This window comes from Danio aesculapii, chromosome 6 (genome assembly GCF_903798145.1).
Source record: "Danio aesculapii chromosome 6, fDanAes4.1, whole genome shotgun sequence".
NCBI lineage: Eukaryota > Metazoa > Chordata > Actinopteri > Cypriniformes > Danionidae > Danio > Danio aesculapii.
In genome coordinates this window covers 479,983-551,604 of record NC_079440.1, presented here as the reverse complement: position 1 = coordinate 551,604, position 71,622 = coordinate 479,983, and the positions used below count along the sequence as shown (strand labels likewise).

At 40.5% G+C, this 71,622-nt stretch overlaps 3 protein-coding genes and 2 long non-coding RNA genes across 8 annotated transcripts in view; 1 reads left to right on the top strand and 4 right to left on the bottom strand.

The window, feature by feature from the left end:
* The window catches only part of LOC130230322 (uncharacterized), an 819-nt gene extending 581 nt beyond the window's left edge, over window positions 1-238 (bottom strand). The window contains exon 1 of the long non-coding RNA XR_008837948.1: window positions 171-238. This is a non-coding gene — a long non-coding RNA (uncharacterized LOC130230322). The remainder of the gene's footprint in view (window positions 1-170) is intronic.
* A 17,399-nt stretch (window positions 239-17,637) lies between these two features.
* On the top strand, window positions 17,638-19,606 carry LOC130230321 (uncharacterized). Its single transcript, XR_008837947.1, has 2 exons — window positions 17,638-17,796; window positions 19,207-19,606. It is a non-coding gene; the product is annotated as an uncharacterized LOC130230321 (long non-coding RNA).
* A 2,326-nt stretch (window positions 19,607-21,932) lies between these two features.
* Window positions 21,933-32,141, bottom strand: fasn2 (fatty acid synthase 2). Its single transcript, XM_056459252.1, has 7 exons — window positions 32,096-32,141; window positions 31,400-31,498; window positions 31,162-31,315; window positions 30,873-31,033; window positions 29,992-30,198; window positions 28,116-28,297; window positions 21,933-28,034 (listed from the first exon to the last, which is right to left on the bottom strand). Exons 2-7 carry the CDS (start codon window positions 31,455-31,457, stop codon window positions 22,467-22,469), a joined length of 6,330 nt encoding a protein of 2,109 aa, XP_056315227.1. The 5' UTR covers window positions 31,458-31,498; window positions 32,096-32,141; the 3' UTR covers window positions 21,933-22,466.
* Window positions 32,142-41,415: 9,274 nt separating this feature from the next.
* Window positions 41,416-45,276, bottom strand: si:ch211-250m6.7 (patched domain-containing protein 3). The gene is made up of 4 exons (XM_056459259.1): window positions 44,277-45,276; window positions 43,912-44,039; window positions 43,685-43,830; window positions 41,416-43,612 (listed from the first exon to the last, which is right to left on the bottom strand). Exons 1-4 carry the CDS (start codon window positions 44,964-44,966, stop codon window positions 41,970-41,972), a joined length of 2,607 nt encoding a protein of 868 aa, XP_056315234.1. The 5' UTR covers window positions 44,967-45,276; the 3' UTR covers window positions 41,416-41,969.
* A 523-nt stretch (window positions 45,277-45,799) lies between these two features.
* LOC130230299 (NACHT, LRR and PYD domains-containing protein 12) lies at window positions 45,800-63,814 on the bottom strand. 4 transcript variants are annotated; one of them, XR_008837941.1, is made up of 9 exons: window positions 63,719-63,814; window positions 62,124-62,404; window positions 53,550-55,362; window positions 53,143-53,316; window positions 52,860-53,033; window positions 51,571-51,744; window positions 49,496-49,542; window positions 46,367-48,606; window positions 45,800-46,283 (listed from the first exon to the last, which is right to left on the bottom strand). XR_008837941.1 is itself a non-coding variant. In XM_056459256.1 (8 exons), the coding sequence occupies exons 2-8, from the start codon at window positions 62,383-62,385 to the stop codon at window positions 48,071-48,073; spliced, it is 3,180 nt and encodes a 1,059-aa protein (XP_056315231.1). In that variant the 5' UTR covers window positions 62,386-62,404; window positions 63,719-63,814; the 3' UTR covers window positions 45,800-48,070. The 4 variants fall into 4 exon arrangements, 3 of the variants coding, with proteins under 3 accessions (XP_056315231.1, XP_056315232.1, XP_056315233.1); XM_056459256.1 differs by having other exon boundaries at window positions 45,800-48,606; XM_056459257.1 differs by lacking the exon at window positions 63,719-63,814 and adding an exon at window positions 63,479-63,588 and having other exon boundaries at window positions 45,800-48,606.
* Between the last annotated feature and the right edge of the window lie 7,808 nt (window positions 63,815-71,622).

The following is a 71,622-nucleotide window of genomic DNA, read 5'->3' as shown; positions in this document are numbered from 1 at the left end:
TCAAGCCACAGTTGCTGCTTCGTCTTTAATGTGTTCTCAGACAAATATATGAGTTACAGTATAAACACAAGCCTCCTCAAACGAATAAACTCATTAAAGACTAATCAACAAAACTCGACATCATTTGCAAAGACAATAATTTAAACTAAATCAACAGACATTGATCTTACCTAAGAGCTGGAAACAGCAGGGTTTCTGAAAGGTTTGGGATGAGGCGTTTTCAAACAACTTTCTTCTGTTTACTGGTGTTTGGCAAACAGTGTAAAGGTGCAGATTCTGCCACCTGCTGGACGGGAGGGTAGAGTGCAGTTTAGTTGCACACGAGGACTGGAGGGACGGGGAGATCTAATCCGTTTCATCTCTTCTGTAACATTCAAATATCTAAACACTGTCATTTTGCTTTTCTGCAATCTAACAGTGAAAGGGTTTTCCCACCCCAGTCTTTAGTGACTGAAACCGCTGGAATATTTGTTGTTGGACATTACAGTAATATACATGAGAGTGTTTCAGTCCACAATAACAGCTTTCATTTGTGTTTCCTTATTTTGTGTGAACTTCGGGATAAGGTTGAATGGCCATTTTCTTTCCAAGCACACATTTCTCTGTATTTCATATAGATGTCATACTATATAACCTGTATGTTCTGCCAAATCTTCATCTTGTAGCCGATCAGTCCTTTTTATCTGCTTTAGAGATCAAAGACCTATCAGACACATCCTAAAGCCCCTATCTGACTCCTTTAGTGTGTCTTTCACTAAAATCTCTGTTTTCTCTTTCTGTTAACACAACATGCTATAAACTGAGCTTTCCACATCTGTGTGATGTACATTAATGGAAATCGTTCATGTAAAAGGTCAGGAAATGTTGGGTTTTTTTTATATGCCTAACCCATTTATTTACGACTTTGAGCAGAATTGATTGAGTGTTTTAATATTGTCACACAAAAGAAATTCAATTATTGTATTTACTGCTTGTACTGTGAAACATAATGAGCTCTTTATGATTATTTGGATGCTGTGTTGCTTTAATTAGCATTAGTCATTCCAAATAAATGAATTGTGTGTGTGTGTGTGTGTGTGTGCGTGTGTGTGTGTGTGTGTGTGTGTGTGTGTGTGTGTGTGTGTGTGTGTGTGTGTTTCACTGAGTAAATGAATGAGTTCTGGCACTGTGATCATCCATCTGTCTCCTAATGCACACAGAGCGTCCTCTTTCTCAGACACATTGACCTGTGTTTCTCATGTACTGCCCACCCAATCATGTTCATTCTTTCATAATCGTATTCCTAAATATTCTCTGCTACTGCTTTACTGGTGTTCCTTCATCAGAAGCGTTTCGCCTAGTTCCACTAGAGTTGAGTCAGTTGTTAGGAAGATGTCTGGAAAGCTCCAGAACTGATCCCCACAGTGTATTTTCAATTGTTTAAGGCAGGTTTTAGAAGCAGAGCTGTATATTAAACTGCTGTAAGCTATTGCTGATCTCCTGATCTGTTTAATGATTGCCTCACCCCATTACATTCATCCCTTTTTACATTCATCTAATCTGTTTTGGATAAGAGTATTAAAAGTCAACTTCTCCCGCTATTATTCTGGAAATCTGCCTCAGTTGTTTTAGTATGTGACCATGTATGTTTACCCTTTTGAAGTTGTTCCTTCTTTCAGAAGTGGGTTATCAGTTTTCCAGATATTGAGAAACAGAATCTCCTTTCCTTCTCTGTCTTCTGTTTACTGCCCTCGATGTGTAATTGACTACATACTGTATATTTCATTTCTATACAGCTGCAGAGTCTGTATAGTGATAACGCCGGTGTTTTCTCTGCATTCACTGACTCTTTTCTCCAACGCTGATCTCTGATCCTGCATGATCCTGTGACTCTGATAATTCCTGCTATGCTTGTATTCAGATATGTGCAGTGTATTTGCGTGTGGTACACAGGTTGAACACACTCTGTATGCTCCTTGTTTAGGTTTGTTTTTTTGGTCTGAATTTTTGTCTGTGCTGGGTTGTTGTAAAAGCACCTGTAAATCACCCTTAGTGTCTGCTGTTCTAGTTTCTAAAGCTCTGTGTGCACCAACCACCACCACACATCCATAATCTAATATTAGGATCATTTGTCTCGCACACATTGCCATTCACTTCCAACTAAACACTCATTATATTTAATGTTTTCTTGCATTCGTCTTTTCCCTGACGTGTACAGCCCTGTACAGTTTCACACCACCATCCTAAACGGTTCTTAATGTTTCACGAATTCTCATTGTTGATTTATAAATGATGCCACAATCAGCTGCTTCTATCTTCTCTGTTTTCAATAACACACATATTTTGGATTGATTAATTCCTCCTGTTACGGATGTTCAGCTGTAAAGTGGTTTTGACAAATCTACAAGGTAAAAGCGCTTTAGAAATAAAGATGACCTGACTCTCTGTATCTGTCATTTACACCTGATTTTCTAAGTGTCTTCATTGGTCGCTCATTAATCTCTGAGATGCCGAATATACTCCCTCTGTTTATTTGTGCTTTCCTTATGTCATGTTTCAGTCATAAAGCTGGATCTTCATAAACCTGCTCTGATTATGTCCTTCATTTCCAGCTGTTAACATTTCATTTGCCTTTTCCTAAATCTTACACCTCGTCTCTGTACAGTCTCTGCCTGGTCTTACAGTCTTCTGGGAGTTTCCCTTTTATCCCAGATTATTATATAATTCTAATGTTTTGCTGACTCGTGATAAGATCATGTGAAGTTGGCTTGCTGCCAGAGCTCTTAGTTTCCAGAGAGAAATAACATTTCTTAAATGCCACATTTAGTAAATCACTGTGTGTGTGTGTGTGTGTGTGTGTGTGTGTGTGTGTGTGTGTGTGTGTGTGTGTGTGTGCATCAGTATCACCTTAAATATGACTTTTTTTTTTAAATTAGTTTTGGCACACTTCATTTTATTTTCAGTATGCTTCTGAAAACACTGACTTCTTGCCTGATTCCTTGCTTTATCTTTGGCATCGACTGCAAATGCAAAGACTCTAATTATCCGCATCAGCTTCATTAAAACCATGTTACAGTCCTGAAATTCTGATGCTGTTTTTCATCCTGAAGTGGTAAAGTGTGATGTGATGTGATGGTCATTGCTGTGGGTCTTTCTCTGACGCTACTGTAAAATGAAAAGCTGAAGCAGAAACGAGGATTAGAGACGTTTATCATTGTAATCTTCCCTCCGTTCAGTTATATTCAACTCCTCCACTCAGCACTGTATTACTTGCTTGTTTTACACACATTCCTCTCCATCTCTTCTCTCTGCATATATGAGCATAACCTGGAAAATAAACTCCAGCTGACACAATACACTCCACTTCTCTTCTGCTGATTCATTCAATAATGCACACTATACTCAAACCTCTTTGGCTTTGAGGACAATGCTTTAATGTTTTAGGACAGGCTTCATCTCTGTGTCTGAATGTTGGCAGTTTGTGATTTTAATACTGTAGGACAGGATCGGCTGAGGATGCTGGTGTAAGAGGCTCTCGGTTTGACACCAATATCTGTGCATACCTGTGGCTATTAAACTATAGAAATCCTGATTTAAATAATGAACTCCTGGTGTAATATTCTTTATTTATTTTATGTATTCTTAATGGAGCTGCAGTAATAAACTTGATTTCCCTCTGGGGTTTAATAAAGTGTTTGTGTGGTTTATAGGCTGATGCAGACGTGCGTATTGAGAATAAGTGTCTTTAAAAACAGATCTTTTCTAGTCCACACTATTGTAAAGCCCTCCACACTGCCAGCTTCCTCTCATGGCAGAATAACGCTGATTTGGAATAAATATTCCTACAAAACATCAATATGTTCAGTGTAATTTATCTAATGTGTTGTTCAAAGACCTTTAATAAACATGTCTGTAGCGGTTGTCAACATTGGCTGGACCTGACTGCATCAGAAGAGCACATTACACACCGGCGGCGGCAGAAGGTACGTCTGACCATCAGTTTAAGCATTTCTTCATGTCTTTGGTTTTTTAATAAGCAGAGAAACTCTGTAGCTTTGACCATGTGTGTAGTTATGAACATACCCTGTGTGCATCTCCAGACCTTCCTTCAGCAGTGATCTCCATCTGTGTTCTGAAGTGAACACTAATGAACGTTACTGAAGCATCACTGATGCTCTGTGTTACTCACCTGACAGTCCTTTCTCAATGCAAAAATAGATCAGTCGTGTTGCTGAATAACCCATACAGTTACAGAATCCGTCTCTGTGAACAAATGTACTTTATTTGTCTAAGAAGTGATGATAATTGTGTCTTTTCCTCCAGGACTTTCCGCATCCATGTGGGAGATTCACCATCAGTCTGAAGATCCACACAGGAGCAACTTGAAGATGCAGAACACAGAAGTCCAGTATGGTGGAGCGATGAAGGATATCAACATGATTTACAACACAGGGAGCCAATGTGACACACACACACACACACACCATTGCAATAATGTGGGATATTATACGTGTTTACCTGTCCATTCATGTTCTTTCTCTCTGTGTGTGTTTTTACAGGTACATGCACTCAAAATGGCGTCAGTGGATGCACAACACACACAGGTGGGTAAACTACATGAGTAAACCAGAGCTTAACATCCAGAACAGAACCAGGAAATAAAGTTACCCTACATTCTCTCTCTCTCTCACACACACACACACACACACAAACACACACATATTCGCAAACACATGCAGGTATTCACCACCCACGTTAATGCCGGATCAATTAAAATAAATACCTGACTGTAAAACATGAAGATCAGTCATTTCCCAGAGCAGACTTGGCTCAAATGAAGCTCTGCTCACCGCTTTAGGGCTCCTACTAATGCTGCATGTCTGCGGTTCTCACGTGTGTACACACACACACACACACACACACACACACACACGCTCCGCATGTTCTGTGGCTGATCAGCCTCAACATCCGCAGATTAATAATTTCAGCTCCTCTCTTTCTGCAGGGGAAATGATGGGTTGAGGGACCCTGCTGCTGCTGATGACACTGAGGACTCGTCACCGTCTCCTGTGTGTTTCAGTCTGATGATGCAGTTTGTTTGGTTAGTACTGTGGTTTATTTCTGTCTTCAGGGTTTTGGTGTGTTGCTCATGTGTATGAGCTAATTTAGCTGTTTATGACGGAGCGCTTGTTTCATTGTAGGAAAGTGTCTGGATCAGGTGAGGCAGACAGCAGAACACCTGGAAGACACCTGGAAAAACACCTGCATCTCGCTTCCACAGGGGCTGGAACTTCAGTTTCACTTTGCACAGGTGTGTGTTTGACAGTTTGGTTTTGTCAGGTATTCTCCAGGGACCCGGAGCTGCAGCAACAGGTGAGTGGTCCAGTCCAGAAACAGCAGGTAATTATTCATCTTATCGACAGGTGAGCATTCCACTGGGTTATCGACAGGTGAGCGATCCGCTGGGTTATCGACAGGTTAGCGTTCCACTAGGTTATCGACAGGTCAGCGTTCCGCTGGGTTATCGACAGGTTAGCGTTCCACTGGGTTATCGACAGGTGAGCGTTCATCTGGGTTATCGACAGGTGAGCGTTCCACTGGGTTATCGACAGGTGAGCGTTCCACTGGGTTATCGACAGGTGAGCGTTCCACTGGGTTATCGACAGGTGAGCGTTCCACTGGGTTATCGACAGGTGAGCGTTCCACTGGATTATCGACAGGTGAGCGTTCCACTGGGTTATCGACAGGTGAGCGTTCCACTGGGTTATCGACAGGTGAGCGTTCCACTGGGTTATCGACTGGTGAGCGTTCCACTGGGTTATCGACAGGTGAGCGTTCCACTGGGTTAGCGACAGGTGAGCTCTCATCTGCGGTATCGACAGGTGAGCGTTCATCTGGGTTATCGACAGGTGAGCGTTCCACTGGGTTAGTGACAGGTGAGCTCTCATCTGCGGTATCGACAGGTGAGCGTTCCTCTGGGTTATCGACAGGTGAGAATTCATCTGTGTTAACGATAGGTGAGCGTTCCACTGGGTTATCGACAGGTTAGCGTTCTACTGGGTTATTGACAGGTGAGCATTCCACTGGGTTATCGACCAGTGTGCGTTTATCTGGGTTATCGACAGGTGAGCGTTCATCTGCAGTATCAATGGGTGAGCGTTCCACTGGGTTAGGGACAGGTTAGCAATCTACTGGGTTTCGACAGGTGAGGGCTCATCTGCGGTATCCACAGGTGAGCGTTCCACTGGGTTATTGACAGGTGAGCGTTTCGCTGGGTTATCGACAGGTGAGCATTCTGCTGGGTTATCGACAGGTGTGCGTTTATCTGGGTTATCGACAGGTTAGCTTTCTTTTGGGATATTGACAGGTTAGTGCTCATCTGCGGTATCGACAGATGAGCGTTCTGCTGGGTAATCTTCAGGTGAGCATTTCGCTGGGTTATAGACTGATTTCACGCGGCCGCCATTTTTAAAAGCGAAATCGAGGCTGCGGTGGGAAGAAACCCGGAAGTATCGTTGGGAGTTACATTGGAACGTTGTGTAGCTTGCTGTATATCTTATCAGCGAAGAGAAAGTGACACAAATTTATAATTTCACCGCCTTCTGAGTGACCCGAAGGTCCGTTCTGAATGAATGGTGAAAATAAAAAGGGATATCAGAGCTCATTTTCAGCTAAGTTAAGGGAAATGGCACTAGTTAGCTAGCGTTTTCTTTTCCAAACACACGTTTTAGACGCCATTTATCAAACGCGAGTTAATGAACTTATTCTTTCACTATATTAGACTTGTCACGTTACTGAATTAAATGAAAAACCATCAATTTCCCGCTAACATTTAAGGCACTGTTGATGGCTTTCTTAAAACAGTGCTGATTTGCCATTGTGTTCACATGATCAACAGAATAGCTTGTGATTGGCCGAGAAGGTCATCAGTTCACCCTCCGCTGTTTACCGAGTACAAACACAGACGAACCGAGCGATCTGCTTGATGACTCTACTGATCTTCATGGCTGCTTCGCGCTCGCGTCTCCGTGTATCTGTGTTTGCACTGGGTGAAGGGCAGTAAACTGAGTGCAAACACAGATACAAGGAGACTGGAGCGCGAAGCAGCCGTGAAGATCAGTCGAGTCATCTGCGCTCAGCGGCGCTTCAATGTTAACTCAGCGGGAAATAGATGGTTTTAAAACTTCAGTACCGGGACAACACTAATACAGACAACACGAGGGTGTGCTACAGTGTTTTATCGCTCACTGGGTAACATAGACTGAAGCAGGGAAGCGTCCCCACGGTGTTTACCTGCTGCCATGATCTGAAGCCTAGGAGGACACTTGAGCATATTACTCTTAAAGAGATTGTGATGTTGTTTGATGCTAAATTGCTTTTAATTTTCTAAATTAAACTTACTGAATGATATTAAAGTGATGTTTACACCAGTTCTGCATTTTGAAATCTCGGCAACAGCTGGAGGTTTGTAGTCCACAGCATGTTACTGTAATGTGTACAGTCCTTGTCCTATACTTCCGGGTTTCTTCCCACCGCAGCCTCGCTTTGGTTCTTTAAAATAGTGGCCACGTGAAATAAGCGTATTAACAGGTGATCGTTTCGCTGAGTTATCAACAGGTGAGCATTCCGCTGGGTTATCGACAGGTGAGTGTTCATCTGGGTTATCAACAGGTGTGCATTTATCTGGGTTATCAACAGGTGAGCGTTCCACTGGGTTATCGACACGTTAGCTTTCTACTGGGTTATCTACAGGTGAGAGTTCTACTGGGTTATCAACAGATCAGCGTCCCACTGGGTTATCGACAGGTGAGCATTCTGCTGGATAATCTTCAGGTGAGCATTTCGTTGAGTTATTGACAGGTGCTAGCTTCGCTGGGTTATTGACAGGTGAGCGTTCATCTGGGTTATCAACAGGTGAGCGTTTAACTAGGTTAACAACAGGTGAGCGTGTATCTGGGTTATCGACAGGTGAGCGTTCCGCTGGGTTATCGGCAGGTGAGCTTTCCGCTGGGTTATCCATGGGTGAGCGTTACACTAGGTTATCGACAGGTGAGCGTTCCACTGGGTTATCGACAGGTTAGCGTTCTACTGGGTTATCGTCAGGTGAGCGTTCCTCCAGGTTATCAACAGGTGAGCATTCCGCTGGGTTATCCACAGGTGAGCATTCATCTGGTTTATCGACAGGTGAGCGTTTATCTAGGTTAACAACAGGTGAGTGTTTATCTGGGTTATCGACAGGTGAGCTTTCCGCTGGGTTATCATCAGGTTAGCGTTCCGCTGGGTTATCGACAGGCGAGCGCTCATCTGAGTTACCGACATGTGAGCGTTCCTCTGGGTTATGGACAGGTTAGCGTTCCGCTGGGTTATCGATGGGTGAGCGTTCTACTGGGTTATCGACAGGTGAGCGTTCATCCGGGTTATCGACAGGTGAGCGTTCCGCTGGGTTATTAACAGATGAGCGTTTCGCTGGGTTTTCGACAGGTGAGCATTCTGCTGGGTTATCGACAGGTGAGCGCTCATCTGGGTTATCAACATGTGAACGTTCATCTAGGTTATCAACAGGTGAGTGCTCATCTGCGGTATGGACAGGTGATCGTTCCATAGGGTTATCGACAGGTGAGCGTTCCTCCGGGTTATTGACAGGTGAGTGTTCCGCTGGGTTATCGACAGGTGAGCAATATGCTGGGTTATCGACAGGTGAGCGTTCCGCTGGGTTGTCGACAGGTGAGTGTTCATCTGAGTTACCGACAGGTGAGTGTTCCACTGGGTTATTGACACGTGAGCTTTCCGCTCGGTTAGCGTCAGGTTAGCGTTCCCCTGGGTTATTGACAGGTGAGCGTTCATCCGCGGTATCGACAAGTGATCGTTCCATTGGGTTATCGACAGGTGAGCATTCCTCTGGGTTATTAACAGGTGAGCGTTCTGCTGGGTTTTCGACAGGTGAGCATTCTGCTGGGTTATCGACAGGTGAGCGCTCATCTGGGTTATCGACAAGTGAGAGTTCAACTGGGTTATCAACAAGTGAGCGTTCTACTGGGTTATCGACAGGTGAGCGTTCCTCCGGGTTATTGACAGGTGAGTGTTCATCTAAGTTACCGACAGGTGAGTGTTCTGCTGGGTTATCGACAGGTTAGTGTTCCGCTGGGTTATCAACAGGTGAGCAATCTGCTGGGTTATCCACAGGTGAGCGCTCATCTGGGTTATCGACAGGTTAGCGTTCTACTGGGTTATCGACAGGTGAGCTTTCATCTGAGTTACCGACAGGTGAGCGTTCTGCTGGGTTATCGACAGGTGAGCGTTCTACTAGGTTATCGACAGGTTAGTATTCCTCTGGGTTACCGACAGGTGAGCGTTCCGCTGGGTTATTAACAGGTGAGCGTTCCGCTGGGTTATCGACAGGTCAGCATTCTGCTGGGTGATCGACAGGTGAGCGCTCATCTGGGTTATCAACAGGTGAACGTTCATCTAGGTTTTCAACAGGTGAGTGCTTATCTGCGGTATGGACAGGTGATCGTTCCATAGGGTTATCGACAGGTGAGCGTTCCTCCGGGTTATTGACAGGTGAGTGTTCCGCTGGGTTATCGACAGGTGAGCAATATGCTGGGTTATCGACAGGTGAGTGTTCTTCTAGTTTTACGACAGGTGAGCGTTTATCTAGGTTAATAACAGGTGAGCTTTCATCTGAGTTACGGACAGGTGAGTGTTCTGCTGGGTTATCGACAGGTGAGCTTTCCACTGGGTTATCGACAGGTGAGCTTTCCGCTGGGTTATCGACAGGTTGGCGTTCTACTGGGTTATCGACAGGTAAGCGTTCTCCTGGGTTTTTGACAGGTGAGCTTTCCTCCGGATTATTGACAGGTGAGTGTTCATATGAGTTACCGACAGGTGAGTGTTCCGCTGGGTTATCGACAGGTGAGCTTACATCTGAGTTACCGACAGGTGAGCGTTCCGCCGGGTTATCGACAGGTGAGCGTTCTACTGGTTTATCGACAGGTGAGCGTTCTACTGGGTTATCGACAGGTTAGCGTTCCGCTTGGTTATTGAAAGTTGAGCATTCCTCCGGGTCATCGACAAGTGAGCTTTCCGCTGGGTAATCGTCAAGTTTGTGTTCCGCTGGGTTATTGACAGGTGAGCGCTCATCTGGGTTATCAACAGGTTAGCGTTCTACTGGGTTATCGTAAGGTGAGCGTTCATCTGGGATATCGACAGGTGAGCATTCATCTGGGATATTGACAGGTGAGAGTTCTACTGGGTTATCGACAGGTGAGCATTCCTCCAGGTTATCGACAGGTGAGCGTTCATCTGGTTTATCGACAGGTGAGAGTTTATCTAGGTTAACAACAGGTTAGAGTTCCGCTGGGTTATCGACAGGTGAGCGTTCTACTGGGTTATGGTCAGATGAGCTTTCTGCTGGGTTATCGTCAGGTTAGTGTTCTGCTGGGTTATTGACAGGCGAGCGCTCATCTGGGATATCGACAAGTGAGCTTTTATCTGAGTTACCGACTGGTGAGCGTTCTACCGGGTTATCGACAGGTGAGCGTTCCACTGGGTTATTGACAGGTGAGCGTTCCTCCGGGTTATCAACAGGTGAGCGTTCATCTCGGTTATCGACAAGTGAGCGCTCATTTGGGTAATCGACAAGTGAGCATTCTACTGGGTTATTGACAGGTTAGTGTTCATCTGGGTTATCAACAGGTGAGCGCTCATCTGCAGTATTGACAGGTGATCTTTCCATTGGGTTATCGACAGGTGAGCGTTCCGCTGGGTTATCAACAGGTGAGCTTTCCGCTGGGTTATCGACAGGTGAGCATTTTGCTGGGTTATCGACAACTGAGCGCTCATCTGAGTTACCGACAGGTGAGTGTTCCGCTGGGTTATCGACAGGTGAGCAATCTGCTGGGTTATGGACAGGTGAGCGTTCCGCTGGGTTATCGACAGGTGAGTGTTCATCTGAGTTACCGACAGGTGAGTGTTCCACTGGGTTATTGACAGGTGAGCTTTCCGCTGGGTTATCGTCAGGTTAGCGTTCCGCTGGGTTATTGACAGGTGAGCGTTCCTCCGGGTTATCGACAGGTGAACGCTCCTCCGGGTTATCGACATGTGAGCGTTCCTCTGGGTTATTGACAGGTAAGTGTTCATCTGAGTTACTGACAGGTGAGCGTTCCGCTGGGTTATTAACAGGTGAGCGTACCGCTGGGTTTTCGACAGGTGAGCATTCTGCTGGGTTATCAACAGGTGATCGCTCAACTGGGTTATCAACAAGTGAGCGTTCTACTGGGTTATCGATAGGTGAGCGTTCCTCTGGGTTATTGACAGGTGAGTGTTCATCTAAGTTACCGACAGGTGAGTGTTCCGCTGGGTTATCGACAGGTGAGCAATATGCTGGGTTATCGACAGGTGAGCGTTCTTTTGGTTTATCGACAGGTGAGCGGTTATCTAGGTTAACAACAGGTGAGCTTTCATCTGAGTTACGGACAGGTGAGTGTTCCACTGGGTTATCGACAGGTGAGCTTTCCGCTGGGTTATCGACAGGTTGGCGTTCTACTGGGTTATTGACAGGTGAGCGTTCTACTGGTTTATCGACAGGTGAGCGTTCTACTGGGTTATCGACAGGTTAGCGTTCCGCTTGGTTATTGAAAGTTGAGCATTCCTCCAGGTTATCGACAAGTGAGCTTTCTGCTGGGTAATCGTCAAGTTAGTGTTCCGCTGGGTTATTGACAGGTGAGCGCTCATCTGGGTTATCGACAGGTTAGCGTTCTACTGGGTGATCGTAAGGTGAGCGTTCATCTGGGTTATCGACAGGTGAGCGTTCATATGGGTTATCGACAGGTGAGCGTTCATCTGGTTTATCGACAGGTGAGCGTTCCATTGGGTTATCGACAGGTGAGCATTCCTCTGGGTTATTAACAGGTGAGCGTTCCGCTGGGTTTTCGACAGGTGAGCATTCTGCTGGGTTATCGACAGGTTAGCGCTCATCTGGGTTATCGACAAGTGAGAGTTCAACTGGGTTATCAACAAGTGAGCGTTCTACTGGGTTATCGACAGGTGAGCGTTCCTCCTTGTTATTGACAGGTGAGTGTTCATCTAAGTTACCGACAGGTGAGTGTTCTGCTGGGTTATCGACAGGTTAGTGTTCCGCTGGGTTATCGACAGGTGAGCAATCTGCTGGGTTATCCACAGGTGAGCGCTCATCTGGGTTATCGACAGGTTAGCGTTCTACTGGGTTATCGACAGGTGAGCTTTCATCTGAGTTACAGACAGGTGAGCGTTCTGCTGGGTTATCGACAGGTGACCATTCATCTGGGTTATCGACAGGTGAGCGTTCTACTGGGTTATCGACAGGTTAGTATTCCTCTGGGTTACCGACAAGTGAGCGTTCCGCTGGGTTATTAACAGGTGAGCGTTCCGCTGGGTTATCGACAGGTCAGCATTCTGCTGGGTTATCAACAGGTGAGCGCTCATCTGGGTTATCAACAGGTGAACGTTCATCTAGGTTTTCAACAGGTGAGTGCTCATCTGCGGTATGGACAGGTGATCGTTCCATAGGGTTATCGACAGGTGAGCGTTCCTCCGGGTTATTGACAGGTGAGTGTTCCGCTGGGTTATCGACCGGTGAGCAATATGCTGGGTTATCGACAGGTGAGTGTTCTTCTGGTTTATCGACAGGTGAGCGTTTATCTAGGTTAATAACAGGTGAGCTTTCATCTGAGTTACGGACAGGTGAGTGTTCTGCTGGGTTATCGACAGGTGAGCTTTCCGCTGGGTTATCGACAGGTGAGCTTTTCGCTGGGTTATCGACAGGTTGGCGTTCTACTGGGTTATCGACAGGTAAGCGTTCTACTGGGTCATCGACAGGTTAGCGTTCCGCTTGGTTTTTGAAAGTTGAGCATTCCTCCGGGTCATCAACAAGTGAGCTTTCCGCTGGGTAATCGTCAAGTTTGTGTTCCGCTGGATTATTGACAAGTGAGCGCTCATCTGGGTTATCAACAGGTTAGCGTTCTACTGGGTTATCGTAAGGTGAGCGTTCATCTGGGTTATCGACAGGTGAGCGTTCATATGGGATATCGAGAGGTGAGCGTTCATCTGGGATATCGAGAGGTGAGCGTTCATCTGGGATATCGAGAGGTGAGCGTTCATCTGGGATATCGAGAGGTGAGCGTTCATCTGGGATATCGACAGGTGAGCGTTCATCTGGGATATTGACAGGTGAGCGTTCTACTGGGTTATCGACAGGTGAGCATTCCTCCAGGTTATCAACAGGTGAGCGTTCATCTGGGATATTGACAGGTGAGCGTTCTACTGGGTTATCGACAGGTGAGCATTCCTCCAGGTTATCGACAGGTGAGCGTTCATCTGGTTTATCGACAGGTGAGAGTTTATCTAGGTTAACAACAGGTTAGAGTTCCGCTGGGTTATCGACAGGTGAGCGTTCTACTGGGTTATGGACAGATGAGCTTTCTGCTGGGTTATCGTCAGGTTAGTGTTCTGCTGGGTTATTGACAGGCGAGCGCTCATCTGGGATATCGACAGGTGAGCTTTTATCTGAGTTACCGACTATTGAGTGTTCTACCGGGTTATCGACAGGTGAGCGTTCCACTGGGTTATTGACAGGTGAGCGTTCCACTGGGTTATTGACAGGTGAGCGTTCCTCCGGGTTATCAACAGGTGAGCGTTCATCTCGGTTATCGACAAGTGAGCGCTCATTTGGGTAATCGACAAGTGAGCATTCTACTGGGTTATTGACACGTTAGTGTTCATCTGGGTTATCAACAGGTGAGCGCTCATCTGCAGTATTGACAGGTGATCGTTCCATTGGGTTATCGACAGGTGAGCGTTCCACTGGGTTATCGACAGGTGAGTGTTCATCCTGGTTATCGACAGGTGAGCTTTCATCTAAGTTACGGACAGGTGAGTGTTCCGCTGGGTTATCAACAGGTGAGCTTTCCGCTGGGTTATCGACAGGTGAGCATTTTGCTGGGTTATCGACAACTGAGCACTCATCTGAGTTACCGACAGGTGAGTGCTCCGCTGGGTTATCGACAGGTGAGCAATCTGCTGGGTTATCGACAGGTGAGCGTTCCGCTGGGTTATCGACAGGTGAGTGTTCATCTGAGTTACCGACAGGTGAGTGTTCCACTGGGTTATTGACAGGTGAGCTTTCCGCTGGGTTATCGTCAGGTTAGTGTTCCGCTGGGTTATTGACAGGTGAGCGTTCCTCCAAGTTATCGACAGGTGAAGGCTCCTCCGGGTTATCGACTTGTGAGCGTTCCTCTGGGTTACTGACAGGTGAGTGTTCATCTGAGTTACCTACAGGTGAGCGTTCCCCTGGGTTATTAACAGGCAAGCGTTCTGCTGGGTTATCAACAGGTGAGCGCTCATCTGGGTTATCGACAAGTGTACGTTCTACTGGGTTATTGACAGGTGAGCTTTCATCTAGGTTATCGACAGTTGAGCATTCCACGGGGTTATTGACAGGTGACCATTCATCTGGGTTATTGACAGGTGAGCGTTACACTGGGTCATCGACAGGTTAGCATTTCTCTGGGTTACCGACAGGTAAGCGTTCCGCTGGGTTATTAACAGATGAGCGTTTCGCTGGGTTTTCGACAGGTGAGCATTCTGCTGGGTTATCAACAGGTGATCGCTCATCTGGGTTATCGACAAGTGAGCGTTCAACTGGGTTATCGACAAGTGAGCGTTCTACTGGGTTATCGACAGGTGAGCGTTCCTCTGGGTTATTGACAGGTGAGTGTTCATCTAAGTTACCGACAGGTGAGTGTTCCGCTGGGTTATCGACAGGTGAGCAATATGCTGGGTTATCGACAGGTGAGCAATATGCTGGGTTATCGACAGGTGAGCGTTCTTTTGGTTTATCGACAGGTGAGCGTTTATCTAGGTTAACAACAGGTGAGCTTTCATCTGAGTTACGGACAGGTGAGTGTTCCACTGGGTTATCGACAGGTGAGCTTTCCGCTGGGTTATCGACAGGTGAGCTTTCCGCTGGGTTATCGACAGGTTGGCGTTCTACTGGGTTATCGACAGGTGAGCGTTCTACTGGGTTATCGACAGGTGAGCGTTTCTCCGGGTTATCGACAGGTGAGCGTTCTACTGGTTTATCGACAGGTGAGCGTTCTACTGGGTTATCGACAGGTTAGCATTCCGCTTGGTTATTGAAAGTTGAGCATTCCTCCGGGTTATCGACAAGTGAGCTTTCTGCTGGGTAATCGTCAAGTTAGTGTTCCGCTGGGTTATTGACAGGTGAGCGCTCATCTGGGTTATCGACAGGTTAGCGTTCTACTGGGTGATCGTAAGGTGAGCGTTCATCTGGGTTATCGACAGGTGAGCGTTCATATGGGTTATCGACAGGTGAGCGTTCATCTGGTTTATCGACAGGTGAGCGTTTATCTAGGTTAACAACAGGTGAGTGTTCCACTGGGTTATCGACAGGTTAGCGTTCCGCTGGGTTATCGACAGGTGAGCAATGTGCTAGGTTATCCACAGGTGAGCGTTCATCTGGTTTATCGACAGGTAAGCGTTTATCTAGGTTAACAACAGGTTAGTGTTCATCTGGGTTATCAACAGGTGAGCGCTCATCTGCAGTATTGACAGGTGATCATTCCATTGGGTTATCGACAGTTGAGCGTTCCACTGGGTTATCGACAAGTGAGCGCTCCACTGGGTTATCGACAGGTGAGCTTTTATCTGAGTTACGGACAGGTGAGTGTTCCGCTGGGTTATCAACAGGTGAGCTTTCCGCTGCGTTATCGACAGGTGAGCATTCTGCTGGGTTATCGACAGGTGAGCGCTCATCTGGATTATCGACAGGTGAGCGCTCATCTGGATTATCGACAAGTGAGCGTTCTACTGGGTTATCGACAGGTGAGCGTTCCTCCAGGTTATTGACAGGTGAGTGCTCATCTGAGTTACCGGCAGGTGAGTCTTCCGCTGGGTTATCAACAGGTGAGCAATCTGCTGGGTTATCGACAGGTGAGCGTTCCGCTGGGTTATCGACAGGTGAGTGTTCATCTGAGTTACCGACAGGTGAGTGTTCCACTGGGTTATCGACAGGTGAGCTTTCCGCTGGGTTATCGTTAGGTTAGCGTTCCACTGGGTTATCGACAGGTGAGCATTCATCTAGGTTATCGACAGGTGAGTGTTCCACTGTGTTATTGACAGGTGAGCGTTCCTCCGGGTTATCGACAGGTAAACGCTCCTCCGGGTTATCGACATGTGAGCGTTCCTCTGGGTTACCTACAGGTGAGCGTTCCCCTGGGTTATTAACAGGCGAGCGTTCTGCTGGGTTATCAACAGGTGAGCATTCCGCTTTGTTATCAACAGGTCAACGTTCTGCTGGGTTATCAACAGGTGAGCGCTCATCTGGGTTATCGACAAGTGTACGTTCTACTGGGTTATTGACAGGTGAGCTTTCATCTAGGTTATCGACAGTTGAGCATTCCACGTGGTTATTGACAGGTGACCATTCATCTGGGTTATCGACAGGTGAGCGTTCCACCGGGTCGACAGGTTAGCATTCTACTGGGTTATCCACAGGTAAGCATTCATCATTTGTCTGGGTCATCAACAGGTGTTTGTATGTGTATATATATATATATATATATATATATATATGTGTATATGTATATGTGTATATGTATATGTGTGTGTAAGGCTAGGAAAGGACAACCTAATACAAATACAACTCCCCTTCCGGTCAGGTACAACTTCACTGACCAATAGGAACTGCACAATCAGCAAACCCCAGCCAGTATCACTTTTCCCCTTCAAACATTTTTTATTGTGGTGTATGCTATATGCATGTTTTGTAAGGGTTTGCAGCACGTTTTCTGTTTTTGTTTGCATTGTGGGAATTTGCAACACGTGTGCTGTCCAACCATGAAGATGTTTTTTTTAAGTTTCAGAGCGTCCAGCTCTCTCAGCCACTGTAATTTCACTGTAATTTTAAAGTTTTTAAATGAAGCATGTCTTCTCTAAATGTACTGAAACTTAAGCGCATTGTGACTTAACTGAGATTATGTACTGATTATGATTTTTGCGTACCATTACAACTGTTATGCATGTTCATTTCAGGTATGGCATGTTGTATATGTGAAAATAGGTCAGGTCGATGCGGAGTTTGCCTGCCGTCACTCTCTGTCAGCTGTAGATCGCCACGCTGCACATGAACGAGCAGATATGCTTATTTAATTTTGTTGACTGACAGTTTGAGTTACCTGTCGTAACTGAGTTAATGATCAGCCTGAGAACTTTTAACTGGATGAATATTTTTTTAGTCTTATGCCTTACCCCCCATACAACAATACATATAAGTACATTTAGATCATTTACTTTAATCATTACTATGGGAATGTGGAGAGACTTTCAACCAGCATAACAAAACATTTTTCTGAAGACAACCGCCTACACTGTAAAAAGTGCTACACTCACAAAGTTGGTTTTATATACTTTAAATAATTGCAATCTAGTTAATTATATTTGTTTTATACCAAAAAATATCAATTTGCTTATTCTTTACTTAAAGTAGATCCGTTTTTATATAACAGTATATTTTAAATAAAACTAATGCAATTTATTTGAGTATATTTTTGTATGTGGTTATTGTGTAGAATAAATGTTATAAAAGTGAGTTGACACAGACAATTTATTAGAGCAGCTGTCGATGTGTGGCAGGTCTGTTCATCAAACGTGATTTTAATAATTCTGCGTGACCCCATTTTCACTGCCCGCCACTTTCCAGACACACGCAGCATCTACAAGGGGCGACATTTACTGCTCGCAGCAGCGAATCTGATTAACACGGTAAGTTGCAAATGTAGCCGAATGATAATGGCAAAGTCATGCTAAACTGCCGACTTCACTAGGCAGGTGAGGTTTTAGCTTGTAAATTGTACTGTAACGTCAGGTAACAGACTGCTCTCACATGGAAAGCTAAGTTGGCTAACGCTAACCAACGCTAGTTCATGCTAACGATTAAAACTGATAGTCCTGAGAAAAAAAATGTTAAAGTAGTTTTAAAACACTTAGTAGGTATAACTAACGTTACCGAACGGATTAACGAGGTCTCTGGTGGGCGGTCGGGGGGTGGGTGCAGTTTGCTAGCGCTAACTTGGCTAGCTAACCTAAGTTATTATCAGCACATTAAGGATGCATATTAAATGCAGAAACGTATGGAACAGTAGTTTGTGTTTAGCGTAACATTAAGTAGCTTAAGGTTTGGGTTTTAGAGATTTAGTCCATAAGTTTTTTGTTAATACTGCAAAGTGAATAAATTACAGATTTATAATTTATTTGAACTTAAATTACATTTATGTTTACAGAACCATATAAAATGTACGCACCTCATTCTAAAATGCATTTTCTTGGTCTTTAGATACCAAAGTGATTTTGATTATTTTGTTAAGAAAAACATTAGATACGATTACAGCTATAATTATTTGCAGGTAAGTAAAACATGGGTAAAATTGCAAACAATAGTGGGCTCCATAGAATTGCATTTGATATCTGAAGATTTTTTGTATGTGTGCAATGAACAAACAGTAAAAATATCCTAATGCAGTTTCTTATTATCTGTCAGTCTTTCACTAAAGCTAACTGAAAACACTGATTCACTGAACTGTCAGTTGCCAGTAACATTAAATTTGGAGAAAAAGTAAATTAAAAGTAGCTTCAGCAAAAATGTAATGTAAACTTTAATGTAATATGTAAAATGGCAATGTATTTATTTAATTTTGTATTATGACTTATGCAAAGTTTGGTGCAAAATGAAGATGACAGTTAAATCATAGATTTTATATTCGCCATTTTCAAACTGTTTAATATGTAAGTTACATACATATTTTTATGCTTTATAAGTTGCAAAAATAAACTGAAAATGTAATACCTAAATTTAAATAATTCCTTGATTGACAGGCAACCGAAATACCATACACTGTTACACTGAATAAAATCACAGTTTTCTTTAGAATTTGATTCTTAAAAACACCTGGAATAATGTAAGTACACAATAACCTATATAGCCTTTTTTTTAATACAGAAGTTTAACAAAGGTAAATTTTAACTGATAAACTAAGGTGTTTCATCCATGTATCATTCTCACTGCACTTTTGTAACTTCACTTGTAGTTTATCTAAGATATTTGCTATTTAGCTATTTAATATTATTTAGTATCAACCACCTGAACTCCTGTTTCTTTTTTCTCTCCACCAATAGAGTTGTGTGGAATCAGAGGTGCATGCGGCTGCCCACGGGAAAAATTTGACATCAGCCCAACACAGTTTGGATAATCATAGGACTGTCAGAGGTTTACCAAACCTGTCATGTGCATGATGGCTCCTGTTTGGACTTACCGATGTCCTCGACTTACATCAAAATTGTATACATTATTTGACATATATCAGAGACTCTTTGTGGGACTGGACCTTATGCATCCTAAATCTTCATCAAAGTATACAGATCTCACTGAGTTGTCTTAGATGATTTCTCAATAGGATCTGGCATTATTAATGTTTTTATTTATGTATTGTGTATGTGCAGCCACATTAATGGCCTGTTTTGTAGACACTTTTAAAAGGGACACTGGTTGACATTGAATAAATGTTATGGTCTTTAATCCATCGTCCCATTCTTATTTAATTGTTATTGACCTTAAAGTCTGTTTATCTGTTTTTACTTAATCACTGTATAGTGTGCTTAGAATATAAAATGAAGATTTATTTTCTGAGGTTACAGCCAGAAGTCAATTGAATTCATTTTAAATGACATATGCATGGTTAATTTTATTTAGATAATAAAGTTCTTAATACCTAATTAAAATAAGTTCAGGCAACATATAGCAATGTATAAATAAGTTAGGTTTAACAAAAAAAGTAAGTTTATCTGATTTGAGTAATTTTAGAAATATTAGTTGGCTCAACTTAATTTTGTTACATTTGTTTTAAGCAATGTTTTAGTGTTTAATATACTTAAAAAAGGCTGGAAGTTGATTCAATCTAAAACGTCCGATGCAGCCACTTGCCTCACTTTTTATAAGTTAGATCTAGGTCATACTTTTTACAGTGTACTGCACCTTTAAGCATCATTATAACGTCATTTTATATCCAGGCTTTAAGTCAGTATTTCATGCACATAGTTGATAACAAAATTATTTGCCCTTTTGTTAAATTTCCTTTCTTTTACCAGATATTTTTAAAGATATTTTAAACATAATACTTTTAATAAATAATTTCTAATGACCAATCTCTTTTTTTTGCCATGATGGCAGTATATGAAATGTATATAAAATAATTTTTCTAGTTATTTTGCAAGACTCTGGTATTAAGCTAAAAGCGTAATTTAAAGGCTTAACTTTGTTATTTAGGTTAACTAGGGAAGTTAATTAGCAAGTCAATGGACAACAGTTTTTTGGTTTGTTCTGCAGCATTCAAAGGGAAATATTCTAACTATTACTTAAGGGGCTAATAATGCTGACATTAGTGGTTTTACTTTCTTTTATTTTTTAAATTCCAACCAAACTATAATAAATAAGTAACAAGTAATGAGCAATAAAATAAGTAATAAATAACTTTCTCTAAAACAAAATTGGAGCTGCTCTTAAGTTGATCGTCCTTCCACAGTAACATTTGCATTAAGTTGATTTGAATCAGTTTTAATTGAACTTGAACTACGCCAGCATTCTGCCACTACTCTCATGACTCCCTTTAATGCTGTAATGTTCCCCAATCTGAAATACTGTTTTAGGTTGTATTCACTTTTCTTCATCAATATACATTGTAAAAGTATTATGGAAATAAAGATGACTTGACCTGTCATGGACAAATGTTAAAAAAAATGTAATCATAAATATGACATTGTAAATAAAAGGAGATTCATTTTTGGATTTAGTTTTATTGTAACTGCTCATATAATATGTCTGGGTGTTGGGTTTACACCCTACTCTTGACTCCTTTTAAAGGCAAGTGTTAGCACTGACCAGGCATTATCCTTCTTGTATTCAGTAAGAATTATAGTCTACTTTTAAACCTTCTTCGCCATACAAACCACAGTGCACTTTGGAAGTACTCTAACCAGTGCTTAATTTGTAAATGAATCATTTTAGAACAAAATCTGGATACAAGTCACAGTGATCAACATCCACCACACAATTTCAGTTTTCAGTCTTTCATTATTTTGTGCCATATATGGGTCAATCATACAAATAAAAATATATAGCTACAAACATAAATCTTATAAAACATCACTATTTAGTTTACTAAAAGAAAATATTTTATAACTTATCTGCAAGAAGAGCCCACAGTTACCTCTTCCGTCATGTTTTCTGGCTGACTCACTTTGCTTTGGTCTCCCGCTATACTGATGCAGAGACACAGTTCCTTCTTCTCGAGATCTTTCTTGATCAGGCTCATTATCAGATTTACACGTGCTTTTAAAAATTGAAATATGCTTGACTGCTTCTTTGCCAAATATTATTTAGGAAAGCCACCATGACATTTATTTTCACTGCTCTCTGCACGCAAAACAATAATCTCCAACCAATGAGAGTGACTGTAAATGTAAGAAAGCTGATTGGTCAAAAATTAATTTAACTAGGCCAAAATCTGCTTTAACTTGGGCATGGTGACTACTTTCATGTGTGTGTGCCACATACAATCCACACAGCCTTGCTTGCAGAATTAATTAAAATAAATACCGGAATGCAGTCTGATAATACCTGGCTCAAATTAACCACCGAGTACAACACAAACTTGACTAGATCTGTTTATTGTTTTCATTGTAACTTCTAACACAATATACTATGAGCTCTTAAGCAACTCAAAAAACTGTTAGGAAAGTATTGGTATATCAGCATGTGCCACACATACAGTTTTGAATTGCACACACAAAAAAAGTTGTGTTTGCATGAGGTGATTTTTCAGACAATTAAAAAAAATAAGCAAATCTCCAATAGAAACGTTTTTATTTATTCAAATGTACAGGTCGCACAGAGTATGAAGATATATAAACACACACACACACACAACTTGCACTGCAGCAAGTTCACAGATTTACAGAGCTATCATGCTGTTAAATTTAATTGCGCTATAAAATGTGCAGATTTACTGTTATTCAACATAAGATGAAGAGTTTTAGCCACAACAGTGGTTAATGGATTTCACAATAGTTAATTATCAATACTTGAAAAATCCCCAAAGATTTGCACAGATTTGTAATGTAAACTCACCTAGTGATAAACCATTTTAAGACCATAGTCTAAATGTTAATGATGTTAAATTTGATGTTGAGTTAATTTAATCTGTGATAAGAGCCAGAGTTCCCTCTAGTCAATCTTGTGCTTACTGCTAATTTATTCATAATAAAAATGGCAGAAATGCATTATTCAATCAAGTTATTCTTACTGCTATTTCACATCAAAATGTTATGAATTTCCTTTTAAAAACACCAACAACGTAACTTAGAAGAGATCTAAATCACCATTACAAGTATGTGGAAGTGACCTCATGTGATATAATCTGGTATTCATCTACACTGTTCTCCTTCAGGATTTTGGTGATTGTCGACAGTGTGCTATCTGGATCCAGTAGAGTGACCAGAGGAATGTTCACGCCTCTGTAAGTAAAGATATGATTCTGCAGTGTCATGGCCAACATTGAGTCAATGCCAAGTTCAAATAGGTGAACGTCATCATTCAGCTCATCCATCTCAACCCCTGCTGTTTCACTAATCAAGAACCTCAGATAATCATGAGGAGAGGAGGATGTCATGGGTTGCTCAGGCCTAGATGGGTTCACCCCAGCTTTAACGAAGGCCTCTTTTGCTATTTTGAACAAGCGTGCGTTCAGTGATTTGTTTTGACTGAGAACACTGTTCCAGCTGTTTTTAAAACTGAATCGACATACAACCTGTTGAGGTTTGTTGATTAAAAGACACTGCTCAAGACTTTCGTGGATCTCTGGGACCTCCAAAAGCAAGATTCCTCTGGCCTCCAGAAATTTTTGGAAATGGACTTTGTCCAACAGAAGACCAAGATTCAACGCCCCCCAGTTAATTGACTGCCCGGCAAGCCCAATGTTTCTGCGGTACTGACAGAAAGTGTCCATGAATGTATTGGCCGCAGCATAATTTGTTTGTGAGGCATTGCCAATGAAGGCAGAGATGGAGGAATAGCACACAAAATAATCCAGATTGCACTGAATGGTAGCACGATGGAGGTTAATCACTCCATTGACTTTTGGCCTCATTACTTTCTCATACAGAGATTTGTCAAGACGTTCAATCAGCCCATCATGCAAGACAACGGCACTGTGAAACACACCTTTGATGGGACTGGATGGAAAAAGTTTTTTAATGTTGACAATTGTCTGATCCACTTGCTCAGATACAGAAACATCACATGGCACAGACTTAATTACAGAACCCCAGCGACTACTCAGCTGACTTATTTCTTGCTGCATCTGTGGGTTTGGATTACGTCTAGATAGAATGACGATGTTCTCTCCCCCTTTCTGAGCAATGAACTTTACTGTCTCAAAGCCCAAACCTGTTAGACCTCCTGTGACAATATACACAGATTTTTTCTTGAATAGACTGTTTTTGGGGATCACTGGAATCTCAGACAGCTGGTTCTTGCCTTCACTGTTCAAGATTATAATGGGTAGGATCTGGCATGTGAAGTAGGAATCAGATTCCTTTACAGACATGAGATCAATGTCTTGGGAATTCGCTCTTTGAACAGCTGTTGTATCCAGAGACATGGACTTTCGGTTCAAATGCATAGATTTCAGCCAACCGTAGATTTTGGGCATTTGTGTCTGAAGAGACCATTTCTGCAGTACTTGGGACATGAAGAGGACATGAAAGTGGATCTCCTCATTTGTACTTCTGAATCTTGCCGAATTCAGTGGCACCTCAGTCTGATTGTCACAGACAAACACAATGTCATTGATGCCTTTTATACGGCTAGCTACTTCTGCAGTTTCTAGACTATAAGGGGGTAGAAAAACGGCTCCCACAACCTCACTAAAATCACAAGAAAGCTTATCAGTCTGTGTGCAAACTTTGACATTCCAACCTGATCTGTTTGCAATAGCAAGTAAGACATTAATCAAAGCTGAATCGGGAACTGTGGAAAAAATGCCCAGTTTTCTTTGCACTTTAATCTTGGGTAGAGCTTTATGCAAGATCTCCCAAGCCAGTACCATGTAAGACATACAGGGGATGTCATTGAGGAATGAAAGCCTTTTTGCTTTGCAGCAAACAGCTGCTGGGATAACTACTTTAGATGTGGCAGACACAGGGTAACAAGACACAACGTGATCACCAACTTTAAATTTGCTGACATCTTTGCCCACAGCCGTGACTGTGCCACTGTAGTCAAGGGCTAAGAGGTTATGATGTTGAGATGTGTGCTTGTTCCAATACAATGTATGACCATAACTCAGGTCAGACATGCTGACTGGAAAGTAGTCTGAAGAATGAACACAGATTTTATTGAGGTGAAGCTCAACATGTTTTCCCTGAATTGGTTCAATGGAATTTTCCATTTCAGTTGCTGACAAATTTCTCATCACATATGGGTCAGACGTTTGAAAGATGAAGAGTTCTTCATCTGACATGTGGACATTGTGCAAAGAGTTTGCCATAGTTGGCAAAGGTGTGTGGGTGATTTCAGGTTGGAGAATATTGCCCTCTTTCACTACTATCTCTGGATATTTGTGACAGGGGTAGGATCTGAGAACTTGGACCAAAGCTTTGATGTCTTTGGAAGTGCCAGAGCCCATGTCAATCAGCTGGAATGAAAGCTCTTGCAATTCAGCTGCACATGCTCTTGTCATGCCTGTCAAAACAAATCCAGGATTTATGTAGTCCACTATGCTCTCGGAGGATCTATAGGTTATTACTCTGATAACCCCTGGGAACTGAAGTGCTTTGAGATATCCAACAGTCTTTCTGAGCATCTCACAGCATCCTGCCATGCTTTCCAGGACCTTTTCAGATTCAAGTGTGGTTAGGTCTGCATCACTCCACATGAACAGAATTTCCTGGAAATTTTTCTTTACACTTGAAATTTCTAGCTTTGACAAAAGAGTTTCAACCCCACCTTCTAACAGTGTGCTACTGTCTGAAAAAGATACACATCTAGATCTTGAGTCCAAATGCTGTTGCAAAGCTTTAAATATTCCTAGCTGGTCGGAAAAGACCAGTGCCTTAATCTGTGTATCCAACGTGGTATCTTCAGAGATTATATCAAAACTGTTATGGAAGAAGTACTCCTTGACTACTTCAGAACGACTTCCTATCATTTTGATCTTCACATGTTTGATTTCAACCAACACCCTACCTTGTTTGTTGGCTAAGCAGCCACAAATTTCAAATCCATCTTCTCCAACATGTACAGCTCTGAGATACACAACCAGCTCTTCTTGCAGTGGTTCAAACACAGTTAGGCTTGCTATTTGTGCAGGAAACTGGGGCCTTGCTGATTGGTCATTTCCTAAAGTTACAGGAGCAAGTTGCATGAAGTAATCCAAGACCACAGGGTGAAGGTGATATTCATGTAATTGATGGAGCAATTCCTTTGGGACCTTCACAACAGACAATGCCTCTCTGAATTCTTCCCCACAATAAACATCTGACTTATTCCTGAAGACTGACCCATACTGGAATCCTGTTTGACTTAGTTGCTTGTAGAATTCTTCAGAAGTCATGTGCAATGTGCATCTTCTAGAAATAGAGTCTAATGAAATGAACTGTTCTTCAGGCATCCTTCCTGGTTTTACTTCTACAGAGCCAAATGCATAGACAGCCGACGTTGATTGTATTTTGAAGTTAAGCGTGTTATCTGCCAAATTGTCATGTGTATCAAGCTGAACTTTTATATCAGGGGCATTCTGAGTGAAAGTCAATGGACTCTGGAATGTTATGCTGAGTTGCAGGGAACTTAGTGGAACCTTGGGTTTTGCATATTCCATGAAAGTTGCCAAACCCAACTCAGTATAAAATGCCCCAGGAATGATAGCAACACCATTGTGCTTGTGGTCCTGCAAGAAGGCCACGGATTCAGATGACAAATCACAGCTGAACACTGAACTGTCTGTACTCATTTGTGTAACTACTGGATGGTTCCCAGTTGTACCAGTCAACTGCAAATCCAAAGCAAATAGTTCTCTTTTCACATCATCAAACTGGTAACGTGGGAATGGTATTGGTTCAGCCTCCCAACCTTTGTAGAACATATCCCAGTTTATGTTAGCCCCAAGCTCAAACAATTTAGAAACAACTGCAAGCATCGTCTCGTGATCTTTATCAGGCTGTACTGCAGGAAGCACAGTGATGTCTTTCCCCAAAGTCTCAGTGATGTACCTCTGCAAAGATCGCCGTGGGCCAATTTCAACAAATATCACATTCCTTTTGTTTTTAGCTGCAGACTTTACCGCTTGTTCAAATTCAACAGGTTGTCTGATATTTCTTGCCCAATATTCACCAGTATTAAAATCTGTGGAACACGAACTAACACCTGTCACTGTTGAGAACAACTCTGTCTCCAAGTCACATGTCTGTAATGAGCCTATACTCTCTTTCACTCGAGATACTATGGGATCCATCATGTGACTGTGGTATGCTGCAGGTACATCCAAAATGCGGAGGAACAAATCTTTCCCATTGGTAGAGTTGCTCAATTTCTGATGCAACCTGTCAATTTCAGCTGCATCCCCTGAGAGAGTGCATGACTGAGGGCTGTTATAGGCAGCGAGACAGACCCTTCCTGAATGAGATGGAAGCATGTTCAAGATCTCAGAAACAGCCATATTACTGACGACCAGCATCTTTCCCCCTGTCACAGTGCTTTGTAAAGAACTACGATAGTGGATGACTTTCACTGCATCTTCAAGTGACAACAAACCAGAGCAATGAGCTGCAGCGACCTCTCCAATAGAGTGGCCAAGAACAGCATCAGGACTGATTCCCCAGTGTTTCAGAAGTTTGAAAACAGCAACCTGAATGGCAAACAGAAGAGGTTGGACAAGCTGTGGATCAGACAATTCTTTACTCATTTCAGATCTACCTTCCAGCATCTCAATCAGATTCTGTCTTCTGTAGATGTTTAGCAAAGTTTCAATCTTCACGATTTCCTCTCTGAAAACTGTCTCATGTTTTAGAAGCTGCTGGCACATACCCTGGTAGGTAACACCATTACCACAAAACACAAAAACTACCCTGGAGTCTGTCTTTGACGGTACTAGCCTTTTATCCACAGCAGCAGTGAGTTTGTCTTGCAGATCTGCTAATGATGATGTTTGAAAGACTTTCCTGTATTTGTGTTTCAAGTGACTTCTTCTACATGCAGATGTGTACAGTAAAGACTGAAGATCTGAAATTTTCCCTGCACTGATCTGATCTGCTGTGTCTTTAAAGATATTTCTCATGGATTTCTCAGAAGCAGCAGAGACCACAAAATACTGACAGGATTTGCTGATTGGCTGAGATTTTGGCTTTTTTGACTGCACAAATTGTTTGACAATTGCGTGTGCATTTGTTCCACCAAACCCAAAATTATTGATTCCTGCAACCCTCCCTGCGCTGTCGTTATTGATCCATTTTTCTACTCTGGTGGGGATATTCATATTGAGAGATTTCAAGTCTATGCTGGAGTTTTCTTTAGAGTAGAATAGTGATGGCACAATGGTTTCATGCTGCATCATTAAAAGAACCTTTATGAGCCCAGCAACACCTGCTGCAGATTCTGTATGTCCAATGTTGCTCTTCACAGAACCTATGATGAGTGGCCTTGACTTCTGAAGTCTTGCTTTAGCAATGACTTTTGAGATGCTACCTGCTTCTACTGGATCTCCCACTGGAGTTCCAGTACCATGAGCCTCAATGTACTGGACACTACACAGGTCAGCCTCTGTTGAGTATATTTTTCTGAGTAGCTCCTCCTGCTGTACCATGGATGGTTTGGTGATTGGGCTAACACTGTGGCCATCTTGGTTTACTGCAGTTTTGCCGATGACTCCCCAAATGTGGTCGTGATCTTCAAGAGCCTGTCAAAAACAGACAACACATTGATGTTTTTGCAGTAGTTTGTCATAAAGGACAATACTGTTGTTTTGCTATCAACATACTCTTTTGAGAGACTTTAGTAGGACGACTCCGCATCCTTCACCTCTTCCATATCCATCTGCTTTGCTGCTAAAAGGTTTACTTGTTCCATCAGGTGAGATCATTTTTGCCTTAGAGAGAGCCACAAAAAGGGCTGGCTCCAAGATGCAACTCACACCTCCACACACAGACATATCACAGTCTCCTGTTGAGCACATTACAGACAAAAACCATTACAGAAGCTATAGATTATTGTACTAAAAGGTGCTGTTATATACACACATCAGATAAGTGTTATACTAAACAAGTCACATTTAGCAATAATATTGCAACAATGTGGATTAAAACTTATTAGGCAAGCTCTTCTCTTAAGTGATGGTGTATACAGATTAAATGTTATATGTTCAGTTCATCATGATTGACTAAATAAACTAAATAGAACCTCTCACACTTAAAATGTGTACGTTCAGCAGCAAACGATTTACCTGCTAACCCTGTTGCATGTGAGGCTTTACAGTGATCACAGAGTGAACACTGTAGAGCTATTTTAATACTAATGCCATTCAGTCTTTAAAGCACTCTCTCTGTATGCCTTCTCTTTTACTGGTGGATAAACACTGACCACCAGCACAATTACTTGAAACTATAATAACAAAAGGAGTCTGTCAATGTTCTTTTCATTCTCTATTCTTCAGCTCATTACTTTTCCTGTGTTAGATTAAGTAATTGACAGTTAATTTAAACCAATCAGCATGGCAGACTATTCACCATATCAGCACACAGAAGGCACATGCATACCTGTCAACATTGGGATGTGAAAATAAGGGATATGCCCACAGAAATATGGTATTCCCCCGAATACCCCACTTCACCAAAAATTACTAAATATGTTCATTTGGAGTTGTTTCATTGTAAATAAATGGTCAGTTATTTGTTTTATTGTTATTATTTACAAAAGAAAAAATAAATAGTATACATTAGCAGCAAATACAAACAGTTCAGCTTATTAAAATAAATAGCAATTATAATGAAATAGAATCAAGTTATCAAATCTCATTAGCCATTCTTCACTGTATAACTTACACATTCTAATTAAAGAGCAACGAATGAATATCTTATTTATTTAGAATTTTTTTTTGTTTGATTACAATAAATAACAGGTGTCACTTTAAATATGCACACATCTAACAATATAATGAAAGCATTCAATTGCTTTCCTAACTTTTAATGCTCATTTAGGACGAAATTATTTGTGTTTGGAAAAAAAAAACTTAGATTGACATCTTTAGTTATTATTATTATTATTATTATTATTATTATTATTATTAATTATGTGTATATGTCTGTTCAAACACACACACAAAACCCAGACTTTCACTCCAATTCAAATTGTGTGTACAGAATCCGTTTGGGAAACAGCGTCTATTTATCACTATGGAGCGTGTCAGCTGGCAGTCACACACTGCTAAATGACTGTTTTGAGGATTGCCTTTGAAGGGTTGACGGCACCTGTAATGGAAAGTAAAGGGAATCCCGCCATTTTTATATTTATTTCAAAGTATTTTAATGCCTAAACAAAGCGAAAGCACAGAACAGATCACATTTAAGAGCAAGGGGCGGCCCCTGGTGGTTCAGCGGTATGGCTTGCGTAAAGGGAGGCTCGGCTGAAATACAGGAGAAATACGGGAAAATACCTTTACGGGATGATAGTGGGATGGAACTGTAAAATACGGGAGAATCCCGGGAAAAACGGGAGGGTTGACAGGTATGCACATGTGGTGTATGATGTAGCAGGTAACATTAAAAACACTATCCACTTGTTAAGTGCGACGTTTAAGAATGCAAATAGCAAAAATGAATACCCATGTTGTTCACATAGCACATATGTGTGAGGATTACCTTGTTTTATGGCTTGACAAGCAAAGTGAAGTGCTACGAGGGATGATGAGCAGGCACAGTCGATGGCCAATGAGGGGCCGGTGAAGTTGAATATGTATGAGATGCGGTTGGCAGCTATGCTCATTGCAACCCCAGTGCCAGTGGTGTGGTTGATATGTTTTGGATTAATCCTCACAGTTGCCAGCTCAAAGTCTCTGTTCATTAACCCTGAAAATCAAACACAAAAGTTTAACTAGGTTGTTCTAACCTTGTTCTTAGAGAGCCCAGCACTGCACATTCTACATGTCTCTTTTAACAGACACACGCTTTTTAGATCCCGGGGCATGGGTGTCAAACTTTCTGGAGGGCCACAGCTCTGCACAGTTTAGTTGTAACCCTAAATAAACACACCTGATGCAATTAATTAAGACCTTCAGGCTGGTATGGAACCTACAGGCAATTATGTTGAAGAAGGATTTGAACTGAAGTGAGTTTGTCACCCCTGTCTAAGGGCAACATACAACATAGCCTACAATGTAGCCTAGTTGTGACATAACAAAGCACTAAGTTAGTTAGTAACTTATGCACTACTAAATACTTTGTGTTGTAACTTTACATTTAATTTAGCATACCTTAGCCCCGTGTGTGGATTTTACATTCCTGCTAATGAGGTAGAATCAGGTGTGTTTTAATAAAGGATACATGTGAAATGTGCAGTAGTGGCTGGATATGTGTGCTCCAGAAACACTGGATTAGCCTATTAACTAAAAGGTGTTGTTTTTTTTCATGTAATTAGAAATACATGCATATATGAATCCACTGAGATTAATAACTGACCACACATAGATGTTAACCCAAATATTAATAGTAATAATGTATGAACTTAATTTAGTTTATGTTACCCAAATATACTCCTGTTCGTGTTCCACTGGCCTTTTCCATGGGTATCCCAGCATCCTCTAGTGCCCTGTAGGTGCACTGCAGCAAGAGTTTGTGCTGAGGGTCCATGGTGAGGGATTCAGCCTCAGTGATGCTGAAGAACTTGTGGTCAAACTCATTTAATCTAGAAAGAATTTAAGGTCAGTTATGGGGAGCCACAGTGATTTTGTACTATTTATGTACCTGACAGACTTAACTAAATATGGATAAGTATAATGATGATAAGCAGAATGAATGACCACAGAGTTTTACCCATCAATGAGTGCTGCCTTTGCTGTGTAGGTCTTTCCTGCTTTACTCTCCTCTGCATCGTACCATTGAGAGAGATTAAACCTGTCATTCGGTATCTGAACAGCACAGTTCTTTCCCTCGAGGAGGACACGCCAAAAGTTTTCAAGTCCCTCACCTAAAACAGAACATATACAATATGAATGCAGTCCAAAATCATAACATGAGATATAATGAAACACTGTAAACTGTTAATAATCACCTCCGGGAAAATGACAGCCAACACCAACAATAGCTATTTCTGTATCCTCATCCATCATGTTTCCAACTCTTTGTGTGCTGATACATTTACTTTCAGCATCTGGGATGGGAAGAACAAACATGGTGGCAAGTAAAACAACTGTAATAATATGAAACAAAGACATTCACATGAAGGATCTTAAACTGTTAATTGAAAGCACATTCTGATTCTCACACTGATCAAGATGTTGACATTGTGCAGGGACAGCGGGTTACACTATTACAGTTACAGTGTTAGAGTCAGGGTTAGGGCCTAGTGAAGGCTTTCTGGGGGCTAAGTCAGATTTTGCCAATCAGTGAACTCTCATGGACCCTGTGCTCACAGCCCAATGGGGGCTTGTTGGACTATGAAGAAGAATAACGTATATATGAGAAAAGTAGAAGACGAACTACAAAATATCAATATGAGAGACATGCTGCCCTGAGGAATTAGTTCAAGAGTCTTAAACCTCTAACCCTATACATGGAGCAGCTGAAGACAAAGAAGCTATAAAAATAGCAACTATGAAGATGCAGTCTTAAAACAGTAGGTCATAGTTACTAAGACGCATTACTCCTTGTAGGTACTTATTGTCATAATAACATCTGTCATAATATGCCTTGCTAACAAATACTAATAGCATTATTATAAATCAGAGGTGGAGGACTCGTGACTTACTTGATTAAAGTAAGAAAATGACTTGAGTGACTGGACTTGAACTTCTATAATAAACAGAAATATATATATATATTAGATGTGTAAAGGGCTTCACAGAGAGAAAAGTGTACATAGCATGAGAGATGAAACATGCTTATTGTGCATGCACTGCAGAAAAGACACTTAAGCATCCTCCTAACTTTATAACTAGCTTTTCTGGGCTGTAGAGTTAAAGGGAAACATGAGCAGGGCTATTGCTTTAGCTCCATTGTGTTTCTAGAAATCATTTATAAAATAAATGCAGATGGAACATATGCATGTATATAATTAATTTTCATAAGAATCTGTATATGTATGTTTTATCACACACTTCTTCTAATAACCAACATTATTGTATATTTTTCTATTGTATTTTGTATTGTGTTTTCTATTTCTGCACACAATAATGACTGTAAAGATTAGGGAATAGTTTGATTTTGTCTTTATTTTTTAGCAATAATAAATGTGGTAAGTATCCATTTCAACAATTTCTGCAACATTCTAGTTTGAAACAATTCCCACTATTAACTAGTGTCTTATCACCTGCCTTTTTATTGAGTTATTAACAGTTTATTAGTACTTAAATGAGTATGATCTTATTCAGCATCCCTAATATTCTGAACTACCACCATACTATTAATAATCAACCAGTTAATATTTAGCTAATACTCTTAGTTATTGGTTTGCTAATAGCATAAATTGTACAATAAAATATAGTGTGACCAAACATTCTCATCCAATGTCTTGCTTTACAGTAATCTCTAAACATACTTAAATTAAGATTTATTTAGAAGCAAACTGACTTAAGATAAGCTTTGCTCCCGGTCAGTTGTGCCATATAAATATTTATATAAATATTTCTGTTTTTGCAACGAATCAACCCACATTCTCACATTAAACTAGGTTTTGTTACATATTTCAGAAATCAAGTCCTTTTGCCCCTTCAGTAAAGTAGTTCTCCACTTATTCCAGTTGTTTTTTTTTTCTTCTGGAAAACAACAGTTCAGAGTGAAAAGAAGGCAAAGAAAGTGAAATATTCAGACTTGCCTGAAAGCTCATGTGGAGTCTTGTCTTGTTGAGATGATTCTACGAACCTCAGAGTCTGACCCATATTTATGAGGCTACTTCAGAAGGAGGAACCGCAAGAGCTGATGATTGACAAGTACAAGGAAACCATAACTCCTCTTTTTCAACACATCCTCATTTTATTATGACACACTTTATTGTTTCTTTATTGTAAACAAGTCCCCTGAGTGCACTGTTAATGTACAGGCTGCTTCTTGGATGTATGCATAACTCCTGGTGCTCATTGGGTAAAGAAGGGTTTTGGCTGTCGCATGTGGCTGGTCTGTCAGTCTCTAATGCACAATTCTGAAATTGACCAGAAACCAGACTCTTGTGTTTGATAGAATGAGAACAATCATATTTTTCAGACTAGACAAATCTAAACTTTAAGACTAGACTAGTGTAATGTCTTTAAAACTGCATGTCCTGCAGGCTCAAATATTGTTATCATCAATTCCTGCCTGCTAACTTTTCATTTAAAAATCTTGCTCATCAAAGGGTTTGGGTTCTCATTAATCAGCAAGACTGCTATTTAAAGTAGTACAAAACTATATAAAATATATGTAATGTTTTTTAATATATAAATATGAATTTAAATGTAATTCTTCTATTTCATTTATTGTCTATCCCCCAAAAGATTAAAATTACATTTTATTAAATATTTTTTATTATTATTATTAATAATGTTTTTTGTTAACTTTTTTGGCACTGAACACAGATCAGTTTATAAGTAACTCTGGATTGCACCTGTACATATACTTTAGAAGTGATAAAAGTTAATTATAAATACAGATGAAAGTCGAGGGGTAAATAAGGAAATGTTTTTAATTGTCCTTTTGGGAAATATATTTAATCTTGGTAAAAAAATAACTACATGAAAAAGGTTCAAAAGGACACAGATTAACCACTCAGCCTTTTGATAAAACGTGAGCAGAAAATGCTGCAGTTTCCGGGTGACACGCATATGCAAATATATCTGATAAGGTATGAAGGAAACATCTCTTCATTATGTTCTGCCAACACCTAATCTCCAACTAGCTGGAAAATCTGAAAGTTCAGAATGTAAATCAGTATTTTCAGACGCAGTTGGGTTACACAGACTCACAGTGCCACACTGTTCTATTCTGTATTGTACTCATGCACACAAAAAACAACTGTTCATTATTCATTAATAATTAGCTGTCCAGATAGAGATCATTAGCACACTTCTGGTAAGTTCAGTGAACAGACAAGAAACTTGAATTAAGAAAATAGTAAGCAATCAGATGAGTGTCTACCTTGAACCAAACACACCGCAACAAACAAACAAACTGTAAACGATGGAAACGCAAATCTTCTGTAAAGAGACAACACAAGCCATGTGCTCGCAGAAAAAACAGGACTAGAGCATGCAGCCAATGAGAGAACCCATTAACCGTGTGTTCACAACACTAAAACCGGTAAATGACGAAAATACAATAAAATACAAGTAATGAAAGTAAAATCAACTAAACAGATGTGCAGTATTGGGTAAGTGTTTCCAATAATCTTCACCATAAATTCATTAGCAGCATGAATGTCCACTGGTCACTTATAAGATGAGGTGAAGGATTCATTTGTTAATTCTCTGCATGAAAGTAATTGGAGTTCCCAGATTGGTGGGCAAGAGAGGCGTTTTTCAACTCGTCACCTGGCTCACATCGGGTTTTATCCATATTTGCATCATTGATTCTGTGATCGATCACATAGTCTGTTATCAAATACCGTGAATGTGCACTTATCCTGGCTATCAGCATCAGGCTTGACAACATGGGCGTTGCTAGGCCCTATATTTCTACTTAGCCCCCATAAAACTTTTGCGATTAGCTCATAAACTGTACACTAAATATCGCCTCAGTCCCCTTTAAATTTGATATGACAACGGCGGCAGAATTCGGCTCCTCCCCGTCTTTTGTTTTTCATTTGATCAGCAAACCACAGCCGTGGACAGCGAGAGAACAATGTGTGTGATTATCGATAAATTGTTATATTATCTGCTACTTTGCAGTTTTTTGATATAGATACGCTTGTATCACCTGTATCCCAATGCCACGGAGTAGTCGGGTTTTCTCCTCAGCACAGCTGTGTCCTCCAGCGAAAAAGTTTACTCTTAATGAACATTTCGCTATTTTTATTTCAAATGAGCTACAAATATTAAACACTTTACAGTTCGTGTGGCATTAACTATACCATACAGTCTTACACAGAAAGGATTAAACACAGTGACAGAAGCACTCAGAGAATGAAATCGTTTAAACTGTCACTGAGTCACTGACAGAGATAAAGCATCAAGTGTTGTCTAGTATTAAAAAAACAAATACTTCTTATTTATTATTATCATTCAGATCGTGAAATATGTGAATTAGCCTGTAAGTTTAAAGATAGATATTTATATGTCATTTAATTAGAAAAGAGGCAGTTTGTTTATTTAACACATGGAAACAAAAATCACTTGAATATAGACAGTGGTTTTTACTACAGTCAACAGGTGGGTTGAGCCTATTTGGCTTATTGAGAACTCAAATGGCTATGCCTGTCTATGTAATACAGTGGAATAGTATACAAGCCATATTAAACAAACATTTTTTAAGTGTATTACTACATTTAGTCATTTAGCAGACGCTTTTATCCAAAGCGACTTGCAAATGAGGACAAGGAAGCAGTTTACACAACTATAAGAGCAGCACTGAACAAGTGCTATAGACAAGTTTCAGGTGTGTAAAGTCTAAGAAGCAAAACATTAGTAAAAAATTTATTATTTTTTTTTTTTTTGAGAAAGAGAGAGAGTACAGTTAGTGGTATTGCCAGAGAGGCAGTTAAGATTAGGAAGGAAAGTGGAGACTAAATAGTTGAGTTTTTAGTCGTTTCTTGAAGACAGCAAGTGACTCTGCTGTTCTGATGTAGTTAGGGAGTTCATTCCACCAACTGTAACTATTAAACTGTACTATTAAATTTGGGTTTTATATATATATATATATATATATATATATATATATATATATATATATATATATATATATATATATATAAATTATACCTTATAAGGAGCTGAGCCCCCCCTAAAGTGAAAATCCTAAAATCGCCTCTGCTTGACAACATTGGCTCATTCTCATCCTGAATAAGCAAACAAGCAAGGGACTAAACCAGGAGGACCCGATTAAACTTGGTCAAGCCAGGCTTTTTCTGTTATCCTGGCTTTCTTGATTCCACTTTTGTGCAATACCCTTTCGGGGTATGTAAATACCCATAGCAACTTGCTCTCTGAAGATAGCCTACTCCAGATATTAATGATGATTAATGAATAACATTATATAGTGCTTACAGGGTGATATGTTGGTGAGGGGTTAACATGTTTCTCAGGTTAAAATAATTAACCAGTTCACCAGTAGTTCCTGCAGAATGACACTGCAACCCTTGGGTAATTACTGAGGGGATAACGTGAATTTATAAGTACTTCACTATATACTTATTGGACATTTTTATATTAAACACACAGTACAGCCATACACTCTTATGAGGCACTAGTGATATTTTATGAGACACTGTGATCTTAAAGATGTACTGCATTCATCATTTCTGATGCTGATCTCCACCGTCAGGATGTTGTTGGCCAGCTGGGGAGCAGTGCCTGCTTTCCTCTACTCTAGAGTTTAATCTTTGTTTCCTCAGTCCTCGTGTGATTTTTAGTGGCACGACTGAACTTTTAATGATTCCAGTGAAAACATAAAATGTGAAAACAAGGAAATAATATGTGACTAATTACTGTTATAACACTATAAATCTCAGCTTTCTCTTCATATCAGGTGTCTAAATTGTTTGCTAGTTTTTATTATTGTGTTGATGTTTTACTAAAGATCACTTTGAGTTGACACTAAATAGGTTAGACATTAACTTCAGCAAGGAAATGAACAATCTTTGTATCTTATTTTTGTATATTGAAGTTTAATGGTGGATTATGATGAGGAATGTTATCAATAGCATGATTGATCCAATGTTAAAACTCGTACTATATGTACACAGTAGGTTCTGTGTGATTTAAATTGACAGTATAGCACTAAAATATTAATGTTAATCTCAGTACAATAGTTGAGGACTCTTAAAATGAGACTAAACATTTGAACAAAGTATTACTGTTCAGAATAATCACATACTGAAATGAACACTACATGAGAATGAAAGTGTAGATCGCGATGCTCCCCATCCACTGATGGAGCTTTTTATATATTATTTATGGCACAGTGAAGATATCATTTTGACTAAAAAATACATACAAGAGTTTTATTATTATTATTATTATTATTATTATTATTATTATTGCATTAGTCTGTCTACAAGACGACACTTACAGTTCCTAAAGCCATGGCTGGTAGCTTTAGTCTTGAGTCTCAAATGTGTTTCAAAAATTCAGAAGATCTTTGAAGATGCTGAAGTTAAAGCTCAGTATCAACCAGGAAAGGAAATGTTTAACAAATGTTTGCTGCCATACAGGTGCAATATGACCTGATGTAAGGACAAAATGCATTTCATGCAGAACATGCACTAAACGAGCATGGCCTTCATATCAGACACCTTGATCAACAGCATTATTGACCAAGAAGAACATCTCTTTAATATGTGTAACCCTTGTTCCCTACAGAATGTTTTGTTGGTGACCAATAGATTAGGAAGATTCCACTCAGGAGACCAATTACTCTGAGTTTGTGTGACAAAGACAAATGAACTTTGTTGAGTGGAATCTGCTTAGGATACCACTGCTCTACATACAGGTGACTTTAAGTGACTCAAACGAGAGCTCAGCATCAGGGAACAAGACCTACAGAGGTAACTGAGGCGTTCCCTTTAGTGTGTTTTTCTTTTTCTTCACTTCCGCCATTAGTGAAGTTTTTTTTCCCTCTCCGCTGTCGCCACTGGCTTGCATGGTTCAGGATCTGTAGAGCTGCGCATCGTTGGATTTGCTCTTCAGTATTTGGACTCTCAGTAGTGATTATTAAACCACACTGAACTGAGCTAAACTGAACTGAACTTAAACACTACAAACTGAACTACACTGTTCCTATTTACTGTGACCTTTTATGTGAAGCTGCTTTGACACAATCTACATTGTATAAGCGCTATACAAATAAAGGGGAATTGAAAAAAAATTGAATTGAAAAGTGTTCACTATGCGTTACATTGGTGACTGACAGATTGGGGGGGGGGGGAATGGGTGTCACTATTTCATTCCTAGTTTAGAGTCATGATACAGGGGTGCAAGGGTTGTGCCATGGCTAAAACTCCTTGTCATCTACCCACCGGAAAACTTGTACCCCTGTCAATTTCGAATCTCCCCTGGTCACAGCTAGGAGTAGACTTCATGACAGATCTCCCCGTCTCTGGAGGTAACACTTGCATTCTTGTCATTGTGGATAGATTCTCGAAATTTTGTAAATTGATGGAGGCTTTGACATCAGAGGCTAATGTCACAGCCAGACCAGGTTCTCCCCACTTTCAATGACCCTGATCAGTCACCTGAGTTCTAATTAGCCCTGCACCTGCACGTCATCTCGCTCCAGGCCCAGGATGTCATAACTGAGGTGGCATTTTAATCCCATAGGGGGGCACGAGACCTGGTGACTGATTTTGGTCCCTCTTGTTCCTTTCATTTAAGCTATTTATTGACTTATTTATTACTTTGCATTACTGCCTAAGCTACTGACTTAATGCAGTAATATACTTATTAGAGTAATAATAAAATGCACAGTTTCACTATTACTGATTTTATCAATGAGGGTTATGCAACGAGACCATTTACATGAAGGCAAATGGATCATGGCTTCAGCGCCAAACGAGTGCTTTAAATTATATATTGTTCTTTTTATTTCCATTTTATTTCAAATTATAACACCTTGGCTCACTCAGGAAGGCAAAAGGATCGCAGGATTTTCAAACACAAAGATTTATTTACAAACACTCACTTGGAAGGACATCGATAACACCGGGAACACAGGACCGACATGGGGTGATGACAAAGCACAATATTCTGAAAATACCAGAACAAGACTGAATAACACACAGCACTACAAACTACAGAACATGATGATACTGATGATACACAGGGGTGAGACACAAGTGGATTTAATGAACTTAATGGAATGGCGGGAAACAGAACAAAGGAGCACATGGGGAAGGTCACATGGTGAAAACAAACATACATAGAACACAGGACCTGACACAAATAATATAAATGTTTGATGTTTTAGGAAAAGGGGCTGCACGGTGGCGCAGTGGGTAACACGTTCGCCTCACAGTAAGAAGGTCACTGGTTTGAGCTTCGGTTAGGTCAGTTGGCATTTCTCCCCATGCTGGCGTGGGTTTCCTCCAGGTGCTCTGGTTTTCCCCACAGTCCAAACACATGTGGTACAGGAGAATTGGGTAAGCTAAAATTGACCGTATGAGTGTGTGAGTGTGTATGTATGTTTCCCAGTGATGGGTTGCAGCAGGAAGGGCATCTGCTGTGTAAAAACATATGCTGGATAAGTTGGCGGTTCATTCCGCTGTAGCGACCCCGGATTAATAAAGCGACTAAGGTGAAAGAAAATGAATGAATGAATTTTCATTTTTAGGGCCATAAACTACAAGTCAAAACAAAATCAATATGCTAACTGTATTTTAGCCGTTAAAATAGGCCTACAATATATTTTCTGGGGATTAATCTTACTTAATCTTACTTTATTGTAATAATATTAATAATGATGATGATAATACATTATACTATTATTTATAGTGTAGACTACTGTGGGGCTGTGCAGTGTTCAACTAAACATTTTTATTAGGCTACTCTAATATGAACCTGAATAAATAATGTAAGAATGACAGGCATCTCTGCTAAAACAGCAATTTTCTCTTGTGTTATTTCCCTTTAGTGCTCAACAGATTATGTATTTAAAGAAATAGTTAACCAAAACATGTGATGAATTAGTCTGCTCACCTTCATGTTATCCACTAGTCCAGTTTTCTCGCGTGTGAGTTTAGAGTGCGCCTCTGCCATCGCATGTGCTTTTATACAGTCGCACCCTAACCCTGACGCGGGGAACAGATCTCTGGGCTATTGCTTACATTTTACAATTTTCATAATTTAATGCAATTCCTAAATGTGTGTACTGAAGGTTGGAATGATGGGAGTGTTAGTAATTTATGACAGAAAGAATTTTCAGTTTTGAGTGAACTAATCCTGAGGGGGCACACATTCTTTCAGAGAGGGGGCAATGCTGGTTCCTCATATACTTCCCTCTGGGCTCTCCATCTCCATCTGCTCATCCCATATCCATCCTTCAAATCAGCTTGATCCTTTTGATGATCAGTAACATTACAATCATGTCAATATCATATATTTAAAGGCTGTAGTCCTTTATTTGATCTGTAATTTAAAACTATTACTTATCATGTAATGTTTTCCCTGTGGGAAGTTATGTAACATCTATCATACTGACAACTGAAGCATAAAACCCAACAATAACGCATTATACTGTAATTATAAAATGAATCCATTTTATTTTTGCGCTGTAACCCTAATCTCCAGAATGCAGGGTTCCACTCAATTCATTCATGTTGTTTCAACACAAATCAATTAAGTTAACTTAACACTTTCAACAAATTTATGCGGATTAACATAAAACAATGAAGTTATCTAAATGAAATTTCCAGAATTGTGTTGTCTTGGCTCATTTTAAATAAGTAGTTTGAATGAGAAAAGCACATTTTGTTTGAGTGTATGATTGTGATTGTTCATTTTGTTGTTGTGTGTTCCTGTTTCGAGCTCTGCCTGCCTGACCGTTCTAAATCAAGCTGCACTTGGAACTTTATTTCTGTGAATGCACCATCATTACTACTGCTAAATCCCTTTTGGGTCACTTCTTTATATTGTCCTCTCGAGCTCTAGAATGAAATGCTGCTTCTCCGAATATTGTTAAATCACTGCAGCAGCTAGAAATGTAAAGGTGTTATATTCGTTAGCAAAACCAAATGTTTGTGGCAAAAACTAAATATTAACTAAAACAAATAGATTTGACTAGTTCTGGCATGAAAAATGTGTCGTGTACTGTATAAAATCAATGTCTATATCTAATAATAATTCTACATGTTTATTAGACCAATATAACACACTTTTGAATGAGATGCAAAAATAAGTAGAAAGACATGGGTTACGACTCTTAGAGTTTTGCTTGTCTCAGTTTGATTTATTTCTTCTGCCCATGTTTCTCACATGATATCCAGCTTACAATAAGCAAGAGAGAGCATAAGCAGGGGTGTTTCTGCATTTGTGCAGGTAGTCTGCAATAAATCACTCACGTCAATGACAATTATATTGATATCAAGATCCTTTAATATCAACCATAAATTTCCAGTAACAAGGTTTATATTAAATGTAATACGTGCTTATTAAATGTAACAGCAACATAAAAAATCACACTGAGCAAAAGAATTAGAAAGGCATAAAAGATTAACTGAATTGAAATATAAATACACAGAACATGTATATATTTAATGCATATGAACCAAACACAATAACAATAATAATTTTTCAGAATCTTCTTGGTCAAATCAAAATGTCATATAAAGCAAAGCTTGTATTAAATTGTTCTTCTGTCAAGTTTGGAAACTATTCAGGGTTGCTGGATCCAATGCCAGCGTCTCCAACAGTTGGCTGTGTAAAATCTAGGATGAATTGCCAGTCCACTACAGGTTGAACACACACAAACACACGTGTCACAGCACAAGAGCACATTCAGTCCAGTTAAAAACAGTCAGGATCAGCAGAATATCCTTTCAGGTGTTGCACAGCCGGAATCCTGAATACTTTTACTCTCCGTTCACTGGTGTCCTTCTGCTCTGGTTTATCTTTCACACGACTGTTGCTACAAATGCCGAGGAAGCTCAGGAACACAGGTAAGAACAAGATGCCATGCAGGGCCCCAAAGAGTATGACCAACAACATGATTTTGAAGAAGGTCCTGAAGATGTAGCTTTTAGCCGCAGCGAGCACCACCACTCCTGCGATGGTGGACACGGCTCCCTGAATGATGGGATAGCCCAGCTTATGGAGAGCATCCGTGGCTTTCTCATTCGCTGAGGACTTTTCACTTGACACAAAGGCATAGGAAATGTGAGCAGAGAAGTCCACAGAGAAGCCAATACAGATAACAAGATTGATCATAGACACGGAGTCTAAACTGACGCCCCAGAGCGACATGAAGCCGGCCACTCCTACGATGATGGATGCGATGGAAAAGGTGACCCAGAGCGAGCAGAGAGGGTTCGGGATCAACAGCAGAGAGATGACCAGCATCACACATGTAGCAACTACTAGGTTTTGGATTGTGTTACTGACGATGATGGCATATTGGTCGAAATAGATGAATGCGGGATGATACACGATCAGATCAACAGGCGTCTCCAACCTCCCACATTTGTCTGCAGTTTCTCTGAACGCATTCAACATGTCCTTCTCATCAATCGCTGTCTTGATGTTCACCGTTTGAATGAACATGCGTGATGCATTGATATGATTATCAGTGAAATGAACATCGTGGCTAAACTCTGAGCGATTAAGAAATGCAGGTAATTGAGTTTTAAATATCATTTCATTGTTTAAATCAAAAGGAGCACTCTGGCCAAACTGCATGTATGCATGAAGCCAAGAAGTAGGTGGAATCTCTGAATCTACCATCGTCAGATCTCCAAAGTTTTCCAAACACAAGTCAAGACTTTTACGAGCATCAGGGCTCCAGTACTGAAAATGCTCATCTTTGATGACTAACATGACATTCGGACCAAACGCAGAGAAGAATTCATCTTCTCTGTCATAGTAATCTCCAACATACGAGCCGTCTGTTGCTAAATGCTTCAGGTCTAGACCTTCTTCCATTTGGAAGCATCCATAGATACTGACAGCTAAATATCCGGCATAGATCAGACACACGAGCGTCTTAACCCACACCTTTGCCAGAAAAGGGCCATAATATTTTTTAAAGAACACTTCCATTGGCATTTCATGCTCCTTGCGTGTTTTTTCATCAAAAACCCCACCAACACAACAACTTACAGCATTACTGCTGGCTTCTGGGACCGTCATGCATGTCAGAAAGTGTCTGTTACTTTTCTCTCTCCGTCCGTTCAGGGCAAGACACGCTCCAAAGAAGGTGATGTTAAAGAGGTAGCAGAAGAGCAGAGCAGTGCTGGTGTACATGCAGAAGGACTGCACCGAGCGGAAGGGAGTCAGCAGCCCGATGTAAAAGGCCAGCACATCCGTCAGCGTGGTGATGGTGATGGACACGCCGGCCTCTTTATATGCTTCTCCTAAACGGAACTCTACGTCTTTATCAACCGCAGTCTTCTGCCAGCTAGAGATCATTATGAACATGTCGTCAACACCGACACCTGGAGGAAAGCAGAGCTAGTGAACACCAGCTGAGAGGCACATCTATAGATGATGACATTAATGAAGTTTACCCAGAATTAGAAAGGGTGCTGAGCCTACGGTCATGGCGAACGGCATCCCACAGAACAACAGCAGACCGAAGCTTGCCAACACGGCCATACCAGCGGAGACCACGCCAAATAGGGCCACCCACACCTTCGTCCGGACACAGTCTAACCTGTGGACACACACACCTGTCTAAATGAGCCCCTCTGACACTCTTAGATTAGGTTTGACACATTATTTTAATGCTGCGTACCTCAAACAAGAAAAAACTGCAATGTTGATGGCCAGGGCGTATGTGATGGAGAACAGAGAGATCACAGAGTCTGAATTGGCCTCAAACTCATTCTGTCTTGACACTGATGTAAAGTAAGACACACTGACCTGTGAAGATCCAACACAACACAATATCCAACACAGTTACTGTAAACATTAATGAGCTGCAGTAAAGAAATAATCATTGCAGATTAGCACAGGTCATGACACCAGCAGAGAAACATCAAGCGAATGTATCTGTGTTTTCTTCAGTCTTTAAGAAGGATTATTTGATTGTGTGTGTAAATGTACATCATGTTAGGTCATCATCACATGCCGATAGACCTCTCAAACATCTTCACTCACCGTTCCCTGGTCTGTGCCATTAGAGAAGAACTGTATAAAGCCATCAAGCCAGTCTGTGTTTTCCTTGGTCTTCTCCTCATCTAGGAAATAAAAAAGCCTGATCGCTTTGGCGCTGTTCAGCACTGAGCTGTTTGGGTCTAGCTCAACACCACCGATGGTTGTTCCCAAAAATGTGCCAGCGTTGATCGGATATGTTATAGCCAAAGTATCTATGTCAGCAGCATTGTAACGAATAATGTCTAAAACTGCATTAGACACACAGTTTCCCTCTATTTTAGCACAGAGCTTCTCAAAGGTGTTGCCTATTGGTAAAGTTTTCACTTGTCTGTCTAACTCTATGATTTCTTTGAAAGCTTCTTTAGTTAATATATTTTCTCCTTGTAAGCCTGTGATGATTAAAGAGGCATACGTGCCTTCAGAAATAAGCCTTAACTGGGAAAACTCATCAGATTGAGGGAAGTGTTCGGCCACGATCTCTCTGTCCCGCTTGGCAGGTCCATTGACAGGTGTGAACTGGTCTTCGATATCGTTTTCCTCCATTTCTTTAAGGAAGATGAACCCTGCTCCAAGGGCGGCAGCTACATATAAACTTAATAAGACAAACACACCTGGATGTCTCCCAATAAGACGGCCGAGTTTTTCAAAGACGAGAGACAGAGGCCTTTCGATGCAGTCAGTTTTGCACTTCATCGTCCTCCAGAGACACTTCTGCAGCTTGCGGTGAATCTTTTGAATCTTTTCTGCAAAGCCCCAGGATCATCTTCCTCTACACAGACTCCGTGTTATCACAGCATACTTATAGGCTGATCTGAACACTAACAGCTCATCTGTTACTCATTAACAAAATAAGGTCACTTACTAGCAAACTTCCTTGTTGACACCTGCCTTTAGTGTCACGGTCAGATACTCTAGGGGGTAATGAATTGCCATAATGAGGAAGTGGATACGGTGGAAATACTGCTCTGCAATAATTAGAAATCATTGACTGACAGTGAGAGTTCCTCTATCCAAGAAATTGAAATAGGTGGAACACAAACCCAAGTCTAGGTTACCCAGGTGAACAGGAAATATACTAAAGTTGTAGTTCTAAGTGCACTTGTCATGTTTGAATTGTGCTATACAGAGTAACAAGATTTATTTGAAGCTGATTGCAATTAATGTGAATATATAGTAATATACTTTGCAAATGTTTTCCATTGTTTCAGGTTGTGCATCATCAGCAACACCATTGCAACACATGTTTGTGTTAAAATGAATACACTGGTTGAGTTAAAAGCAACACAGAATGGGTTGTCCTTATCACATGGGTCCTTCGCTGTAAGTTAACGGAAAAAATATTAAGCTATCTAACCACCAAGCCACCTGATCTTATCCTTGATCCTAATCTGGGAACTAAACACACAACTGAGTTAGTTTGAATTTAATTAACAATGTTTATTTCAGCGAACATAAGTTAATTACATAAAGTCAATGCAAATTTGATTAGTTGAGAATGTAACATTGTTGGTTTTGTTTAAATCTATTAGGTTAATGATTATTATTTTTCCAGTCACCTTATAGTCACCAAAACAAATATGTTTTAGTATATTCCAGCAACATCTTTTCTCATTTTAAAGTAATCTGAAGGACAAGCAAAAATCACACTTTTTGTTGTTGTTGTTGTTGTTGTTGTTGTTGTTGTTGTTTATTGAATGAACAGCACTTTAACACAACACAGTAAATGAAATCAAAATAATCTTGGAAGGCTTTGGATGTGCTTTGTGAACAGGGTGTACATTTGTAGATCAAACATAATTTTAATATCTCAGTCTAATTTATCTGCAACTGACTGAATCTGAATGTTTGTATTGTAAATGTTTTCATTAGACGTCACCATTGTGGAGAACAGCGGCTGCTTTATTTGGCCAGGCCAGTCCAGTACCTGTCTCCTCTTCCTCCGCAGCAGGACTCTGTAATGTGTGCTGAATGTGGTTCTGCATTGTCTTGTTGAACTCTGCATGTGCGTCCCTGGAGAAGAAGGCAGCATATTGAGCTCCAGAATCTCTCTGTGCTGTTCAGCATTAATGGAGCATAACAGAAGAGCAGGTTACCTTTACCAAGGGCACTGACACAACCACGTCTATTTCTCCCAAAAACATAACTGAAACTCTGCGTCATCTGAGCACAGTACACGTTTCCACTGTGTGATGGTCCATCCCAGATGCCTCCGAGCCCAGAGAAGACAACGGCGCTTCTGGACACTGTTAACATAGAGCTTCCTTTTGGCACAGTACAATTTTCCCTGGCATTTGGGGATGTAGCAATGTATTGTGGCACGTTACAAAGGTTTGCCAAAGTAGTCCTGAGCCCATGTGGCAATATATGAATGACGATTCTTGATGCAGTGTCACTTGAGGGATGGGAGATTGTTCAGCTTAGGCTTGCGCCCTTGTCTATGAAGTTATTTTTGGTGTAAAAGTGTGATTTGTAGTTGTAATGTATAGCCATAAGTGTGTATCAGTGAATTTGTAATCACAGAGCAAATTTGCAAATATGTTGGTATTTTTATCTCCACCAAACACAGCGTAACATGTACAGCTTTTCAAATCCTTCAGTGCAGGTCCACAAATCCTATTAGATGAATCACAAATAAAGAAACTCATCCACTCATGTTTTTCCCTACTATTGTTGCAGTGAATATGGTGTATAACACATTCACACACCTGCATCCAAAAATCTGAAGTCACAGACGAATCTTGTGCACCTGCATATTAGAATGTGTATCCACGCAGAATGTTGCACGCGTGTAGAACGTAATGTTTGCTCTTAAATATTTTTTCCTGGATATTTTTTCTAAGTACAAACACAACTATGTTACTACAACGCCTCGAATCTGCCACTATGGGTCCTAATCGCTGTTTCTCACTTGCAAATCTACATTTCGCGCTCTCGCTCACTGTGATATCTGGTGCAAAAGTCCTTTGAGTATCTGCAAAGGCAAACATGAGGCTTTATCTTGAGATCAGAGAAATTCAGCCAATCAGAAGAGGCTTGCTTGTTTGGTCATAGAAAGAGCTGGTGACAGACTAAGTGGGGAAAGGATGACATCCTGAAAGCAGCAGTCCAGTACAGATATGTTTTTCTTCTTTTGGTAAAATCATTCATCATTATGTAGAGTTAGTTACTAGTTGAAATATAGCTGTGTTAATGATCGGTGTTCTTAGCTAGGATAGCAATTCTTGTTTTTTATGAAAGGTAACATGGCTGGCTTACCTTAATGTGAAGTGCGCTATTCAGTCTTCTCAGATTACACACAGCTGGAAGCTCATGATGGACTGATTATTAGTGCTATAAGGACACCTCATTCACACACACTCTTTGCTGAGTCTTGTGATCAGCAAATGAGTTTTACTGAAGCATTTTCCTTATCTTGCCTTGCCGTACTTTTGATCTTTGCTTTGTTTTACTGTTTACGTTGTTTTTCTGCCTGTCTCGACCACTCGCCTGTACTCTGACTGTGCTTTTGGATTATCTGCATGCTCATGTCTGTCTCTGTTTTGAGTGAATGTGTTTGAGATGATCATTATTACAGTAATAATTCAGATGTGCAGTGAATACTAGAGGACAGTTGATTATTATTATGATAGTAAATGAAGAAAGACAAATGGAGAATGCCACTCACTCAAACACACACACACACACACTCTCTTAGAGACAGAAGTTCAGGAATAAAGTGATGAAGAGACTCCAGAACATCTCACTGCTGACTGACTGATCCTGCAGAGCACAGGATTTTGGGTAAATAAGTCCAGTCCTCAATATTTCAGTCTTCTGCACAGTTTGACTGAAGATCCACGATAAACCCTAAACCCAGGATAGAGCGGCTCAGTGAATGTGGTCTGGACTGAGTGGATGAGGATCCTTGTGTCTCCACTGATGTTGTAGAAGCTCAGAGTTCCTCCACTGTGATCCAGATACACTCCTATCCTCCTGCTGATCGGCTCTTCTGGTAAATACGTATGTTTGTTATTGTGTCTGAATTCGTAACTGGAGGAATAGCAGATCAAACTCCAGGACTGAGGATTCCATCCAAATGCACACTCAATATCTCCCTTCCTTCTGATGCTCTTATATGACACTGATGTAGACGCATCATCTCCAGTCCAGTCAATCTCCCAGTAACAGCGTCCACACACACTCTCTCTGCACAACACCTGAAGTACATTATCAAATCTGTCTGGATGATCAGGATACGGCTGTTTCTGAGCCACATTCATCACTTTCCTGTTCTCCTCAGATATAATGAGTTCAGCGTATGCGGTGTTTGGATCCAGTGTGAGGAAACAGGCATCTGAACACAAGAACAGACACATTATAACAGCAAAGCAGTGTGTGTGTGTGTGTGTAGTAGTAGTAGTAGTAGTAGGCGCTGCGGATAATCCGTGGGTCGGTCGGGTAATAAAAAAATACATTATGGTTAATTGTGGGTGGATGTAGTGGGAAATGGCAGTGGACCAGCGAAAAAGCAGAGAGTGGGCTTTGCAGAATGGGAAGATGAGACACCCAAAATAATGGATGAAGTGCAGGAGTAGCCCACTGTTCAAAGTTTCAGTTAGAGGAGTCATCAGAGGAGAATCCGCTATCATTCTGGGAGAAATAAGATCGCTTGTATCCACAACTGCAGCGCCCTGCGAGGAGAATCTTGTTCGTTCCTACAACACGCGGTGCGATCGAACGCTCATTCAGTGCAGCTGGCCACGTTTTGAAAATTAACATATTATTTTACTATTAGAGATGCGTAGATTAGCTCACTGAACCTGCTGTTAATATCCACGATGACCAGAGCCAGCATGTCCATAGAGGCGACCCGGGCGGCAGAATAAAGAGGGTGGCGTCCCCGATAACCCCCCGGTTCGCTCTTTCATCTGTGACAATCCCCCCACTGCCCCAGCCCTCGCTGTCGTACGCACAATCACACCCCCGTCTCTCGTTTTTGCTTTTGGTATGAGGGCGGCATGTTCACCTTTTGCCTAGAGCTCCAGTTCAGTTTGCTCCGGCCCTGATGGTGACCTATCATGCCTAAAACAAAGAATTAAATTATTGCGGATACATATATCAGATAAAAAATATGTGCGGGCTGATGGATGATTAGTATGAAGCAGCGGATTCGGGTGTCATTTCAGCTGATCCGTGCATCTCTAGTATGTAGTGTTTGTCTCAGTGTGTGTGTGTAGACATACATTTGTGCAGTCCTGCTGTAATCCTCTTCTCTCCTCCTTGATCTACTCTGTAAACACACACAGATTCACATTCAGTCAGTAATCAAACACTAACACACTTTCAGCAGGCCTCCAGTCACAATTATTCTGATCAAACATTACTCTTTAAATATTGAATTATTATGCGTAATATCAGGTGTCTGCTGAATGCTTGATCCTGATTGGCTGTTGTGTTATTTGTCAGATGAAAACACAGCTTAAGAAGTTCCAGTAGGTCTCTACTGACTACTGAGTTATATTTAATTGATTTTATTATTATGACACATGGCATCATGGTGGCTCAGTGGTTAGCACTGCGTCCTCACAGCAAGAAGCTCTCTGGTTCGAGTCCCGGCTGGGTCAGTTGGTGTTTCTGTGTGGAGTTTGCATGTTCTCCCCGTGTTGGTGTGGGTTTCCTCCGGGTGCTCCGGTTTCCCCCACAGTCCAAACACATGCGCTATAGGGGAACTGATCAACTAAATTGGCTGTAGTGTATGGGTGTTTCCCAGTGTTGGGTGGCTGCTGGAAGGGCATCTGCTGAAAAAACATATGCTGGATAAGTTGGCGGTTCATTCTGCTGTGGCGACCCCAGATTAATAAATGGTTAGTACACACACACAAGCACACACACAGTTATTTGTAGATTGAAAACAGGGATATGTTTAGGATCTCTGTAACATCTTGTTAAGTCAGATTTTTTTAATCCTAAACTTCGACAAAAGGTTTAGAGATTTTGACAGTATGTCTAATAATATTTTTTCTCCTGGAGAAAGTCTTATTTGTTTTATTTCGTCTAGAATAAAAAGTTTTAATTTTTTTTAAACAAATTTAAGGTCAACACAGGAGAGATGTAATGCGAGGAATGCTGACAACAGAGTTGAAGGTCCACATGCAGTTTATTATGAGAATGGTCAGGCAGGCAACTGTTAACAGGATCAAACAGGTACATGCAAGCAAATGCAGAAGAATGGTCATATAACAGGCGAATGGTCAGTACAGGCGGCAAGCAACGTAAACTGACAAAACAAAGCAAGGGTCAAACGCGGCAAGGCAAGGGAAACATGTTGCAATGTCACAAAACAAGGTGTGTGTGTGTGTGTGTGTGTGTGTGTGTGTGTGTGTGTGTGTGTGTGCTGTTTATTTAGTCCTTGAATCTGTTCATGAATAGTTCAATCAGCAGATTAGCAATCACTGGAAAACCAGAACAGGTGTGAGTGTGTGGTGCACGACAGGATTGTAGTTCCTTTGGCGGCAGATTTGTAGTTCTCCAGCAGTCTGTATAAAGTAGAACTCTGGGGATTGTGACAAGAGGTAAGTAAACTTAGAACTAAGAGTAAGTTTCTCGTAACTTACAGTCCTTTCTGGTACAACTGACAAGACCAGACTCTGAGTGTACTGTAAACTGTGCTTATGTAGTGCTTCTACAAAAAAATCTTCTTTCCTTTAAACAGAAATTTTGGGGGAAAAAACAAAGGGAGCCAATATTACAGGAGGGCTAATAATTCTGTGTATGCAGTTGAAGTCAGAACTATTAGCCCCGCTGAATTATTAGCCCCTCCTGTATATTTTTCCACAATTTAATTTCAACGGAGAGATTTTATCAACACATTTCTGCACATAATAGTTTTAATAACTCTAATAACTGATTTATTTTCTCTTTGTCATGATGACAGTAAATAATATTAGACTAGATATTCTTCAAGACACTAGTATTCAGCTTAAAGTGACATTTAAAGGCTTCACTAGGTTAATTAGGGTAAAGTTCGGGTAATTAGGCAAGTCATTGTATAACAGTGGTTTGTTATTTGTTTTATATAGCTTAAAGGGGGTAATAATTAAAATAATAAATATAATTATTTAAAAAATATATAATCCCACAAGTTCCTAGATAAAGACTCAGACTCAGGGATGATTGTGCCTTTGTGAAAGCTTTTGTGCAGAAGGCGAGTAAATTCTTAGGAATTTTGATTGCCTTCAGACTGTTTAAATAAACATCATACTATCCATCTACCTTTAAGAAGAGGTCCAAACGAAACATATGTATATGCTCCACATACTTGAGTTTGTCCAGTGTGTAGTTTGGATCCTCCAGTTGTTCAGAGAGCAGCTTGACTCCTGAATCTCCTGGATGATTGTAGCTCAGATCCAGCTCTCTCAGGTGTGAGGGGTTTGAAGACAGAGCTGAAGACAGAAAACCACAGCCTTCCTCTGTCACCATACAGCCAGACAATCTGCAAACCCAAATACATCTGTAAACTCAACAGAAAGAATTTTAACTGCAGTGAAGTAGAAGTGTACAGATAAATAAGAGCGAAATATTTGTGTATTGTCACTAGACACCAAAGGCTGAAACAATAAATGCCATTGGTGATTTTTAAAGGTGAAGGGATTTCTTTTGAAGAAACTGATATTAACTGAATTTCTTATCACACATCTTGTTGTTAAGCACAAAGGTAAGGCATTGATCACACAGTCCATAATTATATGGACAGCAACAACAAGGATAATCCAAAACATAATCAAGTAAACAGGCAGAAGGGTTAAGGCAGGTAGCAAAATATAAAGAATCCAAAAACAGTCAAAAATCCCGTCCCCTGCTAGCGGGGTATTGCACAAAATGATTAGCCTTGATCTTCAAGCTAGCCTGGCTGAATTTAGCCTTGACTCAGTTGCATGAAAGCAGGCTAAAGGAAGATACCATTGAAATCTATTCTTTTCAGCTATATCTCATTCTAGAAGAGCCTAATACTAGGCTAAGATTAATCCTAGTGAGTTATCTTTTACTTTCACTGGCAATACTACTAGAAATGAATGTTAATTAATTAATTAATCTCTTGTGCATATCTAGCGGACAGTTTTTGGTCTTGTAAATGTGTGCTCTTGTGTCTGTACAAATGTTCAAACATATAATGCAGTGTACCTGCACTATAATCAACCAAACTGTGTGACTGAGGGGATTCTGGTGAGGAGAATCCTCCATGTCCACACAGCTCTGAGCACCGCTGTAAAAACTGCTCTCAGGTTCTCTCTCCATCTCCTAAGCATGTGCAGGTTTTAGTTGTCAATGTGCAACGCAGAATATAAATTCTATGCAAACACAAAAATAGTCTCAATTATTTGCTTTTTTAAATCTCTGTCATCCCACAACATTGCACTGCTGTCACTTCTGTTTTGTATTCTCTGTTTTTGTGTATTTATTTATGTATTGCTTGTTTGCATTGAAGGCTGTAATTTCATATGTGATGTACATCAAGAATTTTTAGCATGTTTGACAATAAAACTGACTTGCCTTGATTTAACATTTCTAGTCATTTATTGTGACATTTATTTTTATAAAACCCTTTACCTCAGTGTCTCCAGTTTACAGTCTGGCCTCTTCAGTCCATCAGAGAGCTTCTTCACTCCTGAATCCTGCAGGTCATTGTTACTCAGGTCCAGCTCTCTCAGGACACAGTTTGAGGATTGTAGAGCTGAAGACAAACTCTCACAGGAATCAGCAGTGAGATTACACATGGCCAAGCTGAGAAACAACACAAATTACATTAACAGAGTAATCTTAGAAATATATGTTTGGTACTTCCATAATCAATCAATCAATCAATCAATCAATCAGGTGTTTAAACTCAGACCTCAGTATCTCCAGTTTACAGTGTTGACTCTTCAGTCCATCAGAGAGAAGCTTCACTCCTGAATCCTGCAGGTCATTGTTACTCAGGTTCAGCTCTCTCAGGACACAGTTTGAGGATTGTAGAGCTGAAGACAAACTCTCACAACACTGAGCAGTGAGATTACAGCATTGTAGCCTGTGTAGAGGACAGAACAAACAACAGTATTCATGTGTTAATCTGGTATGGCTTATAAACTGAAGCACAAATGACTAAGGAAAACATTGATTACAGTCGTATAGTTAGGTGAAAGGTTAAAAGACAGGATGAACAAACAGCGATTATTGAATATAAAAGGATGACCATCACCCTGTGAAATTCAGACCCAATCAAAACAGCTAACAACATATAATACTTAAGAAAACTCTTACAGTGCTCTCCTGGTGTTCTTGATCACTGGTATCAGTCTCATCAGTGCTTCATCAGATCTTCTGTATTTCTGCAGTTCAAACTTCTCTTGAGTCTCTTCTGACATCAGGAGCACAAACACCAGACCTGACCACTGAGCAGAGGACAGATCTAGTGATATAAGAATTCCAGAGCTCAGACTCTTCTGGAGGTCCTCCACAAAGTCATCCTTCAGTTCATTCAGACAGTGGAAGAGGTTGATGGTCCTCTCTGCTGATTTCTCCTTCTCTATTTTCTTTTTGATATAGTCAGTCGTGTCTTTGATGTTTTCTGTTTTGAGCTTCAGTCCTGGCAGGAGCTCCTTCAGGTCACTCTGATCAGACTCCAGTGAGAGACCCAGCAGGAACCGGAGGAAAAGGTCCAAGTGTCCATTCCTGCTTTGTAAAGTCTTCTTGACTGCAGCCTTATGAAGTCTAAACAGAGACCTTGTAGACAGTTTCCATGTCAGCTTTTTCCAGAAATCAAGAAATGGATTTGTTTTCTTGATTTTGTAAGTATAAAACACATAGAGAGCAGCGAGGAACTCCTGAACACTGAGATGTATGAAACTGTAAACCTTTGCATCTGAAACTTCTTTTTCCTCCTGAAACATTCGAGTACATAAGCCAGAGAACACTGTCCCTTCACTGATGTCCAGCCCACACTCCTCAAGTTCTTCTTTGTAGAAAATCAGATTTCCTTCCTCCAGCTGTTTGAAAGCCAGTTCCCCAAGCTTCAGAATGATCTCTTCAAAAGACCAGACATTGGCGTCAGGGCCAGGATCATTGCTGTATTTCTTTTTCATCTGTTGCTTTTGAGACAGTAAGAAGTTGGTGTACATCCCTGTGAGAGTTGTCGGTGTTTTGTCATTGCACTCTCGGGCCAGAAGAGGCTGAAGAACAGTGAGAGAGATCCAGCAGAAGACAGGGATGTGGCACATGATGTACAGACTCCTGGATTTCCTGATGTGAGCGATGATGTTTCCAGCAACCTCAGGACTGCTGTTTTTGATGAAGTACTGCTCCTTCTGTTCATCATTGAATCCTCGCACCTCAGTCACCTGATCAATGTAGTCTCGGGGTATCAGACTGGCTGCTGCTGGTCTGGATGTGATCCAGATGAGGGAAGAGGGCATCAGCTGATTCTTTAACAGGTTGGGTAGTATCTTACTCACACTCATTTTCTCATTCACATCTGTCAATCCATCATCTTCGTCAAGGTCTAAAGGGAAGCGACATTCATCCAGTCCATCAAAGATGAACATCACCTTACCTTCTTTTTCAGGAAGAGAGCTCAGTTTATTGGGACTTCTAAAGAAGTACTTGTTACACAGACCTATGAGACTGTACTTTTCTTCTCTAATCAGATTCAGTCTACGGAACGGCAGTGGAAATATGAAGACTATTTCCTGATTCTCTTCTCCTTCAGCCCAGTCAAGGATGAATTTGTTGACAGACACAGTTTTTCCCACTCCTGCAATCCCCAGTGTCAGGACTCTTCTTCTGTTTTGTCGACTTGTGTCAGCCTGAACTTTAAACATGTCATTACACTTGATTGGTTTGTCTGTAGCAGTCAGACGGTTGGGATTTGTCTCCATCTGTATGACCTCATGATCATTCACTCTTCCTCCAGTTTCGTTCTCCACCACATATAGATCAGTGTAAATATCATCCAGGTATTTCTGACGACCTTTCTGTGTATTGCCAACCAATATCTGCTCATAGTCCTGCTTTAATTTGTCTTTCAGTCTCTTGCTGTTCTCTTGAAGAACCTGTTCACTGTCCGCTGCAGCTGAGCCTTTGAAAAAGCATTGACAAAAGGATAAAATTTTCATTGAAGAGCATTGAATATGTTTTAATCAAATTCATAATAACATCGTCATATACATCCTAACCTAGGCTCATAAAACATCTTAAAGCTAAAATTTGATTGTTATAATTAGATTAGATTCTAGATTAGTTTCAACTTTATTGTCATTACACATGTACAAGTACAAGGCAACGAAATGCAGTTTCGGTCTAACCAGCAGTGCAATAGCAGCAAGTGCAGGATACAGGTATAAGTTATAAAGTGCAGTTATAGAAAAACTATGGTGATATTTACAGATGGATGTACTATCAACATTATATACAGGTTGTATTAGCTATGAACAGATTTACAATAAATGAATATATGTACAGCATGCTATTAATAGCAGGAGTGTGCAGATAAACATAATTAGAAATGTCCATGTGCAGTGGGTATGTAGAGTTCAGATAAGTGAATCAGTGCAATGAATATGTGCAAACTTTAAATGTGCAAATGTTAAATAGTGCAGTGATTGTGAGGAGTATAAGTTAGAGGAGTGTGGGGGGTGTATTGGGGGGGCAAACGAGTCAGTGAGGGGCAGAGTTCAAAAGGAAGACAGCTCTGGGGAAAAAGCTGTTCCTCAGTCTGCTGGTTTTTGTCCGGGGGAGCCTGAAGCGCCTGCCGGAAGGCAGGAGAGAGAACAGTCTGTGAGCAGGGTGAGAGGTGTCCTTAAGAATACTGCGTGCTCGGCGCAGACAGTGTTTCTTCTGGATGTCCTCAATGGCTGGCAGTGTAGTCCCTGTGATGCGTTGGGCAGTTTTCACCACCCGCTGCAGTGCCTTACGCTCAGCAACAGAGCAGCTTCCATACCAGACTGTGACGCAGTTGGTCAGGATGCTTTCTATTGTGCAGCGGTAGAAGTTCACCAGGATGGCTGATGAAAGCTGGTTCTTCTTAAGTTGCCTCAAGAAGAATAGGCGCTGATGAGCCTTCTTGACCAGGTTGGAGGTGTTGGTGGTCCAGGAAAGGTCCTTTGAGATGTGGGTCCCCAGGAACTTGAAGGATGAGACAGGCTCAACGGCCATCCCATTAATGTGGATGGGATCATGTGAGCCTGTTCGTCCCTTCCTGAAGTCCACAATGAGCTCCTTGGTCTTGCTGGTGTTAAGGAGCAGATTATTGTCGGTGCACCAAGTGGCCAGATGCTGTATCTCCTCCCTGTAGGCAGTCTCATCATTATTGCTGATTAGACCAATCACTGTGGTGTCATCTGCAAATTTGATGATGGTGTTGGATCTGTTCACAGGCCTACAGTCGATGGTAAAGAGAGAGTAGAGGAAGGGGCTCAGCACGCAGCCCTGTGGTACACCAGTGTTGAGTGTGACGGTGGTGGAGCAGATGTGGCCTGATCTAACATTCTGAGGTCTGTTAGTCAGAAAGTCCATAACCCAGTTGCAGAGAGATGTGTTGATATCCAGGTCTCTGAGTTTGATCAGTAGCTTAGAGGGTATGACAGTGTTGAATGCTGAGCTGAAGTCAACAAACAGCATTCGTGCATAAGTGTTTTTATTGTCCAGGTGTGTGAGGACAGAGTGCAGTGCTATGGAGACGGCATCTTCTGTGCTCCTGTTGCCACGGTAGGCAAACTGATGTGGGTCCAGTGTGGATGGCAGAGAGTCTTTCAGATGTGCCAGGACCAACCGCTCGAAGCACTTCATGATGATGGGTGTGAGTGCTACAGGGCGGTAGTCATTCAGGCATAATGCTGATGATGTAGGAGAAAATCAGTTCTAAATAGTCTATGGTTATTTCAACTTACTCCTAACATTGTGAAACAGCGGGAATATTGAAGATTAGCGACTCGAACCAGTTAAGATTATCATTTTATGTTTTCCATGATTATTTTAAAGGCAGTTTACATGCATATCTGCTTATTGTTTATGAGAAGCATGTGTAAGAGGCTGATTATTAGCTAAACATATATGTTTTATTTAGTATGACAGTATGACACTGTCTGCATTAAATATTTATTTGACTTGAGCAACATATGTATATTTAAAACTTCATTTGTACAAGGGTCAAGATTAGATTAAGAAACACTGGAATATGGCAACATAATATCATGCTTTCATTCATGTCCCTTTATTAATCCAGGGTCGCCACAGTGGAATGAACCGCCAACTTATCCAGCATGTTTTTACGCAGTGGATGCCCTTCCAGCCGCAACCCAACATCCACGCACACTCACTCACACTGATACACTATGGACAATTTAGCCTACCCAATTCACCTGTACCACATGTCTTTGGACTGTGGGGGAAACTAGCATGTTTCTAGTTGGTCATTTGGCATCAGAAGTGTCTTATATGAAAGGTAAAGGCCTCTAGATGAGGCTTATTTGAGCACAATATAATCTGATCATGTCTTGATGTTGACTGATTTGATTAGGACAGTAAGGTCTGACTCTGCTTAGACTAAAGTCTGCTCACTGAACCTTCAATAATGTCCAGTATAGAACATGTGGTCATGCTGCAGTGGAAACAGAATGAATATTGTGTCTGACTCCATCATGAGCTTGGAGGACTGCATCCATACATCTCTGCAATGACTCAAATCACTGATTAATAAAGTCATCTGGAATGGTGAAGAAAGCCTTCTTGCAGGACTCCCAGAGTTCATCAAGAGTCTTTGTGTTCATCTTAAACACCTCCTCCTTCATCTTACCCCAGACGTGCTCAATAATGTTCATGTCTGGTGACTGGGCTGGCCAATCCTGGACCTGCTTAACCTTCTTTGCTTTCAGGATCTTTGATGTGGAGGCTGAAGTATGAGAAGGAGCGCTATCCTGCGGGAGAATTTGCCCTCTCCTGTGGTTTGTAATGGAATGGGCAGCACAAACGTCTTAATACCTCAGCCGTTGATGTTGCAGATCTCTCGCACGGCATTATACTGAATGAACCCCAAACCATGATTTCTCCTTCACCAAACTTGACTGATTTCTATGAGAATCTTGGCTCCATGCTGGTTCCAGTAGGTCTTCTGCAGTATTTGTGATGATTGGGATGCAGTTCAACAGATGATTCAGCAGAGAAATCCATCCTCTGACACTTTTACACATGATCAACGAGAAGTCAAGTTATTGTCTGCTGCTCTTACAACTGGGATCAACGACAAGACTTTTATCGAGTGTTTAGCAAGTATTTAAAAGCTGCAGGAGTCAGATATCACTGACAATGTACTTTAATCAGACTCTAAATTCAGCTCAAATTGCCTTGATTTTATGCTTTTAAATGAAACTTGGCTAGATGACAGCTGTAGTGCAGCAGTTCTGAATGAAACAGCTCCTTTAAACTTTGACTTTTTGAGTGTTTGCAGAGCCAATAGGAGAGGTGGAGGCATTGCTGCCCTGTTTAAAGATGTCTATGAGTGTAAACAAGTGTCATTTGGTGACTTTTTGTCTTTTGAATATCTGAGTATAGCACTAAAAGGTGCTCCACGTATCTTACTGATCATTATCTACAGACCTCCAAAATATTCTCCAGCTTTTATTGATGATTTTACAGAGCTGTTATCATTAGTAACCTCTGAATTTGACTATTTTACCATTGCTGGGGATTTTAATATTCACATTGATAATCCAGAAATCAATGCTGTAAAAGAACTGATGACTGTTTTCAACACTTTTGATCTGACTCAGCATGTTCAAGGACCCACACACAATCGTGGACACACTCTTGATCTACTTATAACTAAGGGTTTACACATTTCATCAACTGTTGTTAAGGATGTTGCACTATCTGATCATTTCTGTATTTTCTTTGATATATTGATCACTCCAGCTATTAAAGACAGATCTGTCTCTGTCAGAAAGAGATGCATAAATGAGAACACTAATGAGCAGTTTATGAAGGCCATATCGCTAGCACCAAGTATATCTGCAGACTCTGTTGATTCTCTCCTTGATTTGTTTAATTCTAAAGTTAAAAATGTCATAGATGACATTGCTCCTGTTAAAGCCAAGAAGATAACTAGCAGGCAAAGGGGATCTTGGTCTAGGTCCCCAAGAATTAAAATAATGAAAAGACAGTGCAGAAAAGCTGAGCGTATGTGGAGAAAGACGAAACTAGTAGTCCATTATAATATCTATAAAGACAGTCTTCGTGCTTTTAATATGGAACTAAAAACTGCTAGGCAGACTTTCTTCTCAAGCCTTATAAACAGCAACGTAAACAATGCTCGTAAACTCTTTGCAACGATAGAGAAACTCACAACCCCCCCCAGTCGGATTCCCAGTGAGCTACTCTCTGAAAGCAAATGTAATGAGTTTGCTCATTTCTTTACTGACAAGATCAACAATATCAGAAAGGCAATCAGCTCATCCAATCAGCCAAATTGTGTCGAAGTCAGATTAACTCAACCACAACTTAAGAAATCAGACATTATGTCCGATTTCATGGTAATTAATGGTCAAACCTTAGAAGAGATCGTGCAAGTTATGAAAACATCAACCTGCAGTCTCGACACGCTCCCCACATCATTCTTTAAAACGGTGTTTACCTGTTTAGAAATGGATCTTCTAAAAGTGGTGAATGCTTCACTTCTCTCAGGGATTTTTCCTAACTCACTTAAAACTGCAGTTGTTAAACCCCTCTTGAAAAAGAGCAACCTGGATAACACCATATTGAGCAATTACAGGCCCATCTCGAATCTCCCTTTCATTGGCAAAATCATTGAAAAAGTTGTTTTTAACCAGGTTAACCAGTTCTTAAACTTCAAGGGATGTTTGGACAATTATCAATCTGGTTTCAGAGCACATCACAGTACAGAGAGCGCCCTTATAAAGATAATCAATGATATCCGCCTAAATACAGATTCAGGCAAACTAACAGTGCTGGTACTGCTCGATCTCAGTGCCGCATTTGACACTGTCGATCACAGCATACTTCTGGATAGGCTGGAAAACTGGGTTGGGCTGTCTGGGACGGTCCTCAAATGGTTCAGATCTTACCTTGAAGGAAGAGGTTACTATGTCAGTATAGGTGACCATAGGTCGAGGTGGACACCCATGACATGTGGAGTCCCACAAGGCTCGATTCTGGCACCTCTCCTGTTCAACCTTTATATGCTCCCTCTGAGCCAAATAATGAGAAAAAACCAAATCTCCTATCACAGCTATGCTGATGACACTCAGATCTACCTAGCCTTACTGCCTAATGACTACAGCCCCATTGACACCCTCTGCCAATGCATTGATGAAATTAACAATTGGATGTGCCAAAACTTTCTTCAGTTAAACAAAGAGAAAACTGAAGTGATTGCGTTTGGGAACAGAGATGAGGTTCTCAAGGTGAATGCGTACCTTGGCTCTAAGGGTCAAACAACAAAAAATAAGGTCAAAAATCTCGGTGTGACTCTGGAGTCAGATCTGAGTTTTAATAGTCATATCAAAACAGTTAGTAAATCAGCATACTATCATCTCAAAAACATTGTAAGAATTAGATGCTTTGTTTCCTGTGAAGACTTAGAGAAACTTGTTCATGCTTTTATCAGCAGCAGGGTGGATTACTGTAATGGCCTCCTCACTGGCCTTCCCAAAAAGACAGTCAGACAGTTGCAGCTCATCCAGAACGCTGCGGCCAGAATTCTGACCAGAACCAGGAAATCAGAGCACATCACACCCGTCCTCAGGTCTTTACACTGGCTCCCAGTTACATTCAGAATAGATTTTAAAGTATTATTACTGGTCTATAAATCACTAAATGGCCTAGGACCTCAATACATTACAGATATGCTCACTGAATACAAACCTAACAGATCACTCAGATCTTTAGGATCAAATAGATTAGAAATCCCAAGAGTTCAGTCAAAGCAGGGTGAATCGGCTTTCAGCTACTACGCCCCTCGCTGCTGGAATCAGCTTCCAGAAATGATCAGATGTGCTCCAACATTAGGCACATTCACATCAAGACTGAAAACACATCTGTTTAGCTGTGCCTTTACTGAATGAGCACTGTGCTACGTCCGACAGATCGAACTACTATGTTTTTCTCTTCTTTTTAATTCTTTTATAACACATTTTATCTGCTCTTATTTTATTTTATTTTATTTCTATTTTTACCATTTCTATTATTTGTTTTTTATTTCTCTTATACTTGTTTCTTTTATTCCTGTTTATGTAAAGCACTTTGAATTGCCACTGTGTATGAAATGTGCTATATAAATAAACTTGCCTTGCCTTGCCTTGCCTAAATTATAAAAATGGTACACCTTTATTTAACCTTTAGAGCTTTTAATTCTACTAAGAGACAACAATATTAGGAAACGCAGTCCTGATGTCTGAATACGCTGAAGATGATATTCGAAGATGTGCTCTCTTTGTCAATAAACTGCAGATTCCAGTTTAATATAACTACATTCTCATCTGGAAGCTCTGAAAACTTCATTTTGTGACACAATAGATGAATGTTTTTTAAATTGTGTGGATTTTCTCCACTGCCGTTAATTGAACTTTCACTGGTTGGGATATCTTTTCCTTGCAAGTCACCTCTTGATGCATCCTCGACAATAGGAGTGGAGCAAGAACACATACAGGGATTTTAACTGTATTTGCAAGATGCTTTGGCAATGGTCGATGACATTTCACAAGAACACAAGAGTTTCTAAAGTTCATCAAGTATATTAACAAATATAGCTTATTCAAGAGTACTGAAAATCACCCCTAGTGCTGCAATTGAGGATTTAGAAAAAATAAAGGTCAATTAAAATGTTACCTTGCCTCTTGTGTTCATTCTCCAGCTGCTTCGCCAGATTATTCTGCTTCATTTTCCTCAGGATGCTGACAGTGTTATTTACAGCCTCTTCTGGTCCAAAACACTGCACCATCTTGTTCACAGTGTCTAACCTGTCTGCTTTCTCCATTTCACACTTATATATATGCTCATGATCTTTCTCTAAGTGCCACTGAAACTCCTTCAGCTCAGGATTTTTCAGCTTCATCAGAGATTTCGCAAGTAGCTCTTTAACAGAAGCCATCTTCCTCACCGGTTCACACCTGCAGGAAGAGGAGAACCACACCTGAAGCGGTTTCTTACTGTACATCCGAACATAAACATTTGAATGTTATTACTATTACATTAACACAACTGTGAGTGGAGAAAAACCAAGCATTAAGTGTGTTCAGTGTCAAAGTTATTGGTGATTTTGCTGTAGAGGCCTTGTTGGCCATAGGAGAATTGGTGGTGCCCAACTGAGCCTGGTTTCTCTCCAGGTTTTTTAATTCTTCACTTTCGCCAAATAGTGAAGTTTGTTCATTGCCACTGTCACCACTGGCTTGCATGGTTCGGGACTTGTGGAGCTGCACAATGTTGGATTTGCTCTTCAGTATTTGGACTCTCAGTAGGGATTATTAAACTGAACTGAACTAAACTAATAGTGTTAATAACTCATCTCTAATAACTGATTTATTTTCTCTTGGCCATGATGACAGCATGTAATATTAGACTAGATATATTTCAAGATACTTCAAGATACTAGCGTTTGAATGACACTACAGAAACATTCAAACACTAGCTCTACAGTGACGTTGGTGAATTAGTAACCGTTTCTGCTGTTCTGACGTCAGCTGCAGATGTGAATGAGTGGTGGAAGAAAATAGTTCCTCATACAAACGGGTTTTGAGACTCTCCGTATTTGATTTTCTTTTTTAAATACATGATTATGCAGTCAAACTGTTATATATTGTATATATTGTTTTTTCATAAGATATAACAATAAAACACTATAATATAACATGTTTCATGCCAAATGAGATTAATATACTGTACTGTAAAGTTTTCAATCATTTACTGTAACTGATACCACCATGATCACAAGAAAGATGAGGTACGATGCTAATAAAACCATCATAAATCTGTATTATTCAGTCACAATCAACAGCTGATAAACCATCACTGCTCATCAGACTCAAAATAAGCAGGTCTGTGAGCCGCTTAGCCTACAGCAGATCACTGCAGTAAACATGCTGGATACAGTGACGTGAAGAAAGTCTGATAATCTACAGTTCTCCTTGTTACTGCTGAGGATATTTTATAAGCTTTATTTATGGTCCATCATTTATTTGAGTCACCTTGATCAATATCCGGTGATTTTGAAAGCACTGCAGGAGGTTGTTCGTCTTCAGGACAAGTTAAACCAGTACCACTTCAGGAAAACAAACAAAAGCAGTCCAACCAGTGAACCTCTGCTGAGAGCCGGAGGGGTTTGCAGACAGTAGATTTATTATTATGTCTGGATCATACTCAGGGTTCTTTACTTCATAAGACGACTCTTGCCCTTGATATTGTGTACAGAAAGAGCAAACACTCACCTCTATTGATGATTGTAGATCTCTCTGTTTCCCCAGGACTGTGGAGTTGAACAGTCGATCTGAAATGCTTCAGAAACACACATCAAACTGCTTTACAAGTTGAGACACGAGAAGCAAGTGAAAAGCAGGCAGATGTCACATTAAACACACCCATCCTCATACAGAACCAGGCAATGGAGAGTCTGTGCTCTCAGAGATCCACAGAAAACATCTCAGTTATGTTTAGTAATCCTCATTGCCCAAAAGAAGACATAAGTCCAGTTGCTAGACACAAAGCTGTACACAGTCTATTGCTATTATATAACACATACTAAATATTATGATTATATTACGATTATTATTCTAAATAAATAAGGGTAACCGATTGGAAACATAAATAGAGACCAGTCTGAAACCTAAGTGCTATGACATGCTAAGATTTTCAAAGAAATCTTTGAGATAAAAATATATCTATGAATAAAGATCGGGGCTAGCAGTATTCCTTCATTCTTTTTTTTTCGGCTTAGTCCCTTTTTTAATCACAGCGGAATGAACCATTTTTTTTTAACAGATCAGCAGTGCTCAATCCTGAGCTCAATCCAGAAGTCAGTGGTGCTCAATCCTGTTCCTGGAGATCTACCTTCCTGCAGAGTTCAGCTCCAGCCCTAAACAAACACATCTAAATTCACTAAGTAGGAGCTGAAGGAGCACTTGGTAATTAAAGACACACAGGAAGGTAGATCTCCAGGTTGAGCACCCCTGTCCTAAGTGTACCAGTTGAACGAGTTCACCAAATTGAATTGAATCACTTGAAATGGTTTGCATTTCCAGTAAGCACTTATCCACCTTACTTTCTAACATGCCTGATACCCCGCCGACTCACAATAAACAAATATTCTGAGTTATTCAGTTACTAGAACAGTACAGTGAGTAATTAGCTGCGGAAAGAGAACAAACCCGAACACAAGCACTACCTTACTGCCTGAGTGACTGACAGCACAGCAGCATCTGAACCAAACCTAACTGATTCTGTGCTAATGCTCCATCAGCACTGGCAAGCCAAGGGCTTAAATGAGGGATCTAGCCAAATTTACACTTATTTCATAGCAGAACAGTCATAATAAAATGTGAATAGTAATCTAATGGGGCATAGAATAAAAGTGAATCACGCTTCCTTTGCATTGCAAAACTTAATATGTTGAGTTCTAACCTGGTACATTTGTCATTATGTCACCAGTGATCTGTTTTTTTAACCACTTCATTAAAACGAACTGCCCAAAACATTCAGAATACAGAAAAGATCTGAACTTCCCCTCACTGCTCACCTCCTTATCATTAAAGATGTTCATGTTTTCCTTTCTCAGTCAAAAATGAATGTTCAAATCAAACCTTTTCTCCATTAAGCTGCATCAGATTTCCACTTTGGCATTTGAAGTTCAAGCGTAGAAGTCCTCTACATGTTCACTACATATAACAAATCCCCAAATCTGAACTTGGTGTGTTAAATAAGAGGACATCTGAAATAAATACATGGTGAAGACGATATATGGCTCTTGTTTTTCAGATAACCTCATTCAGATTACAGCTGCAAGCCTGGATGTAGTTCCCAAGGTCAATACATGTAACCCCTCAGCCTCTGTTCTTATAATCTACATCAGGTCTAGAGGAAATCTAATTATTCTTGTTAAAGTGTGATGAGATGTAAAGGATCATTTAAATAAAGAGACAGACATCTGAAGCTTAGAAGAATTGAGCTAGAATAAAACCTGGACTGGATTTTGTTCTTAGTAGTGACTAAATTACGCTGTAAGTGTTATAGTTCCACCATAGTTATCTTACTACTTCACTAATAGAGCTATTAGTAATTAAACATTGAATGAAAGAAATAAGAGATTGCAGAAATGCTTTTGTTGAAGAAACATGAGGTCTTTAAAATAGTAATATGAACCCTGAGCTATAGACATAATGAATTTGAAAACTTGCCATTTAAGAGATATGACATGTTTAGATCCAGTGGATTTTACAACCTTAAAGAAATCGTTTTCACCTCCTTCAGCTTGACCTCCTTGACCATTCTTCTATGATCTTATTATATTTAGGAGCATAGAGCTGTTCCAAATCAAGGTTTGCCAATGAAGGTGGTTTTGAAAACATACAGGTTTATTAAAAAACTGAGGCAAAACAGGCAGGGTATGTAGAATATTTTCATTAATCTTTATTCATTACAGTGTAGAATTGTGCTCATTTAAGACCATGCAATTTACTCCATTCAACACCATTCTAGCTTACTCAGAACACTCTCAGAGGACCAGTGGGGAACCTTTTGCACTGAAGGATTGTGTAAGATACTATATAGAGCCAGAATAATCCCTGGTATGGCCTGGGTGGCAAGGTGGTCCCATAGTTATCGAAGGAATTGACTGTTTCTGATATTAAACTGACAACAGAGATTGTACATGTTTAAGTTGATTTAAGGTGTTTCAAGTCTGATATCTGTTGGGAAAATATGTTTATTTGGTGATATTTACACTGCCAAAAGTGTCAATATGCCATATATATCCATATACTGTATATTGCTTAGTTAAAGTTGAGGGTTTCGAGGATAATTCTGAATAAACAGGCTTTTAAAAAAAAGAAAATGTAGAGGGGACACCAGCAGGGGGAGCTAGAGGGCAGGGAGAGTACTGTGTAGATCTGATACGATAAACATTTCAGCCAGCCTTATTCCTGCAATCATCCTGTTCCAATCAGTCTGCCATCCTGCAGTGCCAGCTGCTCCTGCATCTTCTTGTAGTGCTTGTAGTTCTTGTAGTGCTTTAGTAAAAGCATCTTCACAGGTATCATCTGACTGGAAAAACATGGTTTAAAATGGTTATCACATCATCAACATGTTCTCATTATACACCTCAGACGCATCTCTTTTAAAAGGTGTGGGAAAAGCTTTACTGACTCACTATCCAACCTTATGCCTCTGTATATTAGGGGATATATCCATAATCTATTTTTATTTTATATTATTATTCGCTCTTTGTTGTTATCATTACTGTTTGTCCTCTTTCTGATCTTTTGTTATCCCAGGCTCATTACAGATATGTACCCAGGTCTACATTTCTGGAGACAGTGGAATACGTAACTGGTGGTACATCTGCTCACAGTTTTTGTTTTTGTAAATCCACCATAGGCCGCTGTGGATGCTTTTTGCTGATCTGAAATTTCTCTAGCTCATCCTCTACTCATGTAAATCCACCAGAGGGTGAAATATACACTTCAGCCGACCAGGCCAGCAGGCTGTGGACTGACTGACTGACTGACCCATCTCCTTCCCTAAACCCAGCCGATAGTGTTTTTAAAAGCAATCTAGTAAAAGAAGAGCAGTCTTCTGTCTGAGTTTACCATGTGTTCAAGTTCTGAACAAGATCAAAGTAACTCAAAAGTAATGTAACACTGATTATTGCTATACTATTATCATTGCCATGTGTCATCTTCCCCATTCTCCAACTTCCCTCTCATTTTTGATGAATTGTGTTATCATGACATGTTTAATGTTATATAATTATATATTTATAGTATCTATGGGCGACGCAGTGGCGCAGTAGGTAGTGCTGTCGCCTCACAGCAAGAAGGTCACTGGTTCAAGTCCCAACTGGGTCAGTGTGTGTTTCTGTGTGGAGTTTGCATGTTCTCCCTGCGTTCGCGTGGGTTTCCTCCAGGTGCTCCGGTTTCCCCCACAGTCCAACTATTATTATTCATCTTGTACTTTTGCTGCTATACTTTCACTGCCACACCGAGTTACCCTTACACACACTCTATGTTGGATGACTTGTATGTTTTGTTGTATATGACTTGTTATCTGTGAAATATTTTGCATAAAATAATTAAATTAAAACTAGACTAGCTCACTGGATTCACACACACTATGGCCCATTTTCTTCGGACTGTGAGGGAAACCAGAGAATATGCAAGAATATCTCGCTCAGAGAGGACTTGAACCAGCAATCTTTCTTCTATAAACCCACTGTCCAATGAGCCAGCATATACTGTATATTGTGTTTTAATTTATTTATAATTATAAAATTATATATTTGTATTCACAGCAGGTTTTCAGACAGTGGATTATCTCTTTAAATCTGTCTTAGGGTGTCTTTTGTGTTGATTTTGAGGAGGAATTTATATTACAAGAACTGGAAATTTCTCCTTTCACTTCAAGGGAACTGAAGTCAGAAAGCCAAATACTTCCTCAGAACATCATAATCTCCATTTCACTTGTACTTGTTTTGCCACATATTGTTCATAACTGTCCAATGAGTCAGGAAAAAGAGGAAAAAATCACAATAAAAATGATTTAGTTACGAATCTCTTTCAAAACAATGATAATATATGTACACTCACTCTACATCCAAACAGCAGACTTTACTAGCGATGTGTGTGTGAACTTAATTTATTTACACAAGATGAAACTAAGCTAAAGTAAACTAATCTCAGTGAGCAAACTTGCGCACAGCTAACCCAAATAGTTGACTTTACTAGTAAATTGTGTGTAAACTTTAACATTGCTCCAAAACTTCAGTTGTTTAATTGAAAATACATGTCCAGAAGGCACCGCTGTGCTGACGACTGGATCTCTGCACTTTAACATTAGTTTATCTTACATTGGTGTTATTGTGTGGTTTGACAAGACTAAAATAAGGCAAGCTAATTATCTATGTGTTCTAATTTATATATAATTAAATATCTTTTATTCACAGCAGGTTTTCAGACAGTGATTATCTCTGCAAATCTATGCCAGGGTGTAATTTATGGTTGATTTTGGAGAGGCATTTATATAACAAGACAAACTGGAAACTCCTTTCACTTCAAGGGAACTGAAGTCAGAAAGCCAAATAGTTCCTCAGAACATCATAATCTCCATTTCACTTTTAACTTGTTTTACCACATACTGTTCACAACCGTCTGATGAGTCAGGGAATGCCAATAAAGTAAGCAACTTCATTCATGAAGCTATTATTTTTTAAAAATACTCTGATTTGTATTGTATGTGTATAATGTCAATGTCTGACAGATGTCTCTGCCTGAATGAAGGACTGCCACCTTCAGCTCAATCTTTCCAAAACTCAACTGCTGGTAATCCTGGCCAACCCAATGATTAACCACTTCACCATACACCTGGACACCTCGACAATAACTCAGGGGTATTCAAACTTTTAGGATACAACCCTTCCCCCCACCCCCCGTCCCCCGAGTTTGTTCAATTTCTCTCAGTAGGTAGTGCTGTCGCCTCACAGCAAGAAGGTCGCTGGTTCGAGCCTCGGCTTGGTCAGTTGGTGTTTCTGTGTGGTGTTTGCATGTTCTCCCTCCGTTCGCATGGAACAAAATTACATGAGCCTCTGCAGGAAACGTGAATAGCCTGGTGACACAACATTCAAAAAGCACTTCACATAATTATATTATTGTCTTATTCAGATTAAGGCAGATAACTAGATTACAGATGTCCATGTAAGCGTAGTCAGTAGTTTTCAAAGTAAGTGAAAGATCCAGAAGGGCATCCTGCTGATTTGATTTAGACGGTCACTGTTTTGTCAGATGCTCACCGGTTTGAATCGCCCCACAGTTTAAAAACCCCTGCCTTAGAGGACAGTCAGGAACCTAGGAGTGGTTTCTGATGACTAGCTGACACTTACAGACCACATACCTACAACTGCTTAAGCATTCAGCTTTGCTTCATACAACATCAGGAAGATCAGACCCTTCCTATCAGAACATACTGCTCAACTGCTGGTCCAAGTTCTTGTCCTGTCCAGGCTGGACTACTCCAATGATCTCTAGGCCTCTCAAACAACGCCATCCAGCCTCTACAGCTGATTCAGAATTCAGCAGCGAGTCTTTAATGCACCAAAAAGAGCACATCATACTTTTATTTATCAGTCTACACTGGCTGACTCGCATCAACTCAGTACCATCCCACAGGGGAACAAAATTCATTGCAAGAACATTCACCTTTAATGGTCTCTCCAGGTGGATTGACATATCAAATTGACCATGGTTTTAACAGTAAAGTCTGTACAATCTACAGTGAAAACCTTTGAAATAATTAATTAAAGCTCATTTACAGATTAGAACATTGAAAGGCATAATAATAATTCCTCAGAACATCTTTAACTACAAAACTCAAGTTCCAGCTCAGACGTAGCACAAACTCTTCTCATGACTGGATCAGATCTCAATACTTCAATTCTCCCAGTTGAATTTCTGGAAACTGAATGTCATCAATTGTAGTTACAGTCTCTTTAAAGCAGTGCATTAACATTTGAATATTTTAAATGCATTGTTAATAACAGGTGAATAAAACAAAGTTCCATGTGACCCAAAGATTTACATGTTCAACAGGGTCACAGTAACAGTGGAAACACAAAATAATCACTTTACATATTATAAAAAGGAGCACAGGAGGAGCCCTTTACTTAAATCGGCAACAGTTTTGTGAAAATATCTCTAAATTGGTCTTTGGCATCATCATATTGTACATTAAATTGAGCTTTTCTACACAGAACCCTGCAAACAACCTTGTGCTGCTCCTTAATGTGCCCATTGAGCATAATGGCCTCCAGTTGGCATTATGCTTATCCAGTGAAGTACCATTGAGTGATTACTTACTGGCACAAAGTTGTCCCCTAAGTGCTGGCCCCACACTGGCAGCCCTCACCGGCCCCCAGGAGCCCTCACCTCAGAGTGATCCTGCTGGTTTATTATCAGTTAAAACAGTATTTGAGGGTGCAAAGGTGATGGAAGTTCAACACTGAAGTTTCAGCTTTCTGCCTGTTGACTCAGTTAATTAAATGAAGTTCTGCTGTGGGCTGCAGTGAAAGAGAAAATAAATAAATCTGTACGCGAGATCCCAACTCTCTCCGCTTTGAGCACCGTTGTGTTCTATACGGGTGCACAGTTTCCACTACACTATTATAGCGGACTGACATGTCTGTTTAATGATCCACAGAGGTTTGAGGCTAGGGAACTGTACAAGAGTGTATGAAAGTGTTTAGTGTTTATCTTTTTACAGTCTTATGTTAGAGGAATACTGTCTGCATGGCTCTGCACACTGTTATGCCACATTGTACAGTAAATGTCCTGACGCAAAACGTTTTCTGTGCTGAATGCAGATCCACCATTTCCCATTTGATTTCTAAGGCTTTGTTAAATATATTACTGATTCTTTGAAAAACAACAACGCTCATTTAAATATTCACTTAGATGTGATATAAACCTACATTCACTTATAAGCCCCTCACGGTCAAAGAAACGTGGATATCTGTGCTTTTATGTCCACAGGACTTCATCAAAAGAGCCCGCAATGCTCAGTAACCTCTCTGAAACAGACTAACTCTGGAACATCATCTGCTCTGGAGCAGCTCATCTTCAGACATTAAGTTGATAGGGTTACTTTTATACCCCTAAAGTCACCTCCGTCTTTGGAACCGATAGCTGAGGTTATTCACGTACTTTCTCACTCTTAAACTTACTTGGTATGTCATATAACCTGCTTTCTGGAATACCCCCCAGGTGTGTTTAATCAGGGTTGGAACCAGTGGTGTAGTCCTTGCTATACGCACGTATTTGCCGTATGAATACTTTTTTCCATGAGCTGTTTGGGTATTACGACTTCTGCGGATCAATAATTGCGTATACCCTCGGTATACTCACTTGTTTAGCTGATTAGACTTCCCTAATTGATTCCCTAATGTATTCACGTCCCCTTTAACTGTATATCACATGTGTTTTTAACTCTCATCTTAATTTGTTACGATTGGTGCATTTTATATAAATTGTGCCATTCTCCGCCTCCTGACGAGCGCAGCAGCTGTGAGTTTGACCCCGACAAGTCAACTGAATGATGATGTCTCGCTGAAACGCTCAGGTAAACTTATAATACA

What these genes read in the sequence shown, in the direction of transcription:
- fasn2 (XM_056459252.1), bottom strand. Translation starts at nt 31,457, where the DNA reads ATGATGGATGAGGATACAGAAATAGCTATTGTTGGTGTTGGCTGTCAT. An exon ending in AAGGCAGCACTCATTGATGG is followed by an intron (nt 31,034 to 31,161) that starts GTAAAACTCTGT and finishes AATTCTTTCTAG; the next exon opens with ATTAAATGAGTTTGACCACA. An exon ending in TACTAAAGTCTCTCAAAAGA is followed by an intron (nt 28,035 to 28,115) that starts GTATGTTGATAG and finishes TGTTTTTGACAG; the next exon opens with GCTCTTGAAGATCACGACCA.
- si:ch211-250m6.7 (XM_056459259.1), bottom strand. Translation starts at nt 44,966, where the DNA reads ATGAAGTGCAAAACTGACTGCATCGAAAGGCCTCTGTCTCTCGTCTTT. An exon ending in GCAGTTTTTTCTTGTTTGAG is followed by an intron (nt 43,831 to 43,911) that starts GTACGCAGCATT and finishes GTGTGTCCACAG; the next exon opens with GTTAGACTGTGTCCGGACGA. An exon ending in AGCACCCTTTCTAATTCTGG is followed by an intron (nt 43,613 to 43,684) that starts GTAAACTTCATT and finishes GCTTTCCTCCAG; the next exon opens with GTGTCGGTGTTGACGACATG.
- LOC130230299 (XM_056459256.1), bottom strand. Translation starts at nt 62,385, where the DNA reads ATGGCTTCTGTTAAAGAGCTACTTGCGAAATCTCTGATGAAGCTGAAA. An exon ending in AAGAACACCAGGAGAGCACT is followed by an intron (nt 53,317 to 53,549) that starts GTAAGAGTTTTC and finishes TCCTCTACACAG; the next exon opens with GCTACAATGCTGTAATCTCA. An exon ending in TACACACTGGACAAACTCAA is followed by an intron (nt 49,543 to 51,570) that starts GTATGTGGAGCA and finishes GTGTGTTTACAG; the next exon opens with AGTAGATCAAGGAGGAGAGA.